The sequence below is a fragment of the Chionomys nivalis genome, chromosome 1 (assembly GCF_950005125.1).
Source record: "Chionomys nivalis chromosome 1, mChiNiv1.1, whole genome shotgun sequence".
NCBI lineage: Eukaryota > Metazoa > Chordata > Mammalia > Rodentia > Cricetidae > Chionomys > Chionomys nivalis.
The window spans coordinates 126,965,198-127,037,286 of record NC_080086.1 but is presented as its reverse complement, the minus strand read 5'-3'; the positions used below and the strand labels follow the sequence as shown (position 1 = coordinate 127,037,286).

The 72,089-nt window shown below is 45.1% G+C and overlaps 1 protein-coding gene across 2 annotated transcripts; it reads right to left on the bottom strand.

The window, feature by feature from the left end:
- Positions 1-46,188: 46,188 nt before the first annotated feature.
- Cdc42ep3 (CDC42 effector protein 3) lies at positions 46,189-69,199 on the bottom strand. Of its 2 annotated transcripts, XM_057768414.1 has the most exons (3): positions 68,646-69,199; positions 67,963-68,484; positions 46,189-47,865 (listed from the first exon to the last, which is right to left on the bottom strand). In XM_057768414.1, the coding sequence occupies exon 3, from the start codon at positions 47,642-47,644 to the stop codon at positions 46,880-46,882; it is 765 nt and encodes a 254-aa protein (XP_057624397.1). In that variant the 5' UTR covers positions 47,645-47,865; positions 67,963-68,484; positions 68,646-69,199; the 3' UTR covers positions 46,189-46,879. The 2 variants fall into 2 exon arrangements, with proteins under 2 accessions (XP_057624397.1, XP_057623612.1); XM_057767629.1 differs by having other exon boundaries at positions 67,963-69,199.
- Between the last annotated feature and the right edge of the window lie 2,890 nt (positions 69,200-72,089).

The following is a 72,089-nucleotide window of genomic DNA, read 5'->3' as shown; positions in this document are numbered from 1 at the left end:
ACTTACATCATTGGACACTCGGAAGTTGAGCCCAACTAGAAGCTTCACCCTTACTGACTAGTGTTGATGGTACTGGAAGAGAACATTCCACTAGGGGAGAAACTTAATTATCAATATATGTTTTTCTTATACTTTTAATGTCTTGTCCATGAAGGCAAGTGTATGGCTATAAACTCCCAGGCATGGACTATTTTTGTTTGCTTGCTTGCTTTTACTTGTTGGTTTCTAAGATCCACCAAGCTCAGACCTGAGGACCTTACCTTTTCTATTTCTCTCTGCTTGAGAAGTGATCACAGAAGACATCTGCAATATTTCTCCTTTGCTCCTTTCAGGTTCTCTGACTCTGTCTGACTGGCCTTTCCTGAGCATCTTGTGTATGATAGAAGTCATACTCTTACACACACACACACACACACACACACACACACACACACACACACACTCTAGAGGGGAGACTTTCTGATTGCTTTAATTTTCCATAGCATGTATCATCACTTGCCAATTTTTTTTATATTTCATCATTGTTTCATGTTTGCCTCATCCCACAAGAATGTAAATTCCAGAAGGCAAGGACTTTTCCATTTTGGTTGCTGATCTGCCCCAGGCTTCTGAAATAGAACAGGACACGGGATTATCGCTGATTCACTGGAGGCATTTGAGACTAAGAGCCTGGACAGCCAAGATCCCATATTCTATAGAGGTACCTGCAGCACTGCACACTTCAGCCAAGTCTGGCTTTCCCTCCCTGTAACATCCATACGGGGGTATCCTTAAAACTCGTCTCCTCTAGTGGTGACAATAACCAGAGAGCAACATGAAGACCAAGCATGCAGTGTGCAAGCAGCTGGTTGGATCTGGGTGTTGTGGTTGTCTGAGTGCTATTGGCCCTCATAGGGAATGGCACTGTTGGAAGGCGTGGTTTTGATGGAGGAAGTATGGCCTCATTGGAAGAGGTATGTCACTGTGAAGGTGGGCTTTGAGGTCTCATATATGCTCAAGCTATGCCCAGTGTCTCAGTTCACTTCCTGTTGCCTTTGGATCAAGATGCAAAATTCTTAGCTTCTTTTCCAGCACCATGTCTGCGTGCATGCTGCCATACATCCTCGCTGTGATGATAATGGACTAATTATCATTAGTCACCCCAATTAGATGTTTTTCTTTATAAGAGTTGCTGTGGTCATGCTGTCTCTTCACAGCAATAGAAACCTAACTAAGACAGGTGTGTACCATGTCTTGTCATGAGCTAGTGTCCTACTTTTAGTTTTAGGCACATTTCTTAATTTCTCCAAGCTTCAGTTTACCAGAAATGAAGTAATGGCTGACTTAAATCACAAGAATTCTGTGAGGTTTATATATATATGTATAAAAAAGCAACTTGTGTGAGTGAATTGTGGGATGTTATTTGCAAGGAAAGTACCCTGATAGATGTCGCTTCTAGACCAGGCAACAGAGGACCTGGACCAGAAGTTGGCCCTGAGCTAGTAGCATGACTTCTTGTATACAGTTAACTTCCTGGCCAATGAAGATGATAATATTCCTTTCGGTTTCATCTCAATTTATCTCATTGAAGCACCCTTCGGTTGGATGATACATATAGAAATGGTTTTGTTTTGTTTTGGTGAAGTTATTTTTTTAAAAACAGAGAATGAAGGAAATCATTGTAGCCATAAGCTTTTCACATTAATAGTCCCCCTCAACAGTCCCTTCTAGCCTAGAAAAATCATCTGTTACTATTCTGGAAGGTTCATTTGCTTTATTTTGGAACGAATATTAACTTGTTTCCATGTATCTAAGGAATGTATTTGGCACTTGGCTTGAATTGCTTTCCCCAAGAAACTATTTTATATTTATTACTGTTGATATAAAATGCTTGAATACTTGGGAGGCAGTATGTATGCTAGGAAGTAAAGAACATGGAAAGAGTTCACTCTTTGAGTTCTTGTCTTGGTTTTATGGCCAGTTAGTTAAATGACCTGAGGCACTTGCCCTCTCTGTGGATCTGTTTCTCTCTCTCTCTCTCTCTCTCTCTCTCTCTCTCTCTCTCTCTCTCCACATATCTGTGTGTGTGTGTTTAGACATATTGCATATTAATTATCTAGGTGAACAGTTCTTAAAAAATGATTCATGAAGCAATACCAACTTCAACTCTCAGAGAGAGCTTCTTCTGCCCCAGAATACACCTTATATGGACATGCTTGCTCACAAAAAGGAGATCCACTGTGTAAAGCAGAGCTGGGCTAAGAGTATAACAAAAAGAAAAATGTTTCAGAAGTAAAAGTTGCTGTTGAGATGATCCAGGGAAGGACAGATGCCGAGAAGGGAGCTTTGTGTGACAAGAGGAGGACTGGGAAAGCCCAGCACAAAAGCCAGAACTTGAGACTTGAAGAAATGACCTTTGAGGAGGTAGGAGTGAGAAGAAAGACCCACAGGTTTTAGAACACGGGGAACTGAGCAGATGGGCTGAACTTTTACAGACACGTTTTTTCGGAGTCTATGCCTAGGACAGCAATAGTCTCCCTGCTCTAGGTCCAGCTCTCTGCTGGATGTTTTCCTTGATCTTCTCATGGCCAACCCCTTGTTTTTCTGTTTGTAAAATTCATTTAGAAGACATCTTTATGGGGATGGAGTGAAGGATCATGCTGGGGCTGCTGCTCAGACACCACCCTGGAGCACACTCCCTTGCTCTGTGTTGTGCATTTATTTCCAATTCAATGGCTGAAGCTCTTGGGAGAACTGGTTTTCTTGTTTGTTTCATTTAGTTTGGACTTAGAAGCCTATTCAGAGAGTTCTTCAGCCCAAAGTCCTAGAGAATTTAGTTTCCAAGCCCCACCCATGGACCCTGAGGAAGGGTCTGAAGTAAAGGTGGCACAAAAGCCCAGCTTGCCTCGATACCTTCGGCATGTCTTAGAGAGTGTGAGTTACACTGTAGAGTGACCCGCAGGATGGGACAGAGGCTGCTTTCTGTGGTACTTGGCCTAAGTCCAACCTTGCTTGGCTCCCCCTCACCCTGCTTTCTGGTGGTGTCACCCACTCATGTGCCAGTCTCTTTAGAAGGACTATCTTAAGACTCACTTGCTCATACACCCTTATCTCAGGCAATCTGCCCTAAATACATAGGCTTTGAACTGTTTCCATGTTATAGGAGCCTTTAAGAATCTGAGAAAAGTTTCCTGATTTTTTTTAAGTGCTTATGCATACAATTTGTTTGCATTTGCTATGTAATTTTGGACAGAAAGGAAACATCCCGTCTTTCCTTTTTTTAAATCCTATCTGACTCAGCCTGCCATTCACCCGCTGGTTGAGAAAGTCAAACTAAGCCTTTCTGGGTCGGTCCCCTTGCTCTTTATTTAAGGTATTACAGGAAACCTGGTCTAGAAATACCGGAAAGGAATTCAGTGTGACTCTCCCCTAGGTTTCAGTCTTCACTTCCTACTGCAGTTGATGATGCGGTGTTGTCCTGGGACCTGCCCTGTGCTCTCTCACTGCTTCCCTGGGCTCAGTGCTCTAGCTGCCTGCTCCCTGGAAGTTCACACAGCCACACCTCCATCCACCAGACCCTGAGTGTGCCCCTCCCTTTATTCACTCTCCCTGTCCTATTTCTTTTTAACATTTTGCTGAGTGTTTTCATGAGCTCTCCCATCCTTACCTACTAGCCATATTCTTTGATCTTCCCTTTTCTTGGCTAGTTCTCACTTCTGTCATTGACTATACTAAAAAAGTTAAAAATGTGGCTGGAGGAAGTCTCCAGCCCAGAACTGGGTCTGTTGAACACTGAAAAGAAGAGAAAGTATGAAATCAATCTATGACTCGCTGTTCCTCCACCAGCCAGGGAGGAGAACACCTGATTCTAGAATGAGTGTCTGCCTCAGTAGAAGACAAAGTAAGGGGCAAACTGTGATAATACAGACTTTGGCTTATAAAAATGACAGCTTACGGGCAAGACCATGATGCTGGTGCCGCTTGTTTGCCACTGTTGGCATCTTATTGCTGTTAGGAAAAGATTTGCTGGTTCTGTCCAAACCAATGTCACTCAGAGGCTTATGAATTGGTGACAAAACTTAGGCAAAATGTTATGGGTAAGTGATGCCAACAACAAATATTCATGGCCTAGGAACCATCACCAATTTTTTTTCCTTAAAAAATCTTCCAAATTTTGTTCATTACAATCTGGTTATATCCTGCTTTTAAACATTATCTTCTTGTGGATATGAAATATGTATTATTCATTTCCCCCATGTATAAACAAACATGCTATTTGGCACTTACACTACTAAAAATTAAAAGTTAACTTTATCTAATTCATCTCATGGAAATTTATGTTAATGAACTTTATAAATGTCTCCCTTTGAAATAAAGGGATAGCTTTACATTTACGATTAATGCATAACCCAGCATATTAAATATGCCATAACTCTTTATCCAAATTAAAATGAGTTAAGTGCTATCTCATCATTTCATAAACTTGTTTTATTACCAGATTCCCTTCTCCTGAATAAGAATCTCCAACGGTTTGAATCATCCAACCACAAGGAACTTGTTTGTGATCTTATGTTTTTATTGAGGGTGGGAATCCAGAAATCTGCTTGAGGCTGGAAGACTAGTTTGAGGACCCAGATGTTCCAGAAGGACCAGTGTGTTACCAACATGGCTGGAGGCGTCTCTTCGTGACGGACCTGGAGTGAAGGAGGGCATGCCTCCCCGCTGCTGCCACCACCACCTGTATCCTCAGAGTGGCTTGACTGTTCTCAGCTCCATTCCAGGAAAAAAAGCTCAGAAACATCCATTTGGGGCTGGGAGACATCGTGACTGCTGCCTAAAAGTATGTGTATCAAAAGCATTCTGTGTGTTCAACATGGAAGAGCTATTTGAAGTACTCATGTCTTCGTCTGTTGAGGCAGCTATTACATGTCAAAAGACTGGGCAGTTTCTATAACAACAGAGGTTTCATTTTCACATTTATGGAGACTGAGAACGGAAGGTCAAATGTCAGCAGGTTCAGCATCCTGAGAACCTATTCATCCATAGACAGCATCATCTTCTGACATGGCAGAAGCAACAACAAACTCCTGAGAACTCTTTCCTGAGGATCCTAGGCCTATCCGTGAGGGTGAAAGCTTCTTAGAGGCTCTCCCTCTTACTGCTGACACACAGAGAACTGGGTTTTATGGATTTTGGAGGTTCACAAATGTTTAGACTGCAACTACCCATGTGCGTACTCCTCTGAACTCTGAGCCTTCGTTTCTCATGGCAGACACCCCCATGAGTCACCACGCTGTATCACTCAAGTTCACTGAATGTGATATGAGATCACTTAAAGGGACACATTGGTGGAGAGCTTTGACATCATGCAAATGAAGTGTTCCTTTAAGGACAGTTCTCAGCCTAAGTTTCATTCAGTTAGCTTAGTGCTCTTGAAATATTTGTTTATGCCTTACTTTTTCCCTAAAAAAAGTTCAAATTGTTATAAAAATAAAACCAAATTGTTAGAAAACACATAGAAGATGAAACCCATGTGACAGAATTGGCAGCAGTCCCCAGAGAGAAAAATCTAATACTGTGATTAAACTTTACTCTTGTCTCTATGTGATAGGTTGTTCAGTTCTTTAGTGTTTTAATGAACTATGTCAATTCTTCATGAAAGAAAACTTTTGTCTAGTAATAAATTTCAGAAGGAATCTATAGCATTGGAAAGACTCAGGCTAAAATTGTACCTTTCAAGCCAAACTTTAAAGTATTCAAATAGAATTAAAGACATATTGAAAGCCAGTGTGTTCTGGTCAGTTGGAATATCTTAAGTCTTGCTGTCAAATAATAGTAGTCTAACGCAGGAAGCTTTTATCTTTTGTTCAGGTCATAGTTTGAGGCTGGCAAAATGACTTTTTTGGACCATGTTCCCTCAAGGAGAAACTGAGACAACTCATTTCTCTCTGTCTTATGACAATTGTTCTTTTCTTCCATTGTTCAGATAAAGAAGAGAGAGCAGGAGAAGGAGAGATTGTGTGTGAAGGAATTTAGAGTCCAGGCTTGGTAGAAATTCATAACGTTTCTGCACACACTCCGTAGAGCACAACTCTTTACCTGCTCTTAATGGAAGGGCAGCTGGAACACTTGGCCCTCCCGGGTTCTCACGGGGGACTATGGGATAGAGGAGGACCTGATGGGTTTTTTGGCACTACGTACCTTTCACACCATGGCATTTTCTCTTCTCAGCCTCATTACTGTTTTTGGAACGCTGTAATTCCTAGGGTTTCCTGGAACAAGGAAACAGGTCTACCAGTTATACAAATGGAAGGAAAAATTACGCTATTAACACAATTTATCATAAAAATGTATGCTCTTGATTAATCAATGGTTAAACATTAGGTCAGTTTTTAAATGTGTTCTCATAAATGATGATGAAAATTTTATATACTTAAATTTGGTATACACATTAATATGGTCAATAAAATCAGGACTCTGGCTCCTTTCTTCACCATTATACAGAACAGTTCTGCTTTTAACTGATTCTGCATTAAGTTTTCAATACCATTTTTCATATGAAAAGTTCCATTCCAGAAAGGTGTGTGAGATGCGTTCTTAACTTAGGCAAAAACGACCTCAAGAATCCAGTTCTCTTCCCCTCAATCCAGAAGACAGAAACAGTCTTTTCATCAAATCCGAAGGACCTTGGGCCTCGGGGAGGGAGCCTGTTAGGAAGGGGAATCTGTTAATGGCACTAACTTGAGCATCCGCTGACCTGAAATAGTGGAGTTTGGGAAAATTAATGAGTCTATGTTCATTCATTGTATCTAGTTTCATATCCATGCGTTTGGCCATGAAAAGTTTTCTTCATTCAGATGAATGCTGGACAGGCCAGAATTCTGATCACAGCCAGGATTTGTTTCAGCTCCAGCCCTGTGTTTGGTTCTGCGCCATTTATCTCAAGTTTTATTCCTTCCATCTGATTCCAATGTTCATTCCCCCTCACAGTTGTTCTCATGGAAGAGAGAGAAACGAAGAAAAGTAAAGCCCACATCTCTCCAGAAACAGGGAATTGTTCTGGTTTGGATTTCTTGTCTGATGTCGGGTAAGTTCACTGGCAATTGGTGATTTGGACTCTGCACAGATTTGGGTGTAAATTTCACAGGTCTTTATTGCCTCCCTTGGGACCCAGCTAGAGAACAGTGAGATGCGGAGAGTAATCACCCTCATTAGTCCGGCGATCCTGTGCGCACTTCTGGAACGCCTCGTCTCTACTCCTCGTCTGTACGCCTCGTCTTCATCTATGGCTGCTTTGTATGCCTGAGATCGGGGTGTGGCTGCATCGCCAGCAGGGCTAGTCGCTTGCTTTTACTTTTGGTTTATTTTGAGGAGGCTGGAACTTGTTACCTAGGCCAGGCTGGCCTCAAACTCACAAGTCCCCCTGTGCTCCCATGCCCAGCTGGCTACTACAGTTTCTGTCATTATTTTTAATAAGCTTAAAAGTAAAACCTTTCAGATAAACCAAAGGTACAAAGGCAATGCTGAGAGCAGGGAGTTTCTGCATACCCAGGCCAGAGTTCCTCTACTATTTATGTCTCACATTGTGTTTTTCACTGACTTTAATGAAAGAATATGGATATATTATTAATCTCTAAAACTTAGGTTCAATCTGGACTCTGTACTGTTTTTTTTTTTTTTTTTTGATCTAGGATATCACATCTGGATTCTATCACTTTCGGTTGTCATCTCTCCATTCCTGAGACTCCTCTTCCAGTGACTGACTCTCTCTCTCTCAACTGACTCACTCTCTCTCTCTCTCTCCTAGTTTAGTAGTTTTGAACTAATATACTGGCTACGGCTTCAAAGTAGAAAGCCAAAAAAAATTATATATATTTCCATGTACGGATGGAAGGCAGAAGGGAAGGCCAGCTTCAGACGTTTGTCATATATATATATATATATATATATATATATATATATATATATAAAACTATGTATACTCTCAGGGCTATTAAAATAATTTAGGGAGCACGTTAAGGACACACCAACATTTAGAAGTATTTCTGATGTTAATGCTAGTTTATTATAATAGTAACAAATGGAGGGAGAGCAGGTCATATATATGGAAACTGAACAGCATCTATAAAGCATCCCAGAGATGTGCTGAATTCAGGCCTAAATTCCTTTCAGGTCTACAGGGACCTATGGCATTTTCAAAGCAAGCACTATTGTGTTTCTGCTAGCGAGGTTCATTTCTCCAGGAATGCTGTTTGTCCTTAGTGACTCATAGAGGCCATTTTCACTGACTTTTTTTTCTAAGCATCAGATGTGGTGAGCTGCATGGGCCTAGGATAAGTTGGGTAAGTACATTTGGGCTTCACTGGCGGTTTCCCATGGGAAAGCGAATTGAGTAGATTAAAGATGAAAGGCTTTCTCAGTCAGCTGTTGAGGCCATGTACGGATGGAAGGCAGAAGGGAAGGCCAGCTTCAGACGTTTGTCATATTTGATCCAGAAAATTCAACATGCTTCCCCCATGTTTTGATTGGTTGAGAGCGGGTAAGGAGGAAGACGGTATTTGTGAGTGCTGATCGGATAAACAAGCACAACCCGAAGCTGCCCCTTGGCCTGTCCCTTAGGCTTTGAAAAATGGAGAAGAGGAACGTGAGAAAAGGAAGAGAGAATGGTGGAGGAAGAGAGGAAGGAGGAGGAGGTGTGGGAGAGAGAATGGATTTAAAGACAGCAAATGAAGTCTCTATGGGGTAGAGAAATAACAGTTCATGGTACGCTTCATTCTTTCCATCTCAAAGGGAACAGGGCTCATATACTTAGAATAATCAACACATAGGACTAAGTCTATGCTGATTTAATTTTAAAAAGGATTTTCCTGACTTTAGAATCCACTGCAGCAAACAAGTTTCAGAGATGTAGTCCTTCTCCTTGTCTGCTCACGGCACCGTGGTGACAGCCAGCGGACCTCCTTTAGTCACTAATGTGACTTCCCGGGCCATTCACGTCTGCAGCAATAAAATGGAATAGAACACCACTAAGAAGTACAAATTACCTGGAAAACATAAAAGAGGTTTAATGATGACTCAGTTTTATTAACTAATTGATTTAACACTGAGAATTGTGTGACTTATTCGCTGTCTTCATAGTTAGTTGTTCAGGCGTTTTCCTCAGCTTTGGCTTTCACTCTATGTGAGAATAGAAAGTAAAACAGAACCGGGTCATAGAATCCTATTGCTTGCTGGATGAACTAATACTTTGCGAGACAGGCAAGGGAGCTGAGGAGGGAAAAGGTACAGCGATGCATTCTTTAGTTATTTCTTTCTCATTAAAGTTAGGATAAATTTATTTTAAAACTTGAATTATCCTCCTACAAAGGAAAATAAACGTGTGTGTCTGTTTGCAATCCTCTAATCTCCAATTGGGGGAGACTTTGCCCTAATAACCCAGCACCTCTTTGGCTTTTTATATTTGCTCTTTGATTCATTAAAGATACATTTGCTGTTTCCAGTTGGCTCGAGCTTGGTGTTTCTGTTGGGAAAGTAAATGGCAAAAGACCACGTGACTGACAAAGGCAAACACTCCTAAAGGGCACAGCTGTTGCTGCAGGGGGAACACCCAAGCTGGCAGAAAGAGGCAGCAGCATGTGCAGGAGATGTTAAACAGGGGTCAGGGAGACCCTGTAAGTCTGCTCCTTCCCTTGGCCACGGCCACCATTTAGGTCTTCTGTGCAGCAGGCACTAAGAAGAAGCACAATTGTAGGTGTTTCCCAGAGAATGATGCTTCTGAAGGATGAAAGGGCAGAGTCAGGCGGGAGGAAGCTGTGGACAAACCTGGCTTCTGTAGAAGAAAACCAGGAGGAGGAAGAATCGGGCAGAGGGAGCTGCAGGCTGCAGGGCCACTCGAGAGTCTTGGCCAGGCTGCTGGGCAGCTCAAGGACATCTGTTGTCCGGTAGAGAAATCCGCCACTGGGCAGACATGTGAGGCCCCAGTGGCTCCTTCTCCATGTCTACCTACCCCACACTCAGTTATTGGCGAGGAGCAGCTTATGGGAGCATGGATCTTGGTGTGTTTGCTGCACTAACCTCAGTGCTGTGTCAGCCCCTGACTGAGTGATGACTATACTTCTACAGGCTCTCTTTTTTTAAAATTAGCTTCGCTTTAAGCTTTATTGCATATATTTAAGATATGCAATGTGATGTTTTGACTTATACATTGGTATGTGTGTATATGTACACATTGGTATGTATACATTACTGGATTTGGAGTTTAGGGATTTTTTTAATAAAGGCAAGATTTTACACACACACACACACACACACACACACACACACACACACACACACACCCCTCAGAGCTCATGTCATTGAATTCATAGGTGGCTTCCAATCAGTCACTTTTGACTTTTGAGGAGGGCAAGAAAAGAGTCAAAAATTCTTTGGATAAACTAGTAAAAGCCAGGCACTCTCTTTCCCTGGAATAAACACACAGAGAAGCAACGTGTAGTTACATACACACAGACACACACACACATATGTAGGCATATATTTGTATGTATAGATATATGCTGTATTGTCTTATATATGAAATATATATTTATATGTTATATAAAATACATTCATACATATAAAATATGTATATTTTTACATATTATATATGCATGATACTGTATATATGACTATATTTGTTTTATATACACATTTGTATATGCATGCTGTCTTATACTCTGTAGGTCTTGAACACTTTGTGGAGGTCAAATACCAGATATCCCACACATTGGGTATTTATATAAAGATTTATAACAGCAGCAAAATTATAGCTATAAAGTAGTAATGAAATAATTTCATGGTTGGGGGTCACCACCACATGAGGAACTGTATTACAGGGTCGCAGTGTTAGGAAGTTTGAGGACCACTGCTATATGCCACATAAATAGCATAAAGACTCTTCTGAAACATGCATGTGTTAAATACACACATATTCCAGAATATGCACTTCTTGAAACAATACAGAACTTTAGAAACATAAAAAATATTAAATGTAGTAGTTTGAGACAAAAGGAGGATTTTAGCTGACCTGGGAAGAATAAATATGTTTCCTTTAATAAGTTGATATTCTGTTCTTTTAAAAGTTTAGGTAAAGAAAATACAGAAAAGTGAAACTACCTAGAAGATATGGAGATTTAATTAAATCAGCAAAAAAAAGTTTCTGTAATTAAACTCATATATTTAAGCTTGTGTTTCTAGGCAACCAAGATAAAAAGGCAAAACATCAGAAAAAGCAACCAATTATTGAAAACTCTTTGTTAAGAACCATGAATATGTAAAAGAGGCATAAAAAATGATCCTTCCTCTTAAGGAAGAGAAGTTCTTATTAAAAAGAAATTCAGAAGCTGAAGCATGGGTTAGGATGTCAAGCCACTCATACGTGCCATGGAGACAAACAATGTCGTGTGTCATGCAGAGGTCATTGCTTAGGGAAACATACTAAGACTCATGAAAGGGTGACAAATCAGCTTTGGGGGAACCCACATTGTGAGGTGTGGGCGCCATAATGAGCCACTCTTTCGATAGCTTGATGAAAGGCTCGCAGGAGTGGCCCCAAGTTTTTGTCTTCTCAAGGAGTGTTTCGTGAGTCACCATCTGTCTCCAGGTGCAGTTTCCTTAGAGAAATCACTTCCAGAATGGTTGCTGGGTGTTATGCTTCCCTGGGAACCCTAAAAACATTCTGTTTCATTTCAGCTCTTACCTTCTTCAAAGAGATGCTTGGGAATGCTATTCCACCAGAAATACCACCATCAACTAACTCTGGTGTCCACTGCCGCAGAGATCATTTCCTTCCACCTGCTCTGAAAGATGCCCTGATTTTCTCACCTCATGACCTCACCACCTCCACCTCGCCATCTCATTTAAAAGGAATTTAATATGGGAGGCCAATTGGAGGCCACCCCACAGACTGTAAGATCACCTTCAGAACACTCAGTGGTGGTGGCACAAGCCATCAGTTCTAACAATCGAGAAGAAGGGGCTTACAATTTCTGAACTTGAGGCCAGCCTGGTCTACGGAGCGAGTTCCAGGACAGTCAGAGCAACACAGAGAAACCCTATCTCCAAAAACCAACACAACACAACACAACAAGATTACCTTGAGAGTCAACACATCTCCTCATGGAAGAGCATCTTTCTAGAAATTCGCCTTCAGAGAAGCTGATCTTCCAGGTGAAACTTCCTCCCTGTAGGGATGATGGTCCATTGGTTCAGAAAGACTTTAGCATTTCAGTCAGGAAACCACAGAAGAAACCCTACCCCAAGATTTTGGTCAGTAACAAACAATGTTTGCTGAGTATCATTATAGAGTCACACTTCTTTAGAATAATGTGCATGAATACTTGCTAATAAGCACGACATAGTGTTTGTCATACACCAGGCGCTGGTCAAATATTACTTATCCCATTTAAAAAAAACCCACTGAGGATTATAGCTATTGTCTCCATTGGCGGAAGATAAGGTCGAAGCAGAAGAACGTTAAGTTGCTGTATCATTCCTTAAGACAGTGAGTGGAATGTAACCCAAGCAGTCTTAAAGTCCAGCTCTTTGATTATTCGTTGTCTTAGCAATCTCTAACTTCAGCATACTTCAGTACTAACAGGAAACTTCTGAAAATACAGAGGGCGTGGTCCACTCGTGGATATGAAAATACAGAGGGCGTGGTCCACTCGTGGATACGGTAGTTCTACAGGTATGGGTCAGGGACTGAGAGTTTGCCAGGTTAACCAGCTCCTGACTGGTGCTCGTGCCGTAGCTCTATGCTCTGTGCCCTGCCTTGGTACTGTCCATTTCGGTTCTCTTAGTGATGTGTTAGCTTCTAGTCTTTCGGTTCCTCCAGATGATGTTTTACACACAGAGGGCAACAACCCCTTCTCTGCCTTGAAGCACAGTCCATTGACTGGACAAAGGAACCCTTGGACCACTTCCAAAACTACAGATGCCTGAGGTCCCAAACAGAAAGACCAGGATTTAACTGGCACAGTCTGGAAACAGGGAGGTTCTTTATATTTCACGTGAGGCTATCGCACACTGCAGCCCTGTGAAGATGAATCCATTTTACTCCAACAAGCTAAGCCTTTCACCCATTGGTGGTGAGACCTCAGTCCCCAGGGGTTTCAAACTTCCCTCTAAAACACAATGAGAATTCACCCAGACCAGAGATTACCTGGGTTACAAGATCAATTGCCTTTTCATAACTGTGTCCTACTTAGGGTACAGATTTTCTTTCTCAGTTAGTGAGCCTCCTCACTGAAGAGCCAAGGGTACTACTCTTGATTCAAACAGAAACTTGATTTTGGCAGCTCGTCGAAATACTCCCATTATGTTTTCCCAAATTTGGAATGGTTTGTATTACAGGAAGATCCTCTGCTTCGCTCAGGAATTCCTGGCAGCTTTTCTTGAAAGTATGCTATAAAATGGTATCTGATTCGCACTGACTCATAAATGAAGCGGCGATAGCTCACACAACTCCTGACATTGGCAGCAGTGCATTTGAAGGCACCGGTGGGCTCTCGCTCTCTCTGATCAACACTTCCCTTCTGAGTTCCTCTGCTAATTCCGCTGCCTATTAATCTGCGGTGAGTGATAAGGTCTGCTGCAATCACTGGGTTGTTTGGTAAGACTTCTGTTACCAAAATAGACATTGACAAAATGAAGACAATGATTTGAATAATCGTTTCCCTACCTAGGGGAACGTTAAGTAATAAATTTGTCCTTGTGGGAGCTTCCCAGGACAATGAAATGGATTTCACCTATCAGGTCACCTATCCAGTGATCAGCTGCCTTGCTAAGTTCTCAGTCACTGTGAGGTTTTTCACTGGCACAAACCACCCTCCCTCTCCCTCCCCCCCCCCCCCCCCCCCCCCCGTCGCAACTGGTTCCTTGGGAGAAAATGAGCTACATCAAAACATCCCATTTCCCTTTCCTTAACCAATGTTGCTTGGTTAAGGAAGCTGTAGTTTGTGTGAAGTTGCTGACCCTCTTTTTCTATCCATCTACACTGTACTCACACCGTTTGAGCCTGGACTGGCTTGCAGTCCAGACACCATTGCAGGGCAAAGGGTTTGTGGCTGGGTTGATGCTTATGTTTATCCTTAGGTAGCCTGCAGATTCCTTCTGGAACCAAGGGCACCAATGCGTATGACGGAAGGCTTTATATAGGCACCAGCTCAGCTTCTCCACACTCAGGTGTTGTCTACAGCAATCGGGTCTTGGTGTCAGTTCATGGAGAGCAACCTACAGCCTCGTCAACAACTTGGGTTGTTTGGGGGTTCGCACAGGGCACCTTTGGACAACAACTCAATTAGATGTAACCCAATCCCAGCACGGAAGCTTCATTTAGTGGTAGGCTTTCATACGGCCCTCAAATGGCCCTTAGTTTTAATCCTTCCTCCGTATATTCCCTCCCTCCTCCCCTCCTCCTTCCCCTTCCCCACTTGATCTTCCTGTAACCCTCCCCTCATCCATTTATAACTATTCTATTTCTCTTTCCTTTCCTGCGGAGCTCTCTCTACCTCACCCCAGGTGGAGGGGATTTCTTACTTGATATTTCTCTATGGCTTATGTGTTTGATGCAGAAAAAAAAATGCTGGTGGTTAGTTCAGGGAGGGTCCTCTAGGAAGAGAAAGAAGCAATAGCAATTGCTAGTTCACAATCGGCAAGGGCAAAGCTCGCTTGCTTCCATTAGTATGGAGAGGGGGACAAAGGGTTTTAGAAGGAGGTATCTAAAGAAAATGATTATGTTATAAGCCAAATTCTAACTGTGTACAGAAAGCTGATAAATTATCCCAATGAATAGGTGTACTACATAAAATGCTTCTTCTTTGTCCCAACGTGTTAATGGGTTTCTGCATCATAAATCCAGCCTTTTCCTTAAAAGGAAAATGTTTATAGACACCAACAATTGAACATGTTCTGTATAAAGAGAAGTGCCAATTACAGAGGAAATTTCAATGCGCTTTTCTAGCTGTTAAGCTTCTCCTAGAAAAACATTGCCAAAAACTAGGGAATGGTGTGGGGTTGCACAGATAGTAAAATGATCGCAGATGCCAACACTGCATAGGCTAGTCCTCAAAATCCAGTAAAAACCTTCAAGCTCAAGAGTTGGGGTGTCTTAGTTAAGGTTTCTATTACTGTGCCAAAACACTGTGACCAAAAGCAAGGTGGGGAGGAAAGGGTTGATTTGGCTCACACTTTGGCCTTGCTGTTCATGACTGAAGGAGGTCAGGACAGGAACTCAAACAGGGCAGGATCCTGGAGGCAGGAGCTGATACAGAGGCCATGGAGGGGAGCCGCTTACTGGTTTGTTTCCCGTAGCTTGCTCAGTCCACCTTATAGAACCCAGAATCAGCAGCCCAGGGATGGAACCACCACCGTGGGCTGGGGCCTCCCCTATTGATCACTAAATGAGAAAATGCCTGACATCTGGATCTCAAGGAGGCAGTTCCTTAGCTGAGGATCCTTCCTCTCTGATGATTCTAACTTGTGTCAAGTTGACACACAGAACCAGCCAGTAGATGGGGGAACCGTCTTAGTAGTTACTTGGGATGTAGCTGTGTAGGAGGGGTCATTTCTACTTGGTAACTATAGGTGACAACAATTTTTGATATATTCAAATAAAAAACTTCCAAATAGCTAATGAGAAGATTCAGAATGTTCCCAATCTAAAGCAATAATGAATGTCTGAGGTGGCAAATACAGCTACCTGATCCGATCATTGTTCATGGTACACATACAACGAACTGTCAGAACCTATAAGTAGGTCAGTTAAAAATAGAAATTATACATATAACATATATACATATATACACATGGATGCAGCATTATTAGGTCAACCCAAAATCTCACATATGTCTGTACTCTCTATTATTTCTCTGGACCTTAGAATTCGGTTTGGGAATGTTACATTGCTGAGGGTTTCATATGTTGTTGGAACGGTCTTGGAATGCTGCTCAGAGCCATCTCTACAATGTCAGAGGAACTGTTCTCTCATAATGCGCTGTCTGGTGTCAGATGGAGTCCTAGGAGTTCACAAAGTGAACCCTGTCCTTTGTGAGTCTCTGATCTTCCAAAACTTGTTTGTCAGTCTTAGGGGAGCTCAGGAATGCAGCTCAGAGTCCAGTCCAGGCAGCCACTGGGTTCTTTTCGGGGAGGTGGCACATCACGTTCTGCATAGCTGGGGTGTTTTACGGTTCCTCCTTTGCCATCGCAGACAGCTATCCCACCCAGGCAGGGAGACAGAGCAAGAGATTCAGATGTCAACAGTTATAGGCATTCGGCATTCTGCAGGAAGCAATTCAGCTACCACAAAAATGTCCTTGGGTCCCTTCCCGAGAAGCCATGCTTGCCCCTGAGGAATTCTCCTTTCCCTGGTCTGGACTCCCTACTTTCTCCTCTCCTTAGACACCATTACCCTTTCAAGTCTCCCTTTCCCTGCTCTTCCCACGGCGTGATGCAAAGGTTCGGAGAAGAGAAACAACAGCATGTGCAGGCAGGAATATCGAGTAATTCAGGAAATTTCCATCACAGAACATTGGTGCTATGGTGGGGTTCGTCTTGTAATTTGGAAACTGTTTGATTTTTAGTCTTTTTCCACTGATTTCTTTTTAAAAGATGAAATTGAAAGGGAGCCTTATGCTAAGAAAAATCACAGACATATGAAGAGACCTCTAACTTAGATATGAGTCAGAGAAAGAGAGAGAGAGAGAGAGAGAGAGAGAGAGAGAGAGAGAGAGAGAGAGAGAATGACATTTCTTTAAAAGAAATGCCCACACAGTGAGACAGGTACTTTTCAGGGGAACCCAACAACTTCATTCCTAAATCTGCCACATTATTCACAGCCAAATAGGGACTATCTTTAGAAGTACATGTGCAGTCTTCTATACATACATGTGTATACCTATATTTATATCTATAAATAGATATTCCCAAGTGGTTGTTTTAGGATAAACAAACAAAGAACCTCTTTCTCTTTCAATTTGTGAGAACATTTCCAGTGTCCCTGTGCAGTGATATTTTGTGCTCTAGCAAACAAAGTTTGCCTGAAGATCAGAGTGCAGAGCTCAAACACTAGTTAGCCACAGAAGTCAGGCAGTCGTGGAACACACCTTCCATCCAGCACTCGGGAGACAGAGACAAGCGGATCTCTGTGAGTTCAAGGCCACCCCGGGCTACTTGAGAGATTGACTCTCTAAAGGGGAAATGGAGCTCATACAAAGGTGATCCTAGCACTTGGAATCACACGCCTTTTATTCCAGCAGTAGGGAGGTGGAGACAGGCGTGATATGGATGGGTGGAGAGAGGAATATAAAGTGGGAGGAGACAGGAGCTTAGAGGCAGTCTGAGGATTCCATAGAGATGGATGCAGTCTGAGCAGTCTGAGGATTTGTAGAGACAGGGTCACCCCTTCAGTCTGAGCATTGGTAGATGTAAAAGGTCTCTCTAGTGGCTGGCTGCATTGCTTCTCTGATTTTTCAGCTTTCATCTCCTATTATCTGACTCCAGGCTTTTATTGTTAAGATCAATTAGAATCCATGCTGCATCCCGAATTTGTAACCGTACAGTGAAAGGTGAAGTTATGGGTTGGGGTAGGGATCTACAACCCTCCTGTTGATGGCAATAGGGTTGAATATTTGGGGCTCTGAGAGCTGAAAGACCTCTGTGACAGTTCTTCAACCCTGCCGCCTGAATTCACAACCCCCCTTGGCCTACGGGAATAAGTACAGTCACATCTCAATACTACAGCCAATCAAACTTCAATTTCATGTAACCATCATGTGTCCTGGCATACTCTTATTTAATCAGTTATATGGTTCAGGAATAGGAGGTGGACTATGGGCCAGTTTGCCAGTCCTGGTTTAGAGGGAGTTACTTAAAGAAAGAAGAGAGTATTCCCATCCTATCCATAGGTACTAGAGGGGAGCTTCACGGGGGCGAAGGAAATGGTGCTCAAGAAAGAAGAGAAGGAACCTTTTCATTCCATCTTCATGAGGGCGGTTTCATCACAGGAGTAAGGCGAGGCCAATGAAGAAGGAGAGGCGCAGGAGTGGTACGGGTCAGATGGTCACTCTGGCCAGAGGATGTACAATGGATTTAGAGAAAGCAAATCCCACCTTCTCATCCACAAGTAAACAAAACTCACCATTATAGTTTGTATCTGAAATGTTTGTCATGGGGCTACATGTTTAAACACCTACTTCCTAGCTTATGACATTATTTTTGGGAAGGTTGTGGGATCAGGAAGAGCTCCCTCCTTCCTAATCTTCCAGGATATGAACAAATCATACTATTGATTCCCACTGCCACAGAGTCTCCCAGTTGCTCTGCCTTCCCCACCAGGATGGACTTATAGACCCTCAAACTGAGAGCCAACTTAAGTCGCTTTAGTCGGGCACTTGGTCACATTAGTGTGACAGAAGTGAATACACCTTCTTATAAGTAATATGACTTCTTGAGTTTCCCTGATCTGGGAAGTTCCAAAAACAGGTCTGCAAGTCCACGCACCTCTCCAGGGAAAGCTCTCCTCAGAGTGCCAGCAGGACAGCTGACTTGCAAGACTGTTCTGCAACAAAACCACTTCCCGATCTCCACCAACTTCATTTCACCATCTCTTCTAAGGTTGGCTTTTAGCCTTCTTCTAAAGAGACAACCCTGGATACGTCAATTCCATCACCTCCATTCAAGAGCATCTTCACACGCCACTGAGTTCCAGGGGTCTGCTGAGAACTATATCATTAAACTGTATCATTTGCAACTGGAAAAGTGAAAATTCTTGGAAAGACCAGATGTTAAAGACAGAATTTTATGTCTCTTTTTGACTTTGATTTTTTTTCAGACTCCAAATTGTTATTCACATGAAGATAATTGTATTCTCTGTCCTGAGATGCAGAATACAAAGAAGGGAATGTGAACATTTTGGTCAAATAAATGAGCATATGCCTCTTGTGACAAACTAAATTAACTCCAATCTTTAGTAGCATAATGGTTTTCAAAAGCTTTTCACAAAACTGAATTTACCTGCCAGGTGTATTTAGAAACTGCTTTTGGGTTATAGTTAACTTCTGGGCCTGTCTTTGTCCCCTAATTTAATCTTTTGAACCAACTGGTTTTGTAAAACCAATCATTACACTTGAAATTTGAAACCAGCGGAGACTTTTTTCTATTCTAAAAATCCAGTAGTCACTTTGGGAGAAGATTTATGCTTGGAGTCACAGAAGAGTCAGTACCCTCCAGCACTTAGAACTGATAACACAAAAGAGTGAAAATGTTAGTGAAATATGTCTCCTTTCTGCACAGTCTGAGAGGGGGATGTGTGGAAGGGGAGGCCGCTTGTTGGTTCCTGGCTACTTAGCCCCGAAACTGTATTAATTAAATCACTGCTTGGCCCATTAGCTCTAGCTTCTTATTGGCTAACTCTTACATATTAATTTAACCCATTTCTATTAATCTGTGCATTGCCACTTGACTGTGGCTTACCAGCTAAATTTCCAGCGTCTGTCTCCAGATGGGGCTACATGGAGTCTCTCCTACTCTGCCCTCCTTTCTCCCAGCATTCAGTTTAGTTTTCCATGCCTAGCTAAGTTCTGTCCTGCTATAGGTCCAAAGCAGTTTCTTTATTCATTATTGGTAATCACAGCATACAGAGAAAAATCCCACATCAGAGATGGTCCGTGCATCTGCCAAGGGGCTTCCGACTCTGACAAGTTGAATCAGCACATTAAAAATTATTATCCATGGGAAAAACACTGAACTGGGCCGGGCTTACTTTTGCATGGAGCCTTAACACATTATAAGATATGGGAAATTTCCTAAGTACCTCAAGTCAGATGGGAGGCTTTTTGTAATGTGACCTTATATAATAACAAAGAAAATTATTACAGGTATCTGAGATGGAGTCTGCCATTTCCTGCCTGTCTTCACTTCTGTTACTAATGAACTGTGGATAGAACAGCTGTGGGTGACATTGTTCAGGCCTCCCCGTGAAGAACTCTTTGGTTTACTGGAGTAGTTAGTGGTTTACTGGAGTAGTTAGTTCACTATGCGTGTGTGTGTGTGTGTGTGTGTGTGCGTGTGCATGTGTGTTTTCTGACTTTGAAAATGGTGTGACCAGCATCCTTGACACTCTTGCTGCCATGACTGCCCCATCAAGATGAACTGTATCCTTAAACTGTGGACTAAAATAAACCCCTCTTTAAGAGGATTTGGTCAGCTATTTTATAGCAGATTTGTGCTTAGTTGGTCAATGCTTCTGAGTCATCATCATCACCATAATCATCAGCAGCACCATCATCAGCACCATCATCATCATTAACCCAATTCTATTAATCTGTGTATCGCCATGCAGCTGTGGCTTACCGGGTAAAGTTCCATTCGGCTCCAGGAGGGCTACATGGCTTCTCTCTTACTCTGCCCTTCTTTCTCCCAGCATTCAGTTTAGTTTTCCCTGCCTACCTATAGGCCCAAAGCAGTTCCTTTATTAACCAATGACATTCACAGCATACAGAGGGGAATCCCACATCAACTTTTAATACAAATTCTGGGAATATGAACCCAGGTTCTCATACTTACATGACAACCACTTTACCAACTGAACCATCTCCCCAGCCCCCAGCAGGATCAAACCTTCTCATATGAGGCCCTTTTGGTGTTAAGCTACACAGTGGTTGCCTGGCACAGCCAATAGGCAGGAGATCTGGGAGAACTAAAGGGTCAGAGAGGAAACAGGCAAAGAAGGGCCTCTCACCCTAGCAACCACAGACATCTCCAGAGCTGCAAACTCCATCTTCACTTAGGCCGCATTTCTACTCCTGCCTTCCTAACCAGGCCCCAGGGAGAAAGATGCTAACAGGGGCTTGCATGGACCAGTGCATATCTCACCGAAGTATTTAACAGGTGAAATCTGACCTGCTATAATTGTGAATATTGTTTGTTTTTTTTTTTTTTTCAAATTCTGTCTTGGCATCTGTCTCCTGCCCCTTGCATCTGGATGAAATCTCATATTGGTATCGTTCTCTTTTTGGTCACTCTCATATAATAATGAAAAACTCTCCAGCTACAGCTAGCCACAAAACACATCATACTCAAAATAAGATTAAATAATCCTACTTATAGCCAGGAGCCCACTATTCTCTGTGCAGGTGGGTACCAGCCTGGAGACAGATATGCATGAGGAGGGCAGGTATGGATGCCAACTTCCACGCTTGCTATAGGGCTCAGACATGATTTTCCCTGTAACTCACTGGGCTTGAACTGTATGGGACTGCAGGACCGGCAGTGTCCAGTTCTTCTGCCTTGCCAGTGGCTGGCTACATTCTTTGCCTACTTGCTTTAGCTCTTTTTCTCTCTCCTTTGTACAGCCACACAGTCTTTTCCTCTTTCAGAGGGTCTTGGCTTCTTGAAGGTCCTGGCCTTTTGGTTGTTTTCCCAGCCTGCTACATTTTCCACTTCCAGTTGCTAAGTAGCCCAAGTGACTTTGTAAGTCAATGGGAGGCTTACTTGGCAATCTACATATCTAAGGAAAGTCACTGGACTTTAGGACACTCTTGATCAATGCTGCACAGCCTCAGAGAACTGCTAGAGAGTGTGGGCTAGGGGAGGCAGAAGCCCACAGTGGGTAGGAGGAGGGAGCTGCTTACTAGAAGCACGGGTTCTGTTGGCCCAGCATCCATAGGTCACGTGGCATTGTCATGAGATGAAGGAGCACACACGGAGGAATTACCCACTCACAGTCTAAGGCACGGGGAGCGGGGGGGGATTTCAAGCAAGGCAATGAGTGCTGTGGATGTCAATTCAATAACCCTTCCTGTTTAAGACTCTGGGAAGCCCCACCGCATCAATTCCCTACAGAAAGTTTCCAGCTCCTTGAAAACACCGAGTCTTTCCCCATCAGTAGGCTCCTGCTGCCAGGAAAGGAAGCCCTGCACTTCCCCCACAAAGATGTGTCAAATTCAGGAATGTGGGGCAGATATTAGAGGGTTCTGATCAGCCCTGCTCAGGCCTGATTTATTTCAAAGTAATAATCTGTCAGACATCAGCTGCTCTTGTTAGAGGGCTCTCCCTCGATGGTGACTCGCAGCTCCCCTTCTTTGGGGATAGGCAGTTCCAAAACGCTTGAATCTCGGTAGAGTCCTGATGTTCCCTTAAGAACGAAGCAGGAGTACATGCCTCAGTAGTGCATGGAGAGCTGTGTGGCCTGAGCCTTTTGGCCAGGCGTTTTCTCTGACGATCTCTGCCTGCATGCTCCTACCCTTTCGGAGTCCGATTCCTGGAACCAAATCAGGTTTGCTGGGGTCAGCAACACCACCCCTCCCCTGTGGAAAAGAAAACAAGGGCAGGTGGCTGCTGAAGGGAGCAATAAGTAAATCTAAAACACCTGGAGGACCCAAAGTCAATGTTTTCCTTAAGGCCGAGGGAGAGAATGCACACAACCGTGGCCTTTTCCTTCAGCGGGCACAGCAGACGTGACCTGAGTAGCAAAGGCTGGCTTCTCCAGCTTGTCCCTAGGGCTTCAGGTTTGGATAATGGCGTCTGCCAAGTTGTTATTAGCAGGATGTTCTAGTAGTTGCCCTGTTTCTACCTCAGTGAAATGGTGGTAACATTGCTTATGCTTTTAAGGTGTCAGCCTGGCCCCAACCAATGCTTTCTGTTTCCTCCCAACAGGCCTGTGAAGTTGTGCACAGAAGATAAAACCTGGGCTGGCAGCAAATGACTTTGCCCCCCGTCATATATACACTCAGCAATGACTTCAACCTGCCTTTGCTCTGACTCCAAAGAGAATGGCCAGGATTATTATGGCCCAGTTTTCTTCATCTGTTGAGTTAAGACTCTCTGGAACTGGATTTTTCTCTGACACTGCTTCCATCCTCTGTCGACCATGACGGATTAATTCTCACACTTCTGTGGGCAGATCATGTGTTCTCTCTGGTGTTGACACGTGTTATGTGGGATGATTCAGTGCTGGACACTGCCTCTTTCTGCTACTCACCCTCTTCAGCAGAACAGTCTAGAATGCCTCATGGCGTGGCAGCTTGGATCCAGAAAAACAAGCCTCGGTTTGCATGTGCTTAGGAAGCTACTCTATCCAGGAGCTAAAGTCTCACTGACTGAACCAAACTTCATGATAAAGCTCAGACTCAATGAGGAAGGAGATGATTTACCGGAGGAGAGTATTTTTTTAATTAGAAGAAATACAACACAGCAATCTATCAAACTAGCCAATGATAATATTGTAACTCTATCTTTCATTGGTGAAGTACCTACTGTTACCAGGAAACACATTGTAGGCTTTAAACCACACTTCCTTTAAACATCATCGTAACCTAACCTATAGCTTGTCATTATTCTCCAGGTAACAGGAGAGGAAACTGAGGCTCAGAGACCCTAACCTGAAAAAATGACAAGAGCGAATTAAAGTACTGCATTGAGTGTCACATGACATCATACAAGAGATAGAAGTGGGTCCTGGAGAGCAGCTAAGCCTCAAAGTGCCTGCCATGCAAGCATGGGACACGAATTCAACCCCTGGCATCCACATAAAAAGATGGCTGTGGTGTAAATTTATAATCCCAGTACCGGTGTGGGAGGTGGATTACTGAGGCTCACTGTAAGCTGAAGGCGGGGACAAACTTGGTCCATATGTAGATGACATCAGAGGAACAATAACTGAAGGTTACTGTCTGACCGTGAACATGTGTGCACATGCGCACACACAACACACACACACACACATGCACATAAACGTAAGAAGTGAGGTATGAAGGAAAGAATCTGTTTTAATTAGTGATAGTACTTAGCCCAGAAGGAAGCAGGAATGGCCCTAGTCTCCAACTTCTACATACGAATGCCACAGGGCGTTTGTGCTCTCCTGACTCGGGCCAGACTTTCTTACATCGGTAGCCTCCTTTCTAGTTCTAGAAATCTGAGTGGGGACACAGTCAATAAACAAAGTCTGGCGTAATTAGGTTCATCGAAACATGAAAGGGTACAGTGTGGCTCTCCTTTCTCACTCTCTAGGTTTAAGTCTTAGTGGAGAGTACCGATCCTTTCCAGGGCTGTGTTTTCAAAAAAGTTCTCCTCTGAAACCATTCAGGAAGCAGAGAGAGGGAGAATGAATGGGGTGGAAGGGGTTATACCCTAAACAGTGCAGATTTCCAAACCTAAATCTTCAGAAAATCCCTTCATGTTCACACACGTGTACACACACACACGCACACACACAGACATGCATGCATACACACACGTGCATGCACACACGCACAGACATGACACACACGCGTGCACACACGCACGCGTGCACACACACGTACGCACGTACACACACAGACATGCATGCACAAACACACGCACACACACAGACATACATGCATACACACACATGCACACACACGCGCACACAAACACATGACACACACACGCACACGTACGCAGTGCACACACGCACACACAGACACAGGACACAGTGACTCCACTCAGATATGTTTGCGGCTGAAAGCCACCCTGCCACTTGAGCACGTTTGCCAACGTTCTTCCTTCCCCATCATCACCCAGGGCTGTGAGCCAGGCAGTGAAGACAGGGTTTGGCCTGTCCCAAGGCTCTGGGGCACATGAAGCATGGGCATTGTTGAGTGAGCCTGGCTGGGAGGGCAGTACATAAAAGCTAGCGAATCATGTGGAAAGATTCATGGAAACTTATATTAAAATATGATACCTCCAAAAATAATTTCTTGCAAGCAGCAAGAATTAGTGCATTGTGAAACAAACAGAGCTTTCACTGTTAACCACAGGGAAGAAGCAGGGGGTAGGGGGTCAGTGGAAAATAGCTGCTGTAAGAAGTGTTCTCTCTCTCTCTCATTTTTCCTTTTCCATGCTAGGTGACATTAATTGATCAAAGGGCTAGTACTTGGTTAGTTAAAGGTGTATATGTATAAAAACTCAGAGCATGTGATTTGTGGTGAATTGCGGGATCTCTTGTGTTTGCCCTGCGATGTCTGTCTTACTATATCCTGTTATTTTGGTCTTTGAAATAATCTTGAAATTTCAGGCCATCGCTTGCTTTTCTGGTTGTAGACGGTCAGAGGGAACGCTGACTCGTGAGTGTTGACAGCTCTGACTGGCACTGGAGCGACCTTTGCCTGTGTCCTCATCCAACCCCCCACCCTAGTGGCAAATAGCTTAGTGATCCAAAGATGCTGGGAAATCGTGTTTTTTAACCAACTTCTTTTAAAATGAATCCCCTCGAGAATGGGGCCATTTTATCTGAGCAAATTACAAAATCTTGTGGAAGTTTATAATTGCTGTCAGTTCTCCTTCTCCACCTGCCCCCTGCCCCGAAATAGACTTGTGGGGATAAATGAGGACAGCAAGTCACTCCTATGCAAGCAGATTCATAATTCGTTTTAGGAACAAGACTGAGTTCATGAAGTCCTGGCCAGGAAAAATAAGGAAGAACGGATGGCTTTAAGGATACATCAGGTTACTTGGTCCAAATAAAAATGTTTGGTGGGGCTTAAAATGAGTCTGTATTTATTCATTGAAATGTACTGTGAAATTATTGTTTCCTCTGTTGAAAAGTCACTTAAAATGATTTTATACTGTTCATCTTGTGAATTACAGTTCATGGCAATACTATATACTTTGATTTCATTTTGACGGTTCTGTAGAGAAGGCTTGTCCTACAATGTTGTTGACACTGGACAACACATTGGCTCGGAGATTTTATCAGTATCCTAAGGTCACGCATGTCATAAGTGACTCGAGTTGGCTACTATATGGCTCTGAAGCTCCTGAGACCTCTTCCGCCTTTCCCTCTGTGGGTCTCCCATGCCCTTGCTCATATCTCTGCTACAGCACCTTCATGGCATACTAGAATTATTCTCAGGACATTTCTGTTTCTGGGCCTGGTATAGAAGATGCCTCAAATCTTGCTTGCTGATGAGCAATTAGAAGTTTAAGAATTACTATCCTGGGGGCTGGAGAGATGGCTCAGAGGTTAAGAGCATTGCCTGCTCTTCCAAAGGTCCTGAGTTCAATTCCCAGCAACCACATGGTGGCTCACAACCATCTGTAATGAGGTCTGGTGCCCTCTTCTGGCCTGCAGGCATACACACAGACAGAATATTGTATACATAATAAATAAATAAATTTTTTTTTTTTTTTTAAAAAAAAAAAGAATTACTATCCTGACACAAAGATGTTTCAACTGAATTGAGGGACAAGACACACAGATGTGAATGCTAGCACAGAACACATAAGGAGGGACTTCATGATGTGGTATGAACTAGTACTGCGGGACCCTGAAAAGATTTGTCGCTTGTATTGGTTTAATAAAATGCTGATTGGCCAGTAACCAGGCAGGAAGTATAGGCAGAGTGATCAGAACTGGAGAATTCTGGGAAGAGGAAAAGCTAAGTCTGCAGTCATCACCCAGGTGCAGAGGAAGCAGGATGAGAATGCCTCACTGATAAAAGGTACCAAGCCACGTGGCTAACACAGACAAGAATTATGGGTTAATTTATGACCTAAGAGTTAGCTAAAAATACGTCTGAGCTATGGCCAAACAGTATTATAATTAATATAGTTTCTTTGTTATTATTTGGGTCTGGGCAGCCAGGAAACGAACGAACAGTCTCTGCCTACACTTCACAGTACACAAATTCAGATGAGCGCAGGATTATAGAAAAAGAGAGGAACCAGGAAAAGTTTCAATAGGTGTGTGAATGGTAAGTAATGAATGAAGAAAATATTAAATCTATAAGAATTCTTTGAGAAGGTCCCATAGTAGTATATTTTAAACACTGAAGACATCTGCTTGGAGGACAGCTATTCCATGTGAGGAAGAGGGTTAATCTATGGTTCTAAGGAGAGGAAGTTTCAAGAAAAAGAGAATTGGCATGACTGAGGAAGACCTCATGCCTACTCTACACACATGGGTGAAGTTCTGTGTGTCCGAATGAACGGAGTTCTGTTGTTGTAAGGGAGCTAATGAATAGGCTTGAGCCAGAGATGCTTACAGCACCAAGGCACAGGTACTCTGATAACACAAGGGTATCTGAGGGTCTACAGACAGTGGGTGGAGCTGTGGAGCAGAGAGGTAGATGACAATAGTAAAAGGGATTCCTCCTCCAAAGGAAAGGATGGGCCATGGGCCTTAAGAAACCACCCAAGTTAAAACAAAAGGACCTCACACTTTCCTCCAGCTGCTGGCCCCGTATCTATAGCAGCCTGCCATCCACGCTGACAGGAAAAGGGTTTTTAGCTCTGCCTTAAATGACAAAAAGCTGTGCTGGCGTAAAGCTTATTCATGATGGCAAATCCCCTTCACAGAAAGGCCTCCATTATTTTTATCGTAAATATTCCTTTTAAAGAATTGATGTGTTTCAGATGTTTCAAATGTTTCAGATGTTGATTTCATGTTCATCCTCTGAATTTCTAGGAAATTCCATTGGCCCATACAAACCTAGAAGTTCCAGAATCACTTCTCTTAATAGAACCCACACTTTCCAGTTGTCCAGATTTCGTTAACTGCATGGAAGAGGGGAGATTTAGTTTCGCTCCCATTGCTGGCACTGGTTGGCTTGATTAAGATGATGTCTTTTCAGTGACCCCATCCATCGCCTTCTCAGATTAAAGTCTGTGAGTGGATGCTTCTCCTCTGAGGACTGTCTGTGGAGTGGCAAGCTTTGGTTTTAGCCCACAATCAGAAAGTGCCAGATAAGTGTGTAGAAAGCTGGGGTTCTAATGAAGAGGGTAAGAAAGGGGGAGGATGTTTTGTCTAGAGAGTGAGTTAGAGTCAGATATCAGGTGACATGGACACGATGGGACTGAAGAAGGAAGTGCCTGAAGGAAATCTTTCACCTCTGTACTCCCTCTGGCACTGTCCTCTCTCCTCATTTTACTCCAAGTTCATCTGGCTTGGACCTTACTGAGGCTTAGTGGAGGCATGGACTGATCACTTGGCACGATCTGATCCACAGAAAGATTTAAGACCTCAAATGTTTGCCCATGGCCTACAGCCCCACTAAACAGGGGTAATTTGAGTTGGTATAGAACTGTCTCCCTGCAAGGGTCAGGGCGTCAGGGAAAGGGCCCTTCAATTCCTTCTTAGTTAAGACCTTAGTGCTAGTAGCCCAGACTCCACCAGGCTGAGAACCAGAGCAGGTGACAAAGAGACTGTGCTCTACAGCATCTTTGGTTAAAGGGGGTACTGTTTACTTTGCTTGTTGATAAGTAGATTTCTTCATGAACCTGAGAACAGTACCAAGTTCCAATAGCAGGCCTATCCAACGTGAAAACTGTGCTCATGTGGGCTCAGGAGTCAGAAAACAGGGTGGGGAGGAGATGGGAGGGAGCCGAGTATGACATGGGACTGAGGTGTCACCAACTGGTCTTTGAGTTGTGTGACCTTGGTGAGAATTCTGTTTCTGCCACAGTTGTTTTGGAGAGGTCCTGAGACTCTGTACAAAAGACTTTCACGTGGCCCCCAGTCGTGGTGGGGGTGGTGTTTCTCACTCTTAAACAGAATGGAGCCTGTGTGAGCTGGGGCAGCCGCCAGCTCTATGGTGAGTCATCCTTGCCCAGGCTGTTATGGAACCTTTGCACTTGTTAGGGTTCTGTTTTCTCTAGCCTAGAAGTAGGCTTCTGATAGCATTAGAATAATTTATACTTTGGGGGTCTGGGAACGTAGCTCATTTGGCAGAGTGCTTGCTTAGCTTACATAAAACCCCTCAGGTTTGAACCCTAGTACCATATAAACCAAGTGGTTTGGTGAATGCCCAGATTGATTCTGTGTACTCAGGAGGTAGAAGAGGAGGAACAGGTTGCTCAAGTACATCCTTAGCTACACAGCAATTTATAGGCCAGCCTGTGCTACATGAGACACTGTCACGCTCTACTTTTGTTGCTAAATATGTTGTCTCTTTTTATTTTTGGAATATATTTTCCTGTCCATTTCCATTTCTTCCTCCCTCTTCTCCCCACTTTTCTCTCTCCCCCACTTTCCATCCCCCTTCTCTCCGTTTGCAGCTTTATCTCTGTGAGGAGGTGAACTTAAGACAGAATGTATTTTGCCAGCCACAGGCCAAGAACTCTGGGCAGACTTGTGGGAAGGAGACATTTTGGCAGCAGTATAGCTTAGGAAGCCAATATTTTTCACCATAAGTTACAGTAAATATTTACAAATTCAGTGGGTGTGCAGATTTGGAATGAGAAGCAATCTCACGCACCAATATTTCCTCAGAATGTGTTCTCAGTTCTTCAGTAAGTGTGACTAATTCTCTGTTTCAAGGAGCAGAGAACAAATTGGCTGGGCCTAGGAAAAGAGAAGTGTTTAGTATTTACATTCTGGAAGTAGGCATATAGCTGGAGTGAAGGAGTAAGAAAACGAGTGAATGCCTGAAGTTGTCTAGTACCAATTAGTAAGTGAGCTAAGTGTCTGCGTGGAAGGGCCTGCATAGTAGTCATTGGCTGCTTCTTACTCTGGCGCTGCTGGGTACGACACAGCCAATGTGCTGAGCCAAAGGAAGGCGGTAATTGATGTGGCTGATGCCGTGGGACATGAAGAAAGTTTAATAAGATCCACCTTCGAGAAACTGTTGTTTGTAAAGAAAATATGTCTGGCAATGCAAGGACCAGGTTTTGATCCTTAGCACTGGAAAAGGAAAATCAGCAGAGCCAGGTTGAGCAGCCATAGAAAACTGATGGCATCAAGATGGCAGAAAAAGAAAGGCAAAAAAGACCATTAACTTAGTGGCTAGTTTATAAATGGCGGATCTGGTGGAGATGAGGTGGTAGATCTCTACGCTGGAGAGGGAAGATCTCTCTGAAGGAGATAGATTGGAGTGTGGGAGGGGATTCCAGGCAGGCAGGAGGCAGCAGTGGAATTGCAGAGGTGAATGATCCTGTGTGCAGGACCAAGATAAGCAAGCCCATCTGACTGAAATGAAATTTGGGGTGATGGACAATTGGAGATGGCACTAGATATTACAGGAGCCTTGATTGGGGGGCGGGTGGCAGCTTCTCTGTGAACCATGGAAGACTTGTTCTATTAAGAAGGTCATCTCCAAATCCCCTGTTTTTCCAGAGCCTGTGTGTGTATATGTGGGGTGTGTGTGTGTGTGTGTGTGTGTGGTGTGTCTCACACACATGCCATGGCATACATGAGGAGGCCAGAGGACAACTTTGTGGAGTCAGTTCTGTCCTTCTACCATAGAGATCCCAGGAATGGAACTCGGGCTGTGAGACTTAGAGGCAAGCACCCTTACGCACAGTTCCGTCATCTTACTGATTCCCGGAAGACTATCTCTGGTCCCTCTCCCCGCTGGATTTTCTTCTGAAGCCAGAAGTCCAGTCCCTTTAAGCAGGCCCATCTTTCCTGACTCCACTGATAAGCTAACCTGAAGGGTGGACATGTCACATGAGCGTGTGAGGTCTAGTGGGCAACCCTGCCAAACTCATTGCTGACCTAACTCAGAAAATGGACCGCTTTCCTCTTGCCCCAGGATGTGTGGGAATTCCTTCCCTGCACACAATGCAAACACAGAGGGCTTTTCTTTACCTGCCTCTATTCCCGGGCTCACCTGGCTCCCCACCCAAGAGCCTGAGAAAGTAGGTGTCAGGTGGAGAAACTTGTTCAAGCAATCTGCTTTGTACGGAGCCATCCCAGCCCCCAAGCGAGGCATTACGAATGCAGACCTGATAATGCGCTATTGTAAAGCATGAAAGCCTCAGCCTTTGCGGTGGTGCCTTCAGAGCAGCCGTAATTCTGGAGGGTAATTACGGAGCAGGAGACTGATTATACAAACTGCAGACTAAACAGTTAGGCTCTGCCTGTGAGGCCAGCTGACAGAGTAGAGGTAATTAATAGGCAGTTACAACTTGGAAGATTCTGGAAAACACAGTTTTGAAGTTTCAAATTCACAGCCTCTGACAGAAGATTATTAGCAAGATAGATGTGGTAGGACCAAGGAGTCTTGAGGGGAAAGGCATTTGCAATCGCTTTTGGAAGGAATCTCCGGTGGGGTTGGGTTCCCACTAGCCCTTCAGGAGAGCATCCCCCAGTGTTAGGGTTGGCACGAGCGTGCATGAAGAAGATGCTGCAGACCCTGCTGCAGCTGAACAAGCAAGCTGCTGCGACGACCAGACACTTGTTAGTTTTTATGAAGTTATATGTCTGCTCTCTGTTTCTTGGCCTTTCAAAGACGCTTCCTGGTGGGTAGATACAACAATGATGTGTCTCAGGAAACTGAAGCTTGGCGAACCGCAGCTGGTGCTGAGTGTGCCTTGTGACTTTCCGGGTCAGATGCGGCTGTGGAGTGATGAGCCTTAGACAGATAGGACCCTGTGCTCTCTGCTCACCTCCTGCTGCGGACACAGTAAGGCTGTCTGACAGGGATGCTTGCCTTCTTCTGGATGAAGGGAAAAGCATGGGGTAAAAGACTTTGTGGTGAGCCAGGAATTTTGGTTTTAGAGTTGATTTTTAGAAAACCTTGAAATGGTTCTTCAATGACCTCTGACCTCCTTTTGTTTCTTGTTCTTGTTTTCAGACCTTTTCATTACAGATAGCTCACACACACACACATACACACACACACCCTTTGTTGCACACTTTTTTTTAAAATCTATGTGAGATTGGAGGGCTGAACCCAGAGACTCATGAATGCTAGGCAAGTCCACTACCTCTTAGCTCTTTTTGTGCCTAGTATTTTTTTTTTACACTTTGAAGATAGGGTGCTTCTGTACACTGTGTAAATTACACTGTGATTGGTTTAATAAAGAAACTGACTGGCCAACAGCTGGACAGGATAAGGTTTGACAGGAAATCCAGACAAAAAATCTGGGAAGAAGAAGGGTGAGTCAGAGGAGTCACCAGTGAGACATACAGAGAAAACAGGAGGTGCAAGATGAAAGAGAGGCAACACCATGTGGTAGAATGTAGATTAATATAAATGGGTTAATTTAGGTTGTAAGAGTTATCTAGTAACAAGCCTGAGCTATTGGGTGAGCATGTATAATTGATAATAAGTTTCTGAGAGGTTATTTGTAACTGGCTGGTGGGACAGAAAAGTCTGCCTACAATTGGTATCCCCAAAACAGGGTCTTATTAAGTTGCCTGGGTTAGCTTTGAACTCATTCAGTAGGCCAGGTTGTTCTCTTCCTGCCTTAGTCTTTGGAATAGCTGTATTACAGGCCTGTGCTATAGGCCCAGTTTGCCTTATGTCTTAGATCAGTTTCATGATGTTTGAACAAAATACTCGATGAAGGCAACCCAGGGAAGGGAAAGTGTATTTTGGCCTAGAGTTCCACTTCGATGGGGTTCGTGGCAGCAGGAGCTCAAAGCAGCTGCTCACTTTTCTTCTATGGCCAGGAGTCTGAGAACAGTGAGTGCCCTGCTTAGCTCTCTTTTTCCTGTTTATCAAAACCAGACCCCGCCCATGGAATGGTACCACTCATGTTTAAAGTAGATCTTCCTACCTAGTTAATGTACTCTAGATAATCCTTTGCAAATGTGCCTAGGGGACTTGTTTCCATGGTGGTTCTAAATCCTGTCAAGCTGGCAATCAAGATTACCACCAACTCCTTGACCCCTTAACTGCTCAACTTCCCTCCTCCTCCTCATCCTTCTCCTCCCTTCCCACTCCTCTTTTTCTTCCTCCTCTTCCTTCTTGAGACACAGTTTCTCTGCATAGCCCTAACTGTGCTGGATCTCACTATACAGACCAGACTGGCCTAAGACTCAGAGAGATCCACCTGCCTCTGCCTGCCAAGCACTAGGATCAGAGGCGTGCACCACCACACCTATCTCTCATCCTTTTCCTATTGGGTATTTTTGTGTCACCACAACCAAAATCCCCAAGGGAGGCAACTGAAGGAGGAAAAGCTAATTTGGGCTTCTACTTTCAGAAATTCCGTCCTTGATGGTGCGGGGCACTCACACCATGGTGGGAGAAAATCTGGTGGCCAGTTGTTTTGTGTTATAACAGAATAAGGGGAGCAGAGGAGATAGGGGTCTAGGTATAATCTCCAAAGAACTACTGCTTGTGATGCAGAACTTGAGCAAGGATCTCTGGCCCCAAGTGGTCTTGCTCATCCTTCATTCCTTCCCACCTGATACCGAATAGCAGATAGAAATAGATCGGATAATTGACTCTTCTCACCCTTAAGGATATCTTGTAGTCTAACCTGTACCACAAGCATCATACCAAACGTGAGTGATACCTACTCTCTACTTCCCAACTGACCATACAGTGATTCCCTAAAATCCAAGAAAGAACTACAATTAAGAAATTCAGTGAATTCTGCTATTTCTTTTTTACAAAGTTTTTCCAAAAGTATGCTTTGCTGCCTACGTCTCAGGGCTGGCCACTTGCTACAAGAGATCCATAATCCCTTAACCTTGAGAGTAGTTGGGATCACCCCTCTTTTCCTTACTAGGCACTGTGTTCCTGCTTGTATTCATCATGAAAGACAAAGGTAAAAACTGCGTGTGATCGTGAATTCTCTTCTTGACTCAGTTGGTTTTCCCTGGTCTTCTGCCATTTTCAGCTGAGCTCTCTTGTCCTTCAATGAGCTTCTCAGCTTTCACAAAGCCATAGCCCTCTGGAGTGACATATGAGGACGAACTAAGTTGAATGCAAGAATCCACATCCCTCTGGTAATATCACTGTCCAAGATCAACCGAAACTTGCTTAGGCAGAAGGGAAATTCCTTGCCTCTCATACCAAACCTCAGGATGACAGGGAAGAGGCTGGACCTACAAGATGGTTAGAAGGAGGACTGGATCATCAGAAGCCTGGCTTTTTTTTTACCCCCATCCTTGGTTTCTGTTGTCCTGTACTTACAGGTTCCAATCTTTCAAACATCTACTGGACAGTTGGACCTAAGATTAACAGAAGCACCACCCCCACCTCCCAGTCTCCAATAACCAGTTGGCATGGATGGTAGCTGCTTTAGATCACGGTCCTAGATAGGGGGAGGAACTCATTTTCCAGCCCCAAGGCCTGCTGCTCACCAAAGGTGTGTGGGTTTCAGATACAGGACCACAAAAGGGACCATGGGGCCCACAAATAAATAACACTGAGATTGTTTTGGCAATGGATAGGCTAATGCAGGTTTGAAACCCTGACTGGCAACATCTGAAATTCCCGCTGCTTTGTGTACCTGGAAAAGGGAATATGAAGGACGCATTGCATTTAAAACACATTGTAAAACTGCAGCAAGAGACAGTGGCTCCTTTTATGTACCTATTCTTGGGGCACACCATTGCAATTTTAATTTTGTCATCATCTGTTCCTTTTGACTCATGTTTCACATAATGACAGGTTTCGGTGGAAAGTGTCTCTAATAAGTTTTGAAAAACTGACAGTACGGAGGAAGAATTCGGGTAATGAGAATGAGCGTTCACTCACCATTTCCCTTCAGCTGCTCTAAAATAATGAAACTTTTTTTTTCTTGTAATGGCAAGCACACCAGGACCTTAAATTAACAAGTTTAAAATGTAGTTATTTTGTTAGCATAATAATAGTGAATGTTTATTGAATGTTCACAAGTACCAGTAACTAGCAAAAGTCCTTTACTGTTGTCTGCACTGGTTCTCCAGCCAACTAACTTGTAAACTAAGGAGGCCTGTGGACCAAACTCAACAGTGTGTGTGTGTGTGTGTGTGTGTGTGTGTGTACAATATCAGGTATCATTTTTCAAACACTGCCCTCATTTTATTTATTTAGAGGCAGGGACTTTAACTGGCTTAGACCCAGTGTGTCCCGAGGACCCATAACTCTCTGCCTCTCTAAGATAAAACTACAAGCACTTGGCGCGCGCGCACACACACAAACACACACACACACACACACACACACTTGGCTAACCCAGGTTCTTGCTCTCACAGGAAAGGAGAGAACTTCACTGAGTGAGCCATTCCCCTAGCCTCGGTTCTCTTTCCGTGGGTTTCACTGGATCACAGAGTTGCTCATTCACAATGAATTGTCTGTTGTCTATCATTGTTCTCTTGCTACAGAATTGAGCGGCTGCGACAGAAACTATATGGACTAAAAAGCTGAAAGCGTTCGTTATTGGTCTCTTATAGCAAAGTTAGCTTAATCCCTGCAAAACGGTACTGTGAGGTAAGGCTGTCATGCAAAGTTAGACTGGTGTTTATCATGGAAGTGGGTCAGGCTTTGTCTATCTGAATACACTATATCCAGGTAACTTCACACAGGGGGACTTGGCTTCTACAGCCAGGATATTTGGGTTCAAATTAGACTATCACTTTGTCGTTGTGTGGAGGACATTACCTTAACTAGTCTATGTCTTGGATTTTCCATGACCCTTAGAGTTGGCGTGATGGCTGATCTTGTCGGTTCGATTTGTTTAAGAAACATCTAGGAGACTAGAAAAGCGTACTTCTGGGTGTATCTGGGAGAGAATTCCAGAAACACAACTAATTCTACCATAGGGACCCAGATCTAATCAATTGATGAATCCATTGATAGATCATATTATGATGACATTATTGGAAGGTGGAAAAAAGTAAGAGCTGGGACCTAACAGGGGGAGTGAATCACTATCCCTCAATCCTTCCTCTCTCTCTCTCTCTCTCTCTCTCTCTCTCTCTCTCTCTCTCTCTCTCTCTCTCTCTCTCTGCCTGCCTCTGTCTCCCTCCTTCATGTGTGTGTATGTGTTGTATGTGCAAGAATATGGGTACTGATGTACTTTTTCTTCTTTTCCTCATTTAGACTCATTTTTCTTTGTAGTCTGGTTTTCAACTGTTGATATCTTGTGGGATTGTGTGTTGTTCAATTTCTTTTGAAACATGTAACCATTTTACATGTTCTTTACTCTATTTTACTGTTACCATTTGTTTCTGTCTCTTCCATCATCTGCCTGCCTTAGTTTGTCACTCGTTCTCTCCCCACACACACGCACGCACACACACACACACACACACACACACACACACACGCACGCACGCACTCTACATACATAAGCTGATGAACACTTTGTTTAAACATATAGGCATGTCTGTGTAGAATCTGCTCCTTGTTTTAGGAACTACGATACTTATGAACAGAAGTCCACACACACTCAGCAGAAGAAAGAGAAGATAGAATTGCTTCCCTTCTTTCTTAGAGCTTATATTCAATTCACAGCATGCTTCAGGGTACGTTTCTTATTCAAACCACCACAGATCCCAATTAGATGTAAAATCATTTGCTCCTGACTTCCTGTCCTCTTGTGTGCTCATGCAGGGCAGGGCAGAGCATCTGAAGATAATGCACGGTGAAGGCGACAGGATCTTATTTTCCTTTGTGCCAACTTGTACATTAGCGTGTCTTAAGTGGCAGATTAAAATGTTCTTAGAGCACTAATGTTGATTAAAAATGTTTGTTTAGGCTTGTTCAGGACTCCTACAAGATCCAAGTCACATTCTTGTCCTTCAAGCATTTTAAAAGCCTGCTATAGCGGCTTTAGCCTATTGTGTAAATAATAATGCTTTTCTATAGAACTACTTTTCTTTTATTAAGTAAAATCTTTAAACATAGAAATCCACCCAGATCCATGCAAACATTTGTAAGTGTGTATTTTTGGAAATTGTTTTAATCCTATTAGTCTCGGTTTTAATATGGTAGATGTCTTAGTCAGTCTTCTATTGCTGTGAAGAGACACCATGACCACAGCAACTCTTACAAAAGGAAGCTTTTAACTGAGGCTGGCTTACATTTTCAGAGGTTTAGTTCATTATCGGCATGGAAGGAAGCATGGGGGCATGCAGGCAGACATGGTGCTGGAGAAGAAATTGAGAGTTCTACATCCAGACCCACAGACAGCAACAGAAGAGAGAGGGAGAGTTTCTGGGCCTGGCTTGGACTTTTGAAACCTCAAAAGCCCACCCCTATTGACACACTTCCTCCAACAAGGCCACACCTACTCCTTTCAAATAGAGTCACTTCCTGGTGACCAAGCATTCAAATCTATGAGCCTATGGGGGTCATTCTTATTCAAACTGCCACAGTAGGGAAACTCATAGTTCCTTGTTCTCTTTTCCTCATAAATGCTTGCCCATAATGATGCCATTTCTCCTCTTCAGGTCCCTGAGATGTCACTCATGCAGAATAATTAAGAAAAGGTCCTTTGATGACCACTAATGTTAGTTTCTACTTTTAATCCACTTATTCATCATTTATCTCACTGTCTTTTATTGAACAGTAGCTCCACGTTGACCTGGGAGACAGATGCCCTTTATCAGGAGGATGGACTCTGACACTGTGGGAGACCCTGAGAACAGAGACAGTGGAAAGAGTGAGAGGCTCCAAACTGGTTGCTGGGAGTTCAAACACACAGTGTGAGATTTTTTTTTTTTTTTTTTTTTTGGTTTGTTTTTTCGAGACAGGGCTTCTCTGTAGGTTTGGAGCCTGTCCTGGAACTAGCTCCTGTAGACCAGGCTGTCCAAACTCACAGAGATCCTCCTGCCTCTGCCTCCCGAGTGCTGGGATTAAAGGCATGTGCCACCACCGCCCAGCCAGTGTGAGACTTTTGATGGAGGGCGTTAGGAGAAGAGGAAGGCTCATATCGAGACACAGAGGCCGAAAAGTCTGGAACTTGCTGTGGTCAGAGACCGTGAGTGGGCCAGCGTGGATTCAAGCACGATGTTAGTCTCAACCTGAAAACAAAGACCCCGACCTCCATTTTGAAAGTTCCAAGCTCCTCTTTTCCCTTGGGGATCTGGTGAAGATTATAGGTGGGAGAGTGGCTGTCAGGGGACGATACTGGAATCAAAGGCTCTTATACATGAGATTTAAAACTAAGACTTTGCACAAGCTGACGTACAAACTTACTATGTATTACAACAGAATATTAATGTATAAATATCCATAGCTTTTCCTTCTTGTCTCTGGACTCTCCAGGAAAATTCTGGCAGAACTGCTGACTGGCAATGGGTTTCTGTTGGAGTTCTTCTTTGAGAGGTGGCTAAAACTAGGGGAGACATGGTTTAAATGCTGTTTGTTGTGGTATCCTGCTTGTTTTTCCACTGTGAGCGGGCAACAATGTAGGCCCACAGTGAGCTAAGAACTCTTGGCACTTACTGTTATGGTTCTTGTAGGTGAACTGGCAGTATGCCAAGTGGCCCAAAGGTTAACGCTCACTTGGTGTCAATTTAAAGAGTATTGTTAATCTACAAAGAGCAAATGGGCAAAACTAAAGTTCCCAATCCTCTCCTGTTCTCTGCTACTAACAGGGGGTTCATAAGCAACACTCCTGGGGACGACCATGTTGCTGCCACTGTGGCTTTATCCCAAACATCTTCTGTCGGTGCCTGTTGTGGTTTGTACACTGCCGTGAGGATGGCCATGAAGGCACAGTGAGTCAGGGCAGGTGGAGGAAGGCGAACCAGGATGGCCATGGAGGCACAGCGAGTCAGGGAAGGTGGAGGAAGAGGGACCAGGATGGCCATGGAGGCACAGCGAGTCAGGGAAGGTGGAGGAAGAGGGACCAGGATGGCCATGGAGGCACAGCGAGTCAGGGCAGGTGGAGGAAGGCGAACCAGGAAGGATGCAGACTGGCATAGAGAGGAAGGAGGAAATCCTGAGAGAAGAGAGGGAGAAGCTGGGCCCGGAGGGAGAGCTGCAGAGGAGGAAGGAGGGGGAGGGGGCTCGGGCGATGTGACTATGGGACAGCAGCTTGCCAGTGACTTTGTCAAATGCGGTGTTAGTGGGACGGTGGCACAGCATCCAGATGATAGTGGCCACAGTGAGTGTGCGGTGAGGTAAGGAAATGGAGACATGGGCACAAACGACTCCCTGGAGGGGACAGAAGATGCTTCTAGGGCGAGGCAAGGTTGTCCCTGGTTTCAGAGCATGTTCCCACATTCGTGGGAAATGCCAGTCATTTGGCTCAGGCATACGCTTTGGAATGAGTCCTGCTCTTTTATTTATTTATTTATTTATTTTATTTTATTTTATTTTTTTTTTTGGTTTTTCGAGACAGGGTTTCTCTGTAGCTTTGGTGCCTGTCCTGGAACTAGCTCTTGTAGACCAGGCTGGCCTCGAACTCACAGAGATCCGCCTGCCTCTGCCTCCCGAGTGCTGGGATTAAAGGCGTGCGCCACCACCGCCCGGCTGAGTCCTGCTCTTTTTAGGTCTCTTTAGTTCCAGGGCTCTTGAGGTCCTCTGTCTCCCTCCTTATCTGCACCTCTCTTATAGGTGCAGGGTGCCTGGGCAGTCACGCCCTACCTGGTGTGACATTCCTCATCTCCTTTAAGGCCACACTTTCTCCTTGTGCCACACTGGAGTAGCCAGGACCCTGAATCCTCTAGGGAGCCAGGAGGCAGTGAGTTGAGACAGTCTGGAGTGGACCTTCCAGTTGCCAGTGTTGGGGGTCCAGTATCTACAAGTGCCTTCCATGCCTATGTAGGTAACCAGGGCTTGGTTGCCATGACAGCCCATAGCCCATTCACTTCCTTACAGTGTTTCTATAATCAGTGTGTGTGTGTGTGTGTGTGTGTGTGTGTGTGTGTGTGTGTGTGTAAGACTGGTATGGGAAGCTTTGCCAGCTGATGTCCTGAATGGTATTTAACAGTCCTCTGGAGAATGCTCTGGCCCCATCTTTGATTTGCCCTCTGCATCCTGGAACGGCCTCTTTAACTTGTCTGCTGCCTGTGTGGGAAGGAGAACTGAGGAAGAGCCCCGAGAAGTCGGTCTCCCTAGCAACAACATATCATCCCTTCCTCAGTCTTTCTGCTTCCTTCCTGTTCTTAGCTTAGAATTTGGCCTCTGCCCGTATCAGATGCTATCTGGGGCTGTACACGATTCAAAATGCTTTAAATCTTTCCTTTAGGTCTCCACATCCCCTAACTTTCCTCACTGCTGGCGCATTACGAGTAACAATGCCCTCCTGAAGGAGGCTGAGCTCTGCCTACGGGCTTGGGCGTCCCTCCTGTGTCTGATTAGACGCTCTGTTACTCTGTCCCAACATGTGGCACACATTTACAGCTTTCTCTGCACTTGTAGCAGTCACTGCAGAGCTAGGCTTTGCCTCTGCTTATGAGGACCTGTCCTAACTGCTGCCAGAGTGGCTGTGGGAACCTTCCTCACTGTGCAGACTAAGATGGCGGTGGGGAGGGCAATGGGAGGGTCTTCCTGGCCCTATCCCCTTAAAGAACCCAACATTTCAAGAGAGTCTCTTTTGTTAACCTTCCATTTTAGATAGCCAGAGCTCTGGTTTAAACATAGAAGTATTTTCTCATAGTTCTGGATGCTGGAAGTTCAAGACAGCAGGGTTGGTGTATCCTGAGGCTACAGTTTCTTTAGCTTGCAGATGTCTGCCTGCTTGTTGTATCCCTGCATAGCCTTCTCTCTCTCTCTCTCTCTCTGTGTGTGTGTGTGTGTGTGTGTGTGTATGTGTGTGTGTGTGTGTATGTGTGCGCGCGCGCACGGATGTGTAAGAGTGTGGGCTCTTCCTGTCTACCTTAGGACATAAGTCCTACTCAATTAGGGTTCCATCTTTGTAAACTTATTCAACCTTAATTGAAACTTTTAAGCCCTCACTCCAAACAGCCACCTGGACATTTAGAGTATGTAGCTCAACATTCTTCATCTTGTATACTTCCAGTTCTGTGGGGCTAGATTGGAGTTGTCAGCCAGAGAGCAACTCTCTGGGGATCTAGGAAAACATGTTTCTATCTCTTGGTAGCTGTTAGCATTCCTTGACTTGTGGATGCATTTCTGGTCTCTGTCCCTATGGTCACCCTGACTCCTCCTCTTCTATGGGACAATTTCCCCCTCACCGCTCTGCTATACAGACTATTGCAGTTAGGGTCCATTTGGGCAACCCAGGGTAACTCCATCTCAAAATCCTCCTCTGCACCCCTCAAGTCTTCCCCAGCCCCCCCCCCCAAGTCAATCTTCATTCTCAGGTTACAGAAATGAGGACTTCATGTCTTTGGCAATCTCATGACTACCAAAGCTTTTTATTATTCATTAAAATATTTTAACAGTGGAGTCAACCTACAAATAACTCTTGTTGGAAAGAGATTCGGAGGTGTATATCCTACCTAGATCACATCCTTTGATGGCACTGTGGACTGTCCTTATCTGGGGTTTGAAGGGCAGGACTGAGCGGGGAAGCTCAGGATTGTTCCTTGAAAGGCAAAACCAGTGATGCTCAAGGGTAGGAAGTCAGGAGACCACCTGTGTGTTTCTACTTCCTGACTGCTTAGAAAGATATTCTTCTCCCCTTGGAAGCCATTTCACGGGGGATGCTCCATCAACCTCTTGTTAGAAATTTTCTAGGGGTGGAGGCTCCTGTGGGAAGGTCTTTCTTTTCTCAGCTTTTCACTTCCGGGAGTCTTGTCTTTGCTCTACTATCAATCACTTGAGAGGTTTCCTCTCATTCACCTGAGGCAGCTGATGGACATCCAGTGTCTTTATGGAGTCCCAAGAGCCAGTTGTGTTTTTTATAACAGTAAACTCAGCACCCGGGTCCCTGGAAATGCGATGGGGTTACTGTAGAACGCTGCTTCACTACGCTGCTTTATTTGGTCACAGGGGCTATGGTCAAACTGTAAGGAGAGAATTTTATTGGATGCTAATCTACTATCTAACACTGTGTTCATCTATTCTTTCTTCTTGCCATTTATGGTGAAAAAGCTGCTGCCAGAGCACCATAAATGCTTGCTTCTTGTTTCTGATCCCATCCCAATTCCATTTCCATTCAGCAAGGGGTAAAAGTGTGCAGACAAGCATGGTTTTCTTCTACTTTTAACAATATCCCTTCTTTAAGAAAAAAAGTATGACTGGACATTACTGCTGTGAAGACACCAATATTTACTTTTTAGTGTGGTTTTAGACTTTTCCAAATTCCATGTGTCTATGGGGCATTCCTAATGGCTAGTCTTATAAGACAAAACAAACAAAACCAAAACAAAACCAAAAGAATCCCCTCACTCAGCTGCTGTTGCTCATGTGGGCAGGGCAGAGTCCTCAGATAGTGACTTAGAAACATCGACATTTGGCAGCAAAGACATAATGCCTTGAAGGCTTGAGATTGTAGTGGGAGGGGAGTGCTGTCACTCATGGGAAGCTCATGTTAACCCTCTATAGTGCCTAATCTGATTGACTTGAAATTAGATTTAATCACAAGAGCTGCACATACTTCTCCAGCACCAGGGAGGGAGACCAGCTAATAACTTCTATAATCTCCTTTGGTGAGAGCCACATTTAGTGACAGGCACCTCTCTCATCTCCTCACTCTTTGCTTCCTGGTTTTTTTGATCCCAGGCAAAAAGATGCAATAAATGACCTCATTGCTTCTTCTAGTCCTGGTGTCTTCCACTAGACTCGCTCCAGTTGCTAGGTACCTACATGTTCCTACACTTGGCATCTGACAGGCAAGCTCACACCCCATTGTTGATGACTCTCGGATGTTACTCCTTAGATCATTTAAACGGTGCTTGCTCAAATGAACCCATCTCCGACAACGGAGAAGCTGTAGAGTGGAGGAATTATTTGGTGGTGGAATTGTCTGGTCAGAGTCAACTCTGCATTTACCTGTTTTGCTCATAAATGAGGCTAACCATGGGTATGAAGACAACATCCTTTGGAGTTTTAATGAACATTTTTTTGGTGTTATCTGGTAAAAAGACTTTTCCATGAAAATGTAATTAAAAGAGGTTTTTTTGGGGGGAGGGATCAAGGCCTTCAGTTCTTGGTGTGAGTTTTAAAAACCAAGATGATGACCAACTTTTGATAATAATTAATTCTGGGAACCAGCTTTTCAGCAAATTTAATTCCAAAGTGTCCTCTTCTTCCATGGGGTCTTCATGTGAGTCTAAGTCTTAAGGACTGAAAGTGTGTGTTTAAAACTCACTCCCTGTGCCCGGAATGTCCTGAAGAGAAATCCTACTCAGAGTGGTGATGCATCCTTTTGTTTGCCCTTAATTTTTTTTTCTTCCCCGGTCTGCCCTTCTTCATTAAGAGAATCTTACCCATCTCCCAAGGAATCTCTTTGGATACTCCTCTTCCATAAAACTGCCCCAGTAATCCCTTCAAGAAACCTCAGAGCTCTTTTTTCCCCAGTAATCCTTTGACAACAGATGACATGCTCTCTTACCTGCCCCAATGGTGATTTTATTGTGGTGAGCACTAGAGCCAATGCGCTCACTCTGCTTTTAATTTTGATGGATGGTGTCAGAAGTATTAAGGCTACACTGCACAATGGTGTCGACCCAGGCAGGTGTTTCCTATCAGCTGTGGCAGTCTACTTCCCATGGGGGAGATCTGGCTGACCTTCAAGGGATGACGATGAGTGACTTCCCGTCAGAAGCTACCAAAAGGGTCACCACTATCAGAATTTTAAAAGTAAATGTGGGTGATAGCGCAGCACAGTGGTTGTAGAACAAACCTCGCTGCTACACATCATCACTTCATCAAATAAGAGCTTCCACCCTCCCCACACGGTGCTCTTTGGAGCAGCATACTACAGAACGACTCAACACATGAGCAGGACACATTTAGACTCGCTCAAAGAGTAAGGTGGAAATCGAACATTCTCAGATGAAAAGCTCTCTGGATGAAACTGTGCATTTTCAAAACAAAGTGTGTGATCTTCAGAGTAACCAGATTCGACAACTGGGCTAGCATGTTTATAAGCGACTCTTTTCCTCCCTTACGAAGTGAGCGTATTGTTCAGCCAGCACTGTGAGCTAACGTGTATGACTACTTTTCAACACTATGGCTTTTGCGAGTCTTGCACAGCTGAACAACTCTTCAGGTGGCTCACCATATGACATTTAGAATGTTCTTTGGTTTTGCTGGATCTAACCTAATAGCACAGGTGGGGCCATAAGACAGTTGTCTTATATTTATAAAAAGGGCATAGGACACAGTACTTTATATACTTTACTGGCTTAAGGGGGAAAAATGAACTATTCTTCATCTAAGAGACCAGTCCTAAATCGGAGGGTTTTATCTGCGGCTAGGCTGCTAGTATAATTCCCAAAGGTGAAGCCGTCTGCAGAAAGGGCATCATGTGGACCTGCTCTATTGTTGTTGCAGCTCAAAGTAACAGGACTCAGTCTCTCCAGCCTCTCTATTAAAGGGAAGATTAGAATCACACCCTAATGTATGTTTAATTTGTTTTTTAAAAATAGTTATCAAGTTTATTCATGGGCTCATAGATCTTTGCCATTCCATGATTCTATGATGGACACATTTGCAATGGCCTTCACGGAAAAGTGCTAGCTCATGGTGACATGTGAAGGATGAGGCTGTATCCTGGAGACCTGGGTTCTCTTTCCTGCTCACCAGTGGCAGGTCCTCCATGGGCTTGTTGACAGTGATGCTGACCCACTGAAATTAATGACTTTATATTAATGAAGAGCTAAGTATGCTGATACTTTTATTTTAGCATATAATTTCTGGCGGAAATAATATAGTTTATTCTTTGCTAGGCCTTACTGCCCACAAAAACATTTATTTACAAAAAGTCTTGCCTACTTTAAAGGGGTGCCCACTTATGCAAATGATATGACATATTTCTGGTGGTTGGGTCACACACAGGTAGCTTCATCATGGTTTTTTAGCTTACAAATAACAGGCATTTAGGTTTTCTTTAAATAAGTGAAGATAAATTAGGTTTTAAGTGGGAGACACAGCTTGAGAACATCGAACCTAACCAAGGTGCCTGCTCCCTGGGGAACGGACCAGGCCATCGGAAGGCTGTGTGAGGAAGCTTTGTTTCCTTGGAAAGAGAAGGGTCTTTGTTGCTATGTCAACCACACCCACGGGAACATGTGCGTGCATTTGAGTTGTTTGGTCTAGAGAATGTGTGTATTTTGGAGAATGTGTATTTGGGTTTGGAAAGAGCCAAACGGGTAAATGCATGAGGGACTCAGGGCCACTTAGAAGATGAAACCCTGCCAGGACTATTCTCCACCATTGCCCTCTGGAGAGGCGGCAACCAGGATGAGGGCACAGTCCTCCCCCGTCCCTCAGAGCGGCAGCAGACAAAGAATCCAGTGAGGCTGCATCCGATCAGTAATTACAATGGGGAACGTGTTGACAGAGTTTGGCCGACACCGGCTACAAAACACACAAACAAATGAGCTCATGGGACTTCATCTCCCTGATGAGATATAGAGAGGCTAAGAGTTTTCTGAGCCATGAATGAGTGGGATCCCACAGAAAGGAACAACGTGAGGCCAAGGGAAGAGACTTGGGAATTGTTGGACAGACTCAGGGCTCTAGGGGAAAACTGCTTCCTCCTCTGTTTGGTTAGCCACCAAAGTGAGTCTGCTAAGTTCAAAGGCCATTTCACACACCACATGATACAGGTGCAGGAACTTTGAACCCCAAGGAGCTGCTGAGGAGGAGTCTCCGGAGTCACCCACCCTTGGCAGACAAGCAGAGTAGGGAGGACAGCTGAAGAAAGATAGGAATCTGCATAATTTTCTGTTCTGGTTCCTTAACCAATGGCCTCAGGGCATCTGGGGATCACCTTGCTGGGTCTCTGTCCACAGGACTTACAAAGCATGACAAGCTGCTGTCTTCAGGACATCTGAGTCTGTAGGAACAGGCTGTGTGGGTGTGGGAGGGAGACACGCACAGGACGGGGTTAATAAATGGGGTCTGTGGCAAAGGGCTACAGTCTCAGCCCTGCCCCCCTCCCTGCACTAAGGTTTGTATAAAACAACAAAAATGACCTCACATGTTCATTTCTTGTGTTCCTATTTCTAGAATCAAATCTTAATAAAAAGAATTCAAAACTGTAGAACACTTGGGAGTCATATCTCAGCGTATTTTAAAGGCTTGGGTACATTACTAGCTAGTCTTTAGAATCTTCTTTTCTGGTTCTTGTTTATAACTATAAACGAGCAAGTTCGTTTTAGCATTTACTCTTTATTGTGTGGTATGATGTACCTAGGATTGGGAGTATGAGCTGTCCTAAAATATCCAACTCCAGTCTCTGTAGGAGCATTGTGGACACCCTGTGCCCCCTCACTTTACAAACCATTCTTGGCACTACTAGAAATATGATAACACATGAACGGGGGGGGGGACCTGATAATGAATAAGTTTTTGTTCTTTTTTTTTTTTTTTGCAAATACACAAACAGGGCTTGCAAGGAAGCCCCAATGGAAACAAGACAAGTAACACTTGATGTATTATCTATAAAATGTAGACTCTGCAATAAAAAGCCAAAGGCACATAAAAATATATTTCAACTTTAAAAATAACTTAGTTACAGTAACACCTTGCTTGTTTTTACCAACATGTAGCTGACAGTCAAACTTCTGGAACATGGAAATAATATACAGGGGTATATAAGAACCACAAGAAAAAAACCCCGGCCCCTTAAGGTTGTTTGAATATGAAAACAGTAAAATCTTAACACTGCAGAATTCGCTATGGTGAGCCCAAAGGATACAATATACAAAAGAGTCTAGGAAAAAAGAAGGCTTAGGTGTGAAGCGAGTTTTGATTTCCTTCTCACAACATGCTGTAGAGCGCCTTGGAGAGAGTCATGACCCAGCCCTTTCAAACAGCCCGGGTTTCCGCGTGCCTGCAAACAAAATTGAGCCGAGCATCAGTAATGCCTGCTCAAAGTGAGCTCTGACTCACTTCCTCTCTCTTTTTGCCAGGACAGGTTTTTTTTTTTTTTTTTAATTTTAAAAATTATTGTTTTGAAAATTGTTTTTGCAAACAGGGCAAGGCGGTTAAAAAAATATTTCGTAGGAACAGGAACGTTATTTTAGCAAATGCATCACGCGGCTGCAAAAACCCAGCCAGGCAGCTCTTTCCATCAGTTGTGGTTAGCTGAGTTTTTTGTTTTTTGCTTATTTTGGTACCTCTTACTCCAAAGGAAAAGAGCTGACTCCAGGTTACTTATTTTTATCCATGACATTCAGGACCTCATCCAAAAGTGAGGGCCCCAGATCCAGCTGCAGCGAGAGCAGGGAGCCTGTCAGGTCAGAGAGGGAGTCCTCTGATTTAGTCTTCGACTTCATGAGCTCGCAGGAGGCAGGATGCTCAAACATGTCCTCCGCGGGCCAGTCGGAGTACTGTTCAGACAGGCTGGAGGAGTGGCTGTCCCTGCCCTGGCTGGACTGAGATGCAGATCCGCTGGAGCCCCACGAGGTGTCTCCCTGGTGGACTGTCCCGTTGTCCAATAGACTACTTTTCTCCTCAACTTTCTCTTCCATGACAGGCTCACAGCTGAGCCTTGGCAACTTAGGACGCCCAAAGGACTCCTGCTTGGAGTTAAATGTCACTGGTGACAATAAGGGCAGCATGAGAGCCTGGGATCCTCCGATGGTCGGGAGAGAGATGGCATTTTTGAGCACCGGGGAGGGCGTTTCTGTGAACATTGAGTCTGAGGTGCTGTTAGCCCGGAAGAAGTCATTATGTCCAGGGAACTGGCCGGAGTGTGCTTTTTCTTGGTTTCCAGGCAAGAGCTCATAGTTCCCTTGAAGGAAGGAAATATCTCCAAAAACATCATGCTGGCCCTCTTTGCCGATGTGGATGGTGTGACGGAAGTCCCCCAAGGGAGGACTGATCATATCAGGGGACAGGATGTCCCTCAGTTTAAATTTCTTTCCCTTCTTGTTGTTCGCCGCTTTCAGGTAAATTGGGGTCTTGGCTGGCATTCTGGAGTCTAAGAAAGTCCACTTCGCAGGTGGGGAGAGGCGATCTTCACGGGTATCCCACACTTCAGAAAAGCTTTTCTGATAACAACCGTCACATTATTTTTTCCTCAAGTGACTCTGAACTAACACAGGGTCTGAGAGCTCTTGCTCAGTGTAAAACCATGTGTGTCTTCCTGCAGAGCTGGTTACATCATCCAGTTCCTTCCACAGCACAGAGAAGCCTGGAAAAGAAACCAAAGCAAGTTGGGATTGCCCATCCTTTAGGGTCCACTCAGGTCTGCCATTCCTCAGGAATTTTTTATCCCAGTGCCCGGAGATAACGGCAAGGCCACTTTGCATCTAGAACCCAACTTCTTTGCTCCTCCAACTGTGATAAGAACATTACTCCCAGGAAGGAGTCACTAATGTTGCTCTTAGCTCAGGGGAAAACATAAAGGGGGTACTTAGCCCCTAAACTTAAAACATCAGTACTTTTTAAACATGGCCATGGTTCTGAGCACATCTAAGATGGTAGTTTCTCTCTCTTCTAAAAACTGCTGCCAAGGGACTAGAGACATGGGCCAACAGTTAGAAGAGCTTGCTGTTCTTTTAGGAGATCTGGGTTCCGATCCTAGCGCCCACAGGGAGGCTCACACCTGTCTGTAACCGCACTTCCAGAGGATCTAATGTCTTCCGATCTTCATGGTAGTAGGCACACATGTGGTGGCACACATACACACATGCAGGTACATGTACATGCATGAGGGCACTCACATACACAAGAACACTAAACAAAGCAACAACAAAACTGCCATCAACATAGGACCGCCTGGGTCAGTTCTAAAATTGTATTTTCTTTACTCTGCATGCATATTAACAAGACTGACAGTTATGTGTTGCTGAGTTCTGCACACAAATGAAATTAAATGACTAAAAGGAAGGAAGCTGGAAATTATCATTTAGTAATCGACATTGACTATTATATAATGGTTCAAGAAAACCTCACTCGAATGCATTCTTACAAATAAGGAGATGAGACTAAGGGTAAGGGCAGGGGTACAAACACATTGCTGGTCTAGGGGATGTCATGGAATGCTGAGCCCCAAGGACTCCAGGATTTGATAGTATCCGGGGTGAAAGAGAAAGAACTGGTCCAATTCAAAGGAAGCACACTGCGACCACTAATATAAGTCGAGCTGCTCCTGAGCTTCCTCGGGAGCATCAGTATAAGGTGAGTACCCTCTCTCTCAAGAGGCAGCATTCCAATGCCGCTTCCTGGTGTTAACACCTTCACAGATTCAATGGCGGTCTGCTTCTATTCAAAGAACTATGGCAGTGGTCACTCCCTGGTTAGGTAACATTACAGAAGATCCCTTCTAAGCTGAAGAGAGGGAAGGGAAAAGAAGAAGAGAGTAAAGGAAGGGAGGGGTCGAAGAGAGTGAGAACAAAACCAGTGAGGGTAGGGGTGCCCACATATGCCCACATACTGGGCCAAGCTCTGATGGAGGAGGGTCATCTTTCTATCTGTTGCTTTCATTGGTTAATTAATAAAGAAACTGCTTGGCCTCTGATAGGGTAGAATTTAGATAGGCAGAGTAAACAGAACAGAATGTTGGGAGAAAGAAGCCGAGTCAGTGAGTCGCCATGATTCTCCCACTCCAGACAGATGCAGGTTAAGATCTTCCCTGGTAAGCCAGCTCATGGTGCTACACAGAATATTAGAAATGGGTTAGATCAATATGTGAGAATTAGCCAATAAGAGGTTAAAACTAATGGGCCAAGCAGTGTTTAAAAGAATACAGTTTCCGTGTAATTATTTCAGGTAAAGCTAGCCGGGTGGCGGGACACAGCCCCGCCGCTCCTCAATACAGCAAAGCTCCCTTGCTGGTTTGGAGTTAGAAATCTGCTTACCCCAGCTAGCCTCTGATGAGACACAGAACTCTGGCCCAGAACTTGGTCACATCCCAGTGAGGCCTGGGCTCAAAACCCTACCCAGACACCCACAGAAACCATGACTTAAAGTAAGTGGATACCAAGGCAGGTAAATTGTTCAAACCAGCATGGCAGGGAAGAGTGGTTTGAAAGAAGGTCCAGGCATGTCAGCCCCTCCCTTGCTGATGTGAAACCTACGTTTTGAAAATGGCCCTCCATCCCACCTACCCCAGGAGCTGACACCGAGAAGCTAAAATTGCCTTCTCTCACCCCGCTTCCCCTCCCCGTCCCCTGGCACCGAGACTGGTGATCAATCCTCCTAGGGCTGGGTCGGACGGTGGCTTGAAGAGTGTCACATTTGCTTGGTAGCAGCTGGAGGCCCTCTACATCTGTTCCATATTTCTCTCCTTTCAGCAAGAGTTTTAAATTCACTTATCAGTGACAGGTGACAAGGGCTGGGCTCCACCACCCACTGGCAAAGGTTAACAGCTCACTCTGTCTGGGAATCGGCTTATCCGGCAAGCACTGGCATGCTGTCCAGCCTCCCAGGCCTGAGAAGGCAGAGAAGGACAAGGAGAAGACACCCAGCCCCACTTGGCTCCGTGTGTGAGGAGGAGGCAACAGGTTTGCTCTTGCCAAGAGTATGCTGACCACAGAGCTACCAAACATCCGAGGACTCAGGTCCTGATGTTCTTTTTCAGCGCTGCTTTGGGTCTTGTCTCAATAACAAAGGTGAACCCTTACATAGAGGGTGTGGTGGTAAATGCGCTAGGAGGAGGCAGGAGGGTCACGATTTCAAGGTCATCCTGGACTAGTTCAAAACCATTCTGAGATGCACTTGAGGCCCTAGCTTACAAAACCTACAAACACAAAAAGTTGAACCCTGGGAAGACCTCATAGGTACACAGCCCAAAGCCCCAATCTAGGGCCTCCATGACACAGTCCTGCCCCAGAAGGTGGTAGGCAATCCCAGGGAAGAACCCTCCCTGGGGCAGGTTATCAGCACGTGAGGCCAGGACAGCAGCTGTCAGGAAAAAGATTTGCAGCTCGTCATTGATGCCTGCCTTAGGACTGCTCAGGTTATGGAAGGCCAAGAAGTACCTAGGGCAGGGCATTCCAGAACACCAGAGATCAGTTCTCTGCCTCTGACAGGGTCACACACAGCCATTCTGCAAATGAACAAGGGCAGGGCATGGTGGGGAGGAGACAGAGAAGTACTTGCTCTTCTCTGAGGGAGGGGTGTTCAGTACCAAGGAAGGCTTCCTGGCTGGGCCTCTTAAAGCAGTCCCTGCCTGGCTACAGACATTGTGGCCTTTTAGTCAGAGGTTCCCTTGGATTGGTAAATGCTGGGGTTTATGTTGGTGGCATGAAGACAAAAAGAGACCAGAGATACCGGGGGTGGGGCAGGGGAGGACGGGGACAAGGAGGGGGCTGTGACAAGGCTACATATGCGCAGAGAGTAAGATGCCAGACACCATGTGCCAGGCCTAACAGCTGTCAAATACAATGAAAGGGTGTTTGGATTTTTAAACGGAGGATGTCAGACAGAAACACCAACTCTCCCATTTAAAAGAGTACAGTGTTAGGCAGCACCCAGTCCTCTCTCTTGTGTCCTCTCCTGCGATCCATAAATCCTCCCAGCCCTTCTTATCAGCTAGTGCATCTACTTTCCCTTTCCAGGCTCTTGGTTTTTGGGACAGTATTTCTGCTACTGCTTACACAGCTTGAGTCTTCCCTAGTAAGAAGTGGTATTTACTGAGGGCCTCTCTATGTTCCCATAATGCTTCACTCTCCCACTCACAAGAATCCAAGAGACTCCTGCTAGAACACTAAATGCCCCATTTACAAATGAGACACTACAGGGGCACAGACACTGAGTCACCCTGCCAGGAGTGGCAGACTGAACCAGGAGGCTAGGTCCCAGTCTGAGGTGGGAAGACATTTAGAAAACACATTCTCTGAGAATTTAGCTCCCTGGTTATCAAGGGACTGCATTCCAGAGCCTGGTGGAGACATAAATGCATGCAGAGCCAAGGAGGATGGAGAAAGGTTCCTGCTCACATGACAGTAGGAGTGTGAACAGCCCTAGCCTCCATCCAGGGCAATTCGATGATGTCTTTCCAGGCGGCAAATCATGTGCCCTCAGACTCAGGTTCCATATACAGGAGCTCAGTTCATTTAAAGATATGGACATTCTGTGTACAGGCTATCCAATCAAACATTTGTAACAGCTAAGAGTTGGAAACAACCTACAGATCTGTACAGATGGTCCAGCCACTCGAGTTAGTAGTACTTGCATCTAAGAAGGAAAGAAACGTTTAATACAGCCATAGGCAAAGAGCTCAGGGATGTACATGTTCAAAGGAAGAAAAGGTAGGTGCAGAAGTGCAGTCTGTAACCTAACTGCGTCGGCTTGTACATGTATAAAACATGTAAGACACTAACAGTGGTGAGTGTCCTCAGGGAGCAAAAGCGAATGGAAAGGAACCAGGTGGAAAGGGTACATTCATGATGATCCTTTGTGAGTTCAGGTTTCTGAGCCACGTGAACAAACTGGCCATTGTAACAACAAAAATACAACAAATAAATGTGTAGTACTCAGACACTGGCTTACAGAGCCAATTTTGCACGTGGTACTTAGGTCTGGCAAAATCTAGGTGCCCCATGATCAGAGCTTGTTACAACATTCCACTGCCAGCACGAACTGGCTCAGCCGATACTGAGGGTGCTGGGCACTGATATGGCATTGGGCTACCTCTCTGTATCTTTCCCCATTTCCGTCCATCAAGAGCTCGCTGTTCAACCTCCAGTGTCTCCAGCTCTCCGGAGCATTTGTGCACTCTATCTTCCTGATCTTTTAAAGACGGAAAGAAAGGGTTCTGCACACATACTGTTCTCAAACACCCATCCCTTGACTCTGAAATCTGAAGTCTTCATCGTTACATTCTCATAGCGACAGACCATGGTTTTTCTTCTTCTCTATGATGGGAGTTGATAACACTCATCTGGGAAGTTATATTTCTTAGAAGACAAACACTCTGGGCACTGGCAAGGGAAGCTCTGCCAACAAAAGGCCCAGTTCCCAGCCAGCCATTAGGCATCCTGTCTCCAAAAGATAGAGAATATGCAGCTTCTGACAGACATGCTCCTACTTTCAGGTACCTGTGAGAAATCCAAGGATGTTGTGATAGTTTGGATGTAATTGGCCTTCGTAAGCTTATAGTGAGTGGCACTATTAGGAGGCATGACTTTGTTGGAGGAAATGCGTTACTGTGGGGGTGGGCTTTGAGGTCTTCTATGATCAAGTACACAGTGTCTCTGTTTACTTCCTGTTGCTTTCTGATCAAGCTGTAGACAGCACCATGTCTGTCTGCATGCCACCATGCCCCCCCATGATGATAATGATCTAAACCTCTGAAACTGTAAGCCACCCCAATTAAATGTTTTCCTTTATAAGAGTTCCTGTTGTCATGGTGTCTCCTTAGAGCAACAGAAACTCTAAGACAGATGTCAAGACCCAGAATAAGACCACAGAGGATAGTACAGGCATACTTCTGATAGGGAAGGCAGACGGCAGAGTGGCCATTCCTGTATGTCTAGGTAATTCTATGTATGTACTTGTGACTGCCTTAGGCATATATGGCAGACAATGTTTTTTTTTTTTTTAAAAAAAAAGCACAGCAGTAATAATTTGATTATGGAAAAAACTGAAGCATTTCTTCACTGCTAAATTTTTTGGGGAGGCAGGATAAGAAGGTTTCATAACAAAACCTCTGTTTTAGCTTCCATTCTGTTGGGGTCATATATATGTATCACTATGTCCAGCTTTGTTTTTCTTTTATTTTATCTAATTTCTTGGAATAGTGTCTCACTTTGTAGCCCAAGCTATCCTAGAACTCACTATGTAGTCCAGGCATGCTGCAACTTGTGGTTATCCTTTTGCCTTGAGGCCTGCCATGTGTTGAGATTGCAGGCAGGAGGCACCCTATCAGCTAGCTTCCCCACTAGGTCAATCAATCATCTTTATCATCTATTTCCTCTGTCATTCTTTTGGCAAACAAACTAATACTACACATACTGTGATGGCTGTTCTTGGTTGTCAACTTGACTACATCTAGAATAAACTAAAATCCAGAAATGGCGTGCACATCCGTGAGAGATTTTCTGTTTGGTTTGAAGTGGGTGAATGCACATGTAGTTCAGACTTTTGAGGTAGGAAGACATGCGTTTGATCTAAATCTTGAGGAAGGAAGACACACTTTGAATATGGGCCATGCCTTCTGCTGGAAGACTGTGTAAGGACATAGAAGAAGGAAGCCTTTGTTCATTGCTTGCTTACCCTCGCCTTGCTAGCACACACATTCCTTCACTGGCATTGGAGCCTACTTCTTTGGGTTTCCAGAATATGCAGAAGACCAGCTGAGACACCAGCCTGGTGAGACTGAGCAGCTACTAGATTCTCGGACTTTCCATTCACAGCTAGCCACTGTTGTATTAGCTGGACTGCAGCCTGGAAGTCAGCCCAATAAATTCCCCTTATGTATATTGAGAGAGAGAGAGAGAGAGAGAGAGAGAGAGAGAGAGAGAGAGAGAGAGAGAGAGTCATTTCATAAGTTCTTTGACTCTAGAGAACCCTGACTAATACACATAACAAAATAAGTAAGCAGACAGCAAGGGTGTGTGGGGCAAGGGTTATAAAAAACAAATTACTGACTGAGAAATCAGTTCCTGAATTACTCAGGATTGAGAGTACTGTCAACTTACTAGGTGCTGGAAAGAACAAAGAAGTTGAAATTTTAGTGGGGGAAATCCATTTATTTTAAGAAAGGAATGCTTGGTTTGTCTACTAATTATTTTTAGATTCATCCTTAGTTGGGAGAAAAGACACAAAAAAATGTCCTGCATCCTTCAAAACAGGTTACAATGTTAATTCAAAACACACCCCAGAAAACAAGGGCAGGCTGTGTGAGCAGAGGGTGCTGTCTTCCTGAGGTTCCTGAGGGACTTGCTCTTTTCCTTTCCTTGTAGGACATGAATTGGAATTCAAATCCCCTTTCTGACTTCATTACACATCATTCAAAAGCATCTAACTTTTTCCCCACGTGTACTGGGTGTGGGGCCCAGGGTCTAGGCATATGTTCAGGCACTAATCACCAAGCCATATCCCATGCCCAAATTCTGATGGTATCTCCCTTTTGCCCTTTTGCCCCAGCAAAAGTGACCACGAGCCCTCCCCTGGCACCCAGCAACAGCATCACTATCCGCAAGTTAAAAAGCAAAAACATAGTTACTCTTTCCTGTCTAAACCAACAATCTTAGGAAGAATGATGGGATAACCACCCTCCACCTTATTCCCAACTGGAGCATCTTCTGCATAAATCTCCCTGGCAGTAACTCCTCTGTCCCACCATTGCGCTCAAAACTCCCGAACTGCCCTGGTCTCTGGGCTCGACTCTTCGGAAGCATAAGGGCTACCTGGAACATGTTTCTGCATGTTCTGAGGAGGGGACTGGAGCTGAGCAGAGGAAGGTGACTCTAACAGCTGAAAGAAAACTAAGAAAACACTAATCTTCAGTGATCTGAAGGCTTGGTTTCATTTGTAATGAAAAAGAGATTAACTTGTTCAGAGAGGCCTCTAGAGCACCTAAGCAGAAAATACCAGGACACAGTCTTGACCTCTCTAGGGAGGAACCCAGGGGGCTGCCAGAGGGGGTGGAGAATGAACAATGTATATTCTAAAGAACAAGGACTTCACAGGGGGAGGAGTCTGTACCCAGAGCCTCCCCCAAGGAGCCTGTGCGGTCTTAACCCTCCCACCGAGGAACACACTCACTAATTTCCCCAAGGTTCCATTTCACACTCCCCATAAACAGGCCCACAGACGTGCCCCTGAAAAGGCTTTCTGTGCTAACACAGCAAGGTTTTCACTTGCTAATGACTAGCCAACCTTTGGTATCAGGGAAATCCAAGCCTTACTACAAAGGGGCTCCTCAGGCCAGTCCTTTTGCGAACCTCAGCAGGGGTTTCTCCCAGGAAAGAATTTCAAAATTCACAGAGAGAAGAATTTTGGCATTAGACATTCAACACTGAACTTAAAGGGGAAAATAATCCAAGCCCAGAGAACTCTGCAACATCACCCTAAAGGGCATGCCTTTCATAGTTCTGGCCGGTTCTACCCCACCCACCAGAAGATAAGATGCCTTTTCTATTTTTAGAGTCTTATCTCCTGCCCATGGTTCCTAAACTGAGGACAGACCAGCATATTGCAAGACTGTGAGCTTCTGTGAGCCCCAAGTTCCTAGCTGCTGAGCTCTGCCCTGCACACCCTTGCCAGACTGAGCAGGCTGTATTTTATGGACCACTCAGAAAGTCTGAGACAGCCACCTTCAATTATTTATAAATGGGCTTCTCACTTATGATTAAACAACAGCTTATATTTACTTTCCTTTTACAACCCCAATTATACAGGGACCCACAAAAACCGCGTGGGAGACTCACTGCTAATTTACGTACACTCCTTACATTTACAGGACTGAATCGCACTATTTGAAAGGTTTTTTAAAAAGCAAAACTAAATGACAGGACACCCACCTCCCAAGGTACTAACACTTGTGAAGAGAGCCCATTAGGGCGTCTTTTCCTTATAAAAAGTAAGTTACAAGGGCAGCCTATATGGGCATTGATTCCCGAGAGTTATAACAAGGCAAGCTGAGGGCAAGTTCTCTCATGCCTGGTTCATTTTACATGACTGATTTTACAGGGATTTAGCCTCAGTGCTGGACAGGAGTTTGACAAGTAGGAATCCAACAAGGCCGTTACTATGAGCTGCTCACATGCTCCATAACTACTGGATCCAACCTGGTCCGTGACGATACAAGGACAGTATCAATACCGAAAGAATTGACCCTCTTGTTTTCAGCACTGTTCAGTCCTTACAACCTTTGCCCCAAAGCCATGATCTCCCAAGACTGCCTAGGTGCCCAAACCCTGCTAGCATTTACATTGTCAGTTGCCTGTGCCAAACTCTAGTTCTGACAGTAGTACCAGAAATGATGCAAAATAGGTTGCCAGGTGACTAGGAATTCACACTGTGGACACTTCAGGGCACTATAGAGAGGCAAAGCTTTGCTGTTATGCTACATCCTCAAGTTGTGCATTCTGAAAATTCATTTGGGGGCCACAGTAGGGATTTCCAGGCTATCCTCCTAAGTTGTTGGGGCTGTCTGTAGTAGTCACACACACTCCCTGATGGGTTATAACAGGCTTCTCTGTATCACATCCTCTCTGGACATGTGGCCACTCCACTGTCAACCATGTCTACAGAAGACTCCCCTAGGTTAATTACACACCTGATGTATGCACATATTTGAATGAGGGCATGCATGCTCTCTAGGCTGAAGCTCCTCTACAAGCACAAACTGGGTCATATTTATCATCCTCTCTCCTACAACAATCACACAGCACACAGTAAACTTCAAATTTGGAAATAATCCATAACCAATTTGATTTTTCCATCACAAGAGACAGGTTGATTGACTCAAAGAAAGCAACCCACAGTGCAAATTACTCTGAAGATGAGGCAAATCTGAAATGCCCGGCTCTCTAAAGAATTTAGACATGTAATAGCAAACAGACAGACAAGTGCTTGCTGTGGCCCAGGCAGGTTTTAGCTCATGGAATACTTAGACCACACCATCTAAGAAACGGTCTTGAATTAAGTCCATGTTTCGGGTCAGTTAGCAGGAGCCAGAATTTCTTCCACATCTGGACTGTTGATTTGATATGATACCTATCAACTGAAACTATCTCTCCCCCAAGTCCAGCAGCACCAGAAAGAAGGATACCTTGAGATCACAGCAGCAACGATCAGAAGACACAAACCTGACCTTGCCAGACACCCAGAATGCCTGGAAAAGGCCTGCGCACTTGCCCCAGCAGCTCTAGCTGGCTACAACTTCTTAGTATTTTTGTTGTTATGAAAAATAATCTCAAAAGGAATTTGACTTTGTGGTTAAGGTCAAAAGATTAAAAATTTAAAGCAACAAGAAAACCTCTGAGCCTCAAGGAAAGAAAACAAACATCCTGTTCTTAGAAAATATCCAATGCTGTTAATTCTTTTTCCAGAGGAAGCGCATGCACGTGACAGTGCGCAGTCTTAGGGCTCAACTGCAAGGGGACAAAGGCTTCTTCCGTCACTGCTCACACTTTGCTCCCCTCCCCACTTTCTGAGACCAAGGATTCTGTGTTCCTAGGAATGTCCTCCGCACCTTCTCACCATCAAACACTACCCACAACATCCTCTGCTTCCCAGTCACTTCCTTCCTGGAGGAAGTTTTCCCAAACTCACCTCACATAATCCTGCTCCACTGCTGTGTGACCTGGAGGCATTCTTAGGTATTGTGTAGAACTTATGTCATTTTCCTGTTTTCTGGCTTTGTGGTTTTTAGGCCTATCTCAAGAGTAAGGTGAGCCATGGTGCTAGAAACAAGAGCTACGGTTGAGTCTTTTTATATGCTGGCCACTAACAGAAGCCCCTCAGTTTTCACTGTCTAAACTCTTATTTTCTTTCTGCCCATCTATTATGTCAAGAGCCCACAATAGGCGAGACAGATCTAGGCCCTTACCTGTTTTGGTAAATAAAAAGTTTTATTGAAACACCCCAAGAACAGGCATTTGTGTTTGCGTTCTCCTCAGATCAACCATTCTCCGCAGGCGGTAGTTTTGCACCCCAGCAAGTAACATGTAACAAACATCTGCAGACATTTTTGATACTGCCGCCCTAGGTGGAAGGGATTGGTCAGTGGAACCTCATGGACACAAGACAAGAATGCTGCTGAACACCATCTATTTCCTAGAATAGTCCCTCAAAGAAATAACTATCAGGCCTTGAGCCTCAATAGAACCGAAGCTGGGAGACCACAGCAGAATTGCCACTGCCCTACAAGGTCAGCAATGACAGCTGGGCAAAGAATGCAGGTGGCCCTCAAAGCATGAACTATCAAGTGACCCCTTACTGAAGGGTTTGAGCCCCTGCTTTAGAAGCCTGTATCTCTACAGGACGAGGGGATTGTTGTCCATCCCAGCTCCTCAATCACGCCCTGCACATGGCCTCAACTACCATTTCCGATGATAACTTTCAGAGTAAAACTTCAGCTCACACATACCTACGTAATCCTAGACCAGAAACACTTAAAGTCATCTACGGACCAGGGCTGCTGTGCAGGTAAAGAAATAGAAAGTAAGCTCTTAGAAACATTGCCATAGCAATGAAACACATAGTTGATGTTTTGTTTTCTCACCGAATTGGCTCCTGATAGGTCCGGGGTTGCACACTGTTGAACTTGTGTGGGGTCCGAGCACAGATCTCACTGTGCAAAACAGTGGTTCTTTTCAGAGAATTTAGGAAGCTCTAGATTTCTCTCCTGCATTCTGGGGTTCCCCACTTTGCTTTCCTGGGAAACTCCATCTTTCCTCCCTCTGTCTTCCCATGGTCAGGGCTTCCTGCACTTTCTTCTCTTTGTAAATGCCAAAACCCAGCTGTTGTTGAACTTCTCCCCAGCCACAGCCTCCTGCCAAGTCCCAAGTCCTATCAGCGGGTCTCTCTCCTCACTAGCCCCACAACCACTCTGTTGTGCATTTGCCTCCTATCTTATCCTAGAATCGCCCCACCATCTTAAAACCCTTTAGGGCCAGGCCCACCCTTACAGTCTGGAGATAGGTTAGCCCATGACCACGTGGGCATCTGACGTCACCAACTACCACACTGTACTGTAGTTACTGCTTCCTTGCCCAACACCCCCATTAGGCTGTCAGCCACGAGAACGAACTATCTTACTCATAGAAGGTGCTAAAGAGAGCATATATTTGTGAAAGTGATATTTAAAGGGGAAATGGCTTCTACCCATGACTGCAGAGTGAGAACAAGTGTGAACAAGACTATCTTGGACCATTCAAATCTTGCAGTTACACTCAGGTCCAAGAGTGAGACCCTCTTAAAACGATGAGCCCACCTTACTACTCCTTCCTCTTAGAAGGAAATGAGTTCAGGAAAACTTGACTCAGGTGGCCTAATAGACATATGAGAAACTCTCAGCAAACTGCAATGGGCATTCTATAGCAAAGGGGAGCCTGAGGAGCAGGCGACGGCCATAGGAAAGGACTCCACTTGGTGTGAGAGCAGATTCCCAGGATTTAAGGAGGACGGAGTGTCCTAAGGCCTAGAAAATACTTGTCTCCATCTGGTCACTTACAGAACCTTTGAAAAACTACAGCGAGTGGTCAAAAACACACAGTCAAACTGTTTTCACAAAAGGGATGATGAGACTCCTTGTTGGCTGTTGCGTCTATTTTTAGTGAAATTGAGAGACACAGCTAAGCAGGCACTGGCAAGTTCATGCAGAACCCCGTTTCTTTGCTTCTTTGGTGAGAGCTGCTAGGGGGTAGTGTACATATGAAACTGATTTTGGCAATGATAGGACGGATGACTTGAAGGACATAGCAGCTGCATTCATCTCTAAACAACATGGGACCCACAAGAATCCCTCCATGTGCCGATGGCAGACTGGGTATAAAATTACCTTAAAAGACTCGAGTAGGGCAGGATGAAGTCAACAGGAATCAAATGAATAAGTAGGAAGTCCTGCATTTGGGTTAAAGCTAATTGCATAATCACGTCAGTGCAGAAAGAGGCAGGATGTGGCTGGCAACTCTTATAAAAACAGACCTGGGCATTAGCTTACCACAAGCTTACTTGTGAACTGACATTTGGAGGTACTGGCTGAAAAAGCTAAAGTCCCTGGGGGTTCCTTGCACAGACCCCAAGCAGCCCGAGACTTTTCCATAGCCTGCTCTGCTGCACCCCATCTGGAGACCCCATGTAATATGGTGTTCTAGATGCCAGGGCCCATCACAAGACTTTCTACCAGTTCACACCATTTCTGCCCCTGTTCTTGTATCATGGTGCTAATCAATGCCCGTGGCTTCCTCTTACGATCTGAGCTTCCTCCTCTGCAAACCTGAAATACACGGTGCCAGAATGAACACCTGGCAAAGGGTTTGTGAGCAATGAACCCCAATCCATAGGACAGGCAGCTGCTTTGGCTTTAATTCCAGATATAGTCAAGATGACAACCAAGAATAGCAGTTACAGAAGTTTCTTCCAATTTTACTTCTTTTAAACTTTGGAATCTGGTCACCTAACTGATTGTTTTAACTAAAGTGTAAAGTCTTCCAAGTGGTGTGGCTCTAAAAGTAAAACTTTCCACTCAAGACAAAACTGAACATGAAACAATCCCTGTTTTGATTCCATACACAGCAGCTGAGACCTGGTGTGTTCCGCCAGGCTGGTGGCAGCAATCTCCTCCCAGGTGAGCCATTGGGTTATGAAGGATCTAGAATAAAAGCCACCAGCATGACCAAGCTTCCCGTCAAAACCCAGCTCAACATGACCAGAAGACATTTCACTCCAAAGACATCTGAAACCATGCCTACCTAGTTTGGTGCTATGGCCTCCTAGAGAGACCCCAGTGGCTCAGCTTGTACAGTCTGAGTACAGACAGTCACCTAGCCCAAGGCTGGCTCCTCATATAGTCATCAACAACTATCAGCCAGGAAAACCTGTGCAGTTCCAGGCGCTGCTCTGGAAAAGGAGGCCACAGCAATGACACACAGTGTGCTGAGAAGGAGAAGTGAGCGCAGTCTCAGATAAAAGGCTCACAGGCTATGGCGCGGCCTGTGACAGTGACAGGAACTCCAAGCAGCCGGTGCTCTCAGTGGACAGCTGGGCATCCCAGTCCCCAGGGCAAAAGCAGCCTCGGTGGAGGTTACTACTTCTCAGTTGTTCTCCAGAAATGTTCTGGTGCAGGCTCCCCAGTTCCATAGCATCCTCAGATGGCATGGCCGCCACATGGCCACCAGGCCACTTCCCCTTGAATTTGAATGTTCTATAGCCAAGAAAAAATGACTTTAATAAGCTAGGCAAGTGACAATAACTTCTTAACAATTGATAAGACACTAGAGGAAGAGTTGGACGGTATGGCTGGGATTAAATTTTCCACTTGATGCTTCACTGGGGAAATGAGAATGCTTAGATAAAGCAGGCTCAGGCTCTGCCTCCAGACGGCTTAATTAGGCAGGCATAGGAATTAATAAATTATTGCTACGACTGTTTCTTCTCACAATCTCAGCACTCAGGGAGTAGAGGAACGGGGCCTGTGAGTTAGTTCTAAGCCAGCCTGGGATACACAAGACCCTCTCTCAAAAAATAAATGAATATTTTTAAAAGATCACTTGAAATGTAGTAAGTACCACACAGAAAAAAGCCCAGGATACTATGACATGCCCCAGAAAAGGAAAAAGAATGATAATTATAGGAATTTAGAGCTGGCTGCCCCTCCCATTTCTTCAGATGAGAATAGAAGCCACCTGGAGAAGGGGAGTATCTGCCTTGTGAACAGCTGACCACCCCAAAAGTGTATGGCCTCCACTCCTGCTGGGATTAAAAAAAACAAACAAACAAATGTTTTCAGCCTGAACTGACCCTAGACAAAAATTAAATGAAGGGGGGAAAATCAAAGACATTCCCAAATAACCAAACCAGATCCCACCAGAAATGTCTTTGTGTGTTTTAAAGATGAGTGCAGTCTGAATGAGTGTGACGTATTTGAAAAGTACTGGCCTTTCTCAACTAGACTCATGACAGAGATCTATCATTGACAAAATGTGTCTATAAATATGACCTTCAGGATGTCACCAGAACAAGACAGATTCCCAAATGTGTAAGCTGTCCAAACAGACGCCTGCCTTTGAAGTCCTCCAGCCTGCTCTGGCTCCTTGGGCGAGAACTGCTCTTCTCCAGCCCAAGGCCACTCTTTATTATTAGCAGGACAGGCTCTGCTAACAGGTCACATGGCTCCTGGCTTACTGAAATCTAGAGCTAGAGATGACCTGTTAGAGATGGGAAAACAGACTCCGAGAGAGGCCAGGATCACACCGTTCAGATCCACACCAGATACCATCCTGTTTTCAGATCTAGTCCTTGCTACATTTTGATTGTCCCCAGGTAAATCTGGGTTAGTTTTACCAAACAGAACCGCACCATTGATTTGCCAGCATCCTTCCGGCATGTTCTTCCAGCTCTATGCCTGGACTGCCTGCAGCTGGGCAGGCTGCAAGGCGCGGAAGTCTGCACAGCTGTCACTTGATGCACCTCAGAGTGAACTTTCTACCAGAGTAGTCCTGCAGCCTCTGTAAGGGCCAAACAACCTGAGACAGAGGAGGGGTTCTCTCTCCACAGAGAGGGGCACTGCACACCTGTGTCGCAGGGACTCTGCAGAAGCCGGCAGGAAGGGGACATCATCAAACTGGCTTACCACAGAACTCTTTCTGATGGCTCTGAGTCTTGAGGAATGCTTTATGTGTCACCCCATTGGGTCACTGCAGGAATGTGACCACTGCAACACTGTTTAATAAAGAGCCCAAGGCTGGAAGGCCAGTCCTAACTTTTTGAAAATAGCAAACAGCTTTTCTAATCACAAAATATCTTTTGTTTTTAGCTCCCCGCTTCAGAGTTCTATTGTGAACTAATCATTTAGGCCAGCAGTAACAACCACACAAACTCATGGTGGGAATCATCAGCTTCCATAAACAGTTTGGCTTCTTAGGAGTTGTCGTTTTTCAGGGTGACGGGGTGGAGGCTGCTGGGTACTGGGGTACTTGCACATAATTTCAGGATTAAGGAGGCTGAGGCAGAAGGATTAAGCATTCAAGGTCAGCCTGGGCTTCAAAAATCAGCCTGCTTCAAAAATCAAGACAAGTAGGGCAGTGGTGGTTGTATGTCTTTGATGCCAGCACTCGGGAGGCAGAGGCAGGTGGATCTCTGTGAGTTCGAGGCCAGCCTGGTCTACAGAGTGAGTTCCAGGACAGGCTCCAAAACTACAGAGAAACCCTGTTTCTAAAAGAAGAAGGAGAAGGCCAAGGCACAGGCGGAGGAGGCAGAGTAGGAGGCGGCGAAGGAAAAGAAGGAGGAAGAGAAGGAGAAAGAGGAGGAGGAGGAGGAGGAGGAGGAGGAGGAGGAGGAGGAGGAGGAGGAGGAGGAGGAGGAGGAGAAGGAGAAGGAGAAGGAGAAGGAGAAGGAGAAGAAGAAGAAGAAGAAGAAGAAGAAGAAGAAGAAGAAGAAGAAGAAGAAGAAGAAGAAGAAGAAGAAGAAGAAGAAGAAGCAGCAGCAGCAGCAGCTACAGCAGTTGGGGAGTTTGAGGCCAGCCTAAGCTATGAGACCCTGTCTGAAAAAAAAGAAAGAAAGAAAGAAAGAAAGAAAGAAAGAAAGAAAGAAAGAAAGAAAGAAAGAAAGAAAGAGAAAAAATAAGAAATAAGAGAACAAAAATCAAAATTAAGACAAGAAGCAAAAACAAACCACAACGAAATAGCCGTCATTTTCCTGTCTCTATTATAAAGCTATCCAGTCAGAGCTTTTCTACCAGAGGCCGCCACACACTGTTATCACTCCACTCTGGCAGAAGTTGTCACTGAAGTACATTGAGGCCAAAGAAAACATTATTATTTTTTTTTTAAAGAGAAAACAACAACAAAAACCCTTCCCTGATTTAGCTGCTACTTGCTGTAAAATTGGCTAGTTTCTTGTCATAGTTTTCAGGATCTTGTTTTGTTTTGTCGTCTTTAAAGGAAGAGAGCAAAAAGAGAGAAAATTCCAGATCAAGTGGACAGGCCCAATTCCGGGGCAATTTCCAGACCTTGTCCTGGGTACCGACTTCCAATGAGTAGCAGGGGCTAGGACTGTCCTGGGCAAGGGTGCATTAAGCCTCTTTACTCTATCTTTCACATCAGACATCTATCAGCAGCATCCAGGGTGTGTGCACCACCGTCACAGTCCCCTTCTGCCAAGGACAGAGTTCAGGGCCTTCCTGTCCAACCCCCTGTAGTTCCTGACTATCCTGGACCTCTCAGGCTGAGGGCCAGGGGCTGCAAGCCAGGCCTCCTGGGTAGAACAACTTACCAGGCATGGTTCTTTAGCCCTGTTACCTCTGACTGATCCAAGGACATGGCCCACATAGGGGGTGCATTCATTTCTGGGTGCTGGAATGCCTTGTTCCCAGCTGGGGCATGACTGTTTGGTGTCAAAGTCCCACGTTGTCACCTAGTGCATCTCTCTGGTTATGGTATAAACTGCTTAGACCAATTCTAGCAGTTCCATGCTAGCTCTGCTCAACAAAGTCACCACATACAAGACTGAGCCACCCTTAATAATTAAGTAATTCAAGTCTCATTCCCTAAGGCTGGTAATTACTTCCTCTGAGTGGTGATATGGTGAGAGAGAATAATATAAAATGAGTTCCTTTCCAGAGGCCAAAAGCCATAACAGTAATCATATTTAATAGCTCCCCCACCCTTCCTCCCAGACAATGGAGGTGTGCTCTTCAGTACTAGGTCAAACATACCTGAGTTCAAACCCTGTTCTGCTGATTCGCTGTGTAACCTTCAGCACCTAAGTTCTCATCTGGAGAATAAGTACCCCACCATCTATCTGAAAGACTGGCTATGGAGTTCTATGAGACCATCACCTAAGACAAGTCATTTCTCCAGCACCCCACAAGCACAGTATGCAAGATCCAAGCAATGTGCCTAGGCAGCCTGACACCAAGTCAATAACTTCAGGCTTTCCCAGTCCGTAAACTCAAAAAGGCACCAACTTCCATGTAGAGTTAGCCCCTCAGGCACACCCCCATTTAGGTACACTCTTTACTGTCTAGTTGTGGACATTTGGGCAAGCTGCTAACTGGCCTGTCTTCGGTCACTACAGCTACACTATAATGCAGATCTAACACACCTTCTTTCTGGAATGATTTAGAAATAAAGGAGGCAATGCAGGCAACGGGAAGAGCGCTTAGCTTAGTTTAGGGGCAGGTTTTATGCTGGAATTACCTTTGATGTTCCCACAACATGGCCTGTTAGAATTCTCTGACCTGCACCCAGAAGAGATTTTGTTTCCGACAAAATCCGCTGCTAGTCTCAAATGGCTCAACTTCGTGTACAGGAAACATAGTGTGTTTAAAATACAACTCTAAGTTCTTAGTGTATGAACAGAAAAACTGGTCCGTGGGATTCTAGTTAGAAAGAAATTAGGCTGAGCCTATATGAAATCAGACTGAAGTAAGAGCCATAGTAATAATGATGATGATGATACTACTAATAATAATTCAGTGCAGTATTCCTGGGGGCTTTTTAGGTGAGGAGTTGTATTCCACCCACTGGATAAATGCTACATCTAATGGGCAAAAAGCTTGTGAAAACTTTACAGCTTGGCTAAAAACTGTAGGGTGATATAGGTTAAAGCAATTTTATCCCCAATGCTATTGGATAGCAGGAATTTTACAAGTGGAAAAGGGCAGCTTTTGTGAACATGTCAGACATAAAACAAAACACCTTGCTAAAGGGGAAGCTGGAGAGCAGACAGGACCAACCAGCTCGGGGAGCCATTCTGCAGTCCCTGGTCCAGCTTTCTATGCATCCTGGATCCCATTTGAGTTCGCAATAAAAAGCAAAAAGAAAACAAGCCGTACTTTAGCTGCCTTTCTAGGTCCCCTTCTAAAGCAAGGCAGAATTTCAGGACTCAGATTAGCGGGGTGGGAGGGAGCTCATCTTACTTCATGTCTTCAGGGGCTGCCTCAGCACCATGTTCTAATCATGGAATTCAGAATGCAAATCTTTAGCAGATGAGACGGCTGGAAAACAGAAACTGCCACGGACCCAGAAGGCTTCCAGAGCTCCCCTCTAAACATCCTATCTGCCAGCCCAAGGGCTGGTAGTCCTGTTTCATGCCATGGGTGGGGCCTATTGGGAAACCCAGGCCCATTCAGAGGGACCGTCAACCATTCCTTGAATATAGATCTCTCGTTTATTTCACACCTGACAGTGCCAGCTAGACATTTCACAACTGCCTCATGTCTGAGTCCTTCATTCTGAAAAAGGTGTTTGTGTATACTTATAGCTGAACTGTCCATCAAACCGCAATGGTGAAGACTTCTAGAACAGTCCAGAAGTTGGGCTTCCTAGTTTGGTCGTTAGATGAAAGATCTTTTTATAAGTCCGAATATTGCTGGTGTCTTCTAATGGACTTAAGAGATACCTCTGGGGCATGCTGGCTGCTTCCTGGGGAGGCTTGCTTCTCCCTGTGATGTTAAGGGGAAATCCTAAGTCTCGGTCTGCTATTAAAGCAGGGACATCTGCCACCCTCCTAATATTTTCAAGGCCAATGCCCCTCCTCCATACCCTCCCAGAACTCGAGGATTTTTGCAAGGGCTACATGCTGCCAGGGTGGGAGAAAAGCAGAAAAAAATCTTCTCTCCCTAACACATCCATCAGTTCCCTACCTAGAGCCCCCACACACATTGCACACAGCAGCAGCCCGCTCCCCCAAACACACCAAGACTGTAAAGATTCCTGCTCCAGTCCGGGACTGACATTCCTCTTCCCACTCTCATTCTAATTCACTCACTTTAAAAAAAAAAAAAAAAAAAAAAAATGTAGTTACTTGACTGTCAGCCTGGGCTACACTCTGGGGCTTTTACTCCTTTCAACACAGATGTCCTCCCAGTTTTGATGCTGCTGTCTGCGTAGCTCGTCCATGCCACAGCCGGCTCGGTAATGTAACATTCAAGTGCATATTTATTTTTAAACTGACCTCTCCTAGACGGTGCTGTATAAAGAAGGTCCTGCCAAAAAAATATGCTACTTTCTATTTATAAGATGAAACACATGCCTTCCCTTCCCAAAGGCGAGAGGGGGGTGGAGTATAATAATTCATAAAGAAAAAATGACTGGCCATATCCATTCGTCCTCACATGTCTGTGTCAAGACACTTAGTGAGGAAGAGAAAAAGAGGAGGAGGAAGAAGAAAGATCTTGCAAACGCTTCAGTTGTTCAGAAACCGCAGTCAAAAAAGAAAAAAAAATTTCAACTGCCATATCTGCAGGTTGGAGCCTCAGTTACAATGCGCTGCCTGTCAGCAAGGAAACAGCAGAGCTGCGCTGGGCACCCACATGCGTCGCCCTGGTGCAAACACCACTAAAGGGGCGCGGTAGCCAAGTGCGGTTTGTTCTGATGGAAAAACGCAAAGGCGCCCAGAATGGCTGTCATTAACTCGGAGGGGGCCCTGCAGCCTGCAGCCCCACCCAAAAGAAGTCGGCGCGGACGGCAGAGCTCTGCGACCCGATCCCCTCCCGGATCGCTACACGTCCCATTTGGTCCTCTGGACATCAGCTCAGTGCCCTAGGTTATCCTCGCACCCTTTTTAAGTCTTCCGAGCCCAACACCAGCACGAGCTGAAGGGAACTTAGGTTGAGGTGGGACAGACTCACAGGTGAAGAGGCAGTCTGGGTTACACACTCACTCACCGGCAGTCGCCGAGGCTCACTTCTGCCCGGGGGCCGGGCGTCGGCCAGGGTCGCCTCCCGAGGGCGCAGGCAGTCCTGGTCGGTGCGAGCAGATCCCGAGGGGGGCAGGGGCGACGGTTCACTGCACGATCTGCTCCGGGGACTGTGCGCGGAGTCTCCCGGGAGGCAGCGGCCCCGGAACGGGGTTGTCGGTGTGCGGCCCGCTGCTGTGCTGCCAGCGGCCGTTGGAAGTGCCCGCGACACTGAGCGCGCGGCGGCCAGACGCGCGGTCTCAACCTGCCGAGGGCGGGGCGGGGCGCGGGGGGCGGGGCGGGGCCCGGAGCGGGGCGGGGCCGGTGAGGGCAGGGCGGGGAGAAGGGTGCTGGCAGCGGGGTACCCTCCCTCCGCTGTACCTGTCCCCGGTCCCGCGCGACAGGAGGCGCGGCCGCGGGCTCTTGGAGGACAATGGGAGCCCACTGTCACCTCGCAGTCCCACTTCTCCCGGGATGTGGCTTCTCTCCAGAGGCAAAGCCGCCTAGGGCTCTCTCGGGCACAAAGAAAAGTGGCGGGGTACTCCCTTCAAAGAGGTGGCCCCGGAGCGACGCTGCCCGTGCGGTGCGGGAGGACAATAGGACTCCGCCCGCACCCGGGACCCTCGTGTCCCCACGTGCTCACCCTCGTGTCCCCGCCTCTCCCTGTCCTACCTAGCCCATCTAGCAGTGCGAAGCTTCGCCGCAGAGGGAGGGGATCTGCGGTGAAGAGGGGCCACCTGATCGCGTCGCCGCAGCGCGGCCGCAGCTCCCCCAGGACCCCCAAGCCGCAGTAGCTCCCGGGAGAGAAGGGGAGGGTCGCTCGCTGTCAACGAGCTGCTCGCTCCCCTCGCAAGCTGTCGCCAAAACCCGGAGCGTGGATCTGGCGCTCAGGGGACGCGGGGCTGGAGGCAGAGATCCTGCGGGATCAGGAGAAACGCAGACGCAGCAGGTTTTTCCTGTCCGGAGGGAGGCGACTCCCTCCCTCCAGGTCTTTCAGAGATTGACCTAAAGCTGCGGAAGCGGTGGTGGCTCTCCCGGACGCTCGGCCAGGCGGCGCGAGGGGCGCAGCTGCTGCTGCTCCGGACCGTAAAATTCCGCCCGTGGCGACACCTGCGCCTGTCGGTCACCCCCCAGGGCTTCACAACGTCCCGCCCCTCTGTCCCTGAACCTCAGTAGGAACCCAGTGAATTGTGTTAATTGTCTTAATCGGCCGGCCGCCTTCTCTTCCTTCTCCCTTCGTCCGCCTGGTAGGAGACAGGAAAAGGTGGCGTTTTCCGGCGGTGAGGTCCCCGCCGGCTTGGTTGACCTGGAAAAGGACCTGGAACCCGAAGGAATCCCATGCTCGGGGCCTGGCTCCAACTCTGGGACTCTCAGGTTGCCTGGAAATACTGGCACCACGGGGAGCCGCTCTGGAGACTTTGGCTTCCCAAAGCGGTGTCGGCTTCAGGTCATCACAGGGCTGCCCCGAATCGTTCTGAAACCTTAGACTGGGGTACACGTTAAGCCGTGGTCGTAAACCACTGTCGATGTTAAGGTGAAGCTGAAAAGGAAGCGGACACAACTGCTCAGGAAAGCAAAAATACTTGGGTGGAGTGTTAAAGGCCTCAAAGAAAATAATAGTTGGCAGGTTAAATGGCCATGAGGTCGGAAGTCAAATATAAAACTGCAGAAGCGATACCAGAATTTTGACAAGTAAAACAGTAGTGAAGATAAGGGACCCGGCACTGTTTCTTTTCTTCAACTGAGGACTGCTCCCAAGTTTCTTTTGGCAGATACCTGGGCTCTACTCCGGATTCCTCAGAGTTTTACAGGGGTTCATATTTCAAAATATATGTTCCATTTGGCACTAATGTATATATTTTATATATGAATTTATTGAAAAATATTAAATGTTACTGGCCTAGTTAGATAAAGGTATTCTTATAAATATTTATGCACAGCTTTCATTACATATGGTATTTTAAAAGTACAAATATGCATGCACATACATTTATGAAATACCATATGAAAAATTCCTTTTGCACACATAAAGACATTCCTTACACATATGTCTTGTGTGTGATTTTTTTATTTGTTCTATTGTTAGCTGCTGTTCAAAGCAGGCCATTTCCACATGCAAAGTCAATAATTTCTTTTACAGTTTGTGCAAACATAGGGTGGCAGGTGGCTAGAGGTTAGGACTTTTAGCCCCAAACCCTGTTTTCACTTGTGTTTCTGTCACTCTAGATGGTCTCTACCCATCTTTTTAAATCGGTCCTTACCTCTGAGCCCTGAACAATGCCTGCATAACCTACCTCTTTGAGGTTCCTGGTAGTGCTGGTCTAATTTGCCCTGACTTCGTTGAGGCCCTGTGTTACTTGTGTTGAACAAATCATGCTGTGAATTTTCTTTCCAAATGAGTTTGTTTCCTGACTTAGGGCAGCGTTTTAGGTTTCATGGGTTTAGACATTACTCTTGGGAGGTTTTCCTGCTAAAGAGGAAGAAAAACTTTTCTTTGAGAAGACTGGGGAGTTTCGCACTCTACTCTGAAGGAGCGGGTTAAGCCTTGAAAACCATCAATGAAGATCTTGGAAGCCTGTGACTAATATCTGTAGCACACAGGACCAATGGATGAGTCTTTTTCTATTAGTTTTGACTCCAAAGAAGAGCTGAATGTTGGATGTGCCCCCTCCCCCCAGTTTATACAAGATACAGGACAGCATGCCAGCTTATATAGACAGGGGCTGTCCACAGCTGCTCACAACAGAGTGTGGCCGGTTCCATGTAGCCTTGGCTGACCTGGTACTGGATATGTAGGCCAGACTAGCCTAGAACCATAGAGATCTGCTTTTCTCTGCCTCCCTTCCCCGAGTGCTAGGATTAAAGATGTATGTCACCACATCCAGAAACCCTTTTCATTTTTTGAGACAGCATCCTACACAGCCTACCTAGCCCGGCCACCAATATCCTACATAGCCAAGAATGACTTTGAACTCTTCCTCTTGCCTCAGACTCTAGAGGGCTGAAATTCCAGGCATGCACTGCCTTCCCTGGCTGGCTCCTAGCAGTTTTTTTTTTTTTTCAATTCCTTATCACCTCTTTAACTTCCTCCAAATGAAGCCAGACCAGGCTGGTGTTGGCTCCACTGGCTTGGGTGGGGTGGGGCGGGGAGAGGAGGGTTACACAGGAACCCTGTCACGTGGGCTTTTGTGTCAGGCTGCATTTCTCCATCTCTTGCTGGCTTTTCACTCAGCTTTGACCATACCAGACTCCAAGCTGCCTGCAGTTTCTGTCGGTGGAGCCCTGCCCTCCATCCATCCTCGGCACTTTCCCCGCAGCTTCAAAGACTCCTTTCTCTGTTCATCAAGATCTTTTTTTTTTTTCAAATAAGACTTCAAGGGTGAGGCTTTCCCTCCTCTAAAATAGCAGCCCCGCCCAAATTCCCTTTCCCTGAATAAGGCAGGAAGAACAGTTTCTCCAGGACCTGGCCTGACATTATCTGTATTTATTGTCTTGGTCATGGCCGGTTTCTGCAATGTGCAGACATAAAGTATTTCGTGGTCTGTGTACCTAAAACAGGACCGGGCACATAGTAGGAGATCAGTAAGAGCTGCTGGATAAAAACCCCTTCATAGTAATCAGCAGCTAGTATGAACGTCCTGCTTACGAACTCTAGAGCTACAGGATAATGTTATATTACACATTCCTGGGATACACCGCACGAATGCTGAGACCAAAATTTCAGTTCCTTCTCTTTAGTCTAACCGAACAAGAAATACAAAACACATGGAACGTTTTAAGTTCTAAGATTCAAACATTTGAAAGTAAGGCTCACAAAAAATGTCTTTATAGTCCATGTATAATGCATAACTATTTTTCTCCTGGCAAAGCTGAAATATACTCTTGTGTGCTCAGCTGGGGTTTTCCTCCCCAAATGCCACGTTCAGACTGAACTGAGGCATGCATGTTCTCCATTATTCCCCCCAAGTTAGATCTAAGTGTCGGGGTTTGGGGATTTGGGGGGCTGTGGTGTTAAGAAAGTGGAAGACGTGCTCAGGATGAAACCCAGGGCGTGTGCTGGGCACTTATTCCATCATTGATCTACAGCCCCAGCTGAGTTGTAAGTGCATCTCCAGC

Excerpts from the sequence above, each read along its gene's own strand:
- Cdc42ep3 (XM_057767629.1), bottom strand. The coding sequence starts at position 47,644 with ATGCCAGCCAAGACCCCAATTTACCTGAAAGCGGCGAACAACAAGAAG.